This window comes from Schistocerca piceifrons, chromosome 7, assembly GCF_021461385.2.
Source record: "Schistocerca piceifrons isolate TAMUIC-IGC-003096 chromosome 7, iqSchPice1.1, whole genome shotgun sequence".
Classification (NCBI taxonomy): Eukaryota; Metazoa; Arthropoda; class Insecta; order Orthoptera; family Acrididae; genus Schistocerca; species Schistocerca piceifrons.
The window spans coordinates 501,506,967-501,579,055 of NC_060144.1; positions in this window are offsets into that span (position 1 = coordinate 501,506,967).

Genomic DNA, 72,089 nt, shown 5'->3' on the forward strand with positions numbered 1-72,089 from the left:
GGTCATCAGACCCCTAGGACTACTTAAACCTAACTAACCTAAGGACATCACACACATCCATGCCCGAGGCAGGATTCGACCCTGCGACTGTAGCGGTCGCGCGGTTCCAGACTATAGCGCCCAGAACCGCTCGGCCACAACGGCCGGCTACTTGATCTTTCCATCAGTTTAAGCGTATTACGTTTGCACTACATGTTGTTTCTGTGCTTATATTCAGCGTTCAGTATTTGCACCAAGCGCTCAACATCCGTAAGTCTCATGCATTACATAACATATTTCTACCAATGGTACTTCCCTCTAGACAACTGCATCTCTCGTGAAATGCTTCATAAAGTTACAGACTTTATCCGCCAGGTTATTCAGTATACCGGTATACTGTAAACAGCAGCGGCCCTAACGCGCCCTCTTTACATACGCCAAACGCAGCCGTTGTTTCTGACGGTGCCTCAACATTAAGAACGAAATAATGAATTCTATCCGCTCAGTTCGTCGTATATCTATTCAAATATTGGGTATTCACGAATTTTGTTTTTGATAATGGACGGTGCGGAACTGTACCGAAAGCTTTCAAGTAGCAGCAAACACAGCATTAAGCTAATTGCCCTACATATTGCCATCTGTATCGCGTGAACCAACAGAGAAAGCTGGGTTTCATCTGACCGGTGCATGCGGAAAACACACTGATTTATGCATAGGAGTTGTTTAGTCTCTTGTAATTTCATCCATCGGAAAATATTACTTAATGATCGTGAAATATAAATATGACAGATTGGCGATCAAGTGCAGACGCAATATTTTTGAGTACAAGCGAAGTAAGTTTTTCGAAATTATTCGAAGTGCCAGAATTAATCTTTAAATTAGCTGCTGCGACACTTAAGACTTCAAACTCTTTTGGAGGGCTATACTTTAGGACATAAGTTAACTACTCATTTGTTTGGGCTCGCAAACGAATATGGATCATCTACTAAGTTCCACCTTAACATTTTGGCACAACCTAGTGAAATCACTGCCGGTTATCGTTTATAGTTATTCACATGATCAACAACGATATAGCACTTGCGTTTGAACTAGCAACAGTTGATAATCCTACTCCAGGCAATAATGACGTAGGTGAAATAAGAATGCTCAATACACCCGTTCAGATTACTTACAATAATTATTAATGTTGTTACTTTTAAACAACTTCACAGCACACGCGCACGCGCGCGCGCACACACACACACACACACACACACACACACACACACACACACACCCTGCGGGTCCGGGGATTAGAATAGGCCCGCGGTATTCCTGCCTGTCGTAAGAGGTGACTAAAAGGAGTTTCAACCGTTTCGGCCTTCCATGTGATGGTCCCCCTTGGGGTTTGACCTCCATTTTTCAAAATTCTGCAGAAGTACGAGCCTTTTGGGGAAGGACACCTTACATGGTGTACCACTGGTCCTAAGTGCACTAAGACCTTGGCACTCAGCATTGCACTGGCGTTGTAACCATACCCACTATTCCTCAAATTGGGCCTCAACGCGTGATGGGTTGTCCAAGTTACGCCCATAGTGCATCTCCATCTGCACCAGCGATCATGATGGACTTTCCATGGCACCAGAAATCCTGCACGGTAGCCAGCCCGATGTGGTGGGGTCGTCATGTACCCTCTAGGTTGTAGCCCCCTGACAACACAGGGATCGTACTGCCGATACCTGAGCTGCACCCTCCCCACGTCGGCCAAGGAGTAGATGCCCGTCTCCTTGGGGCATCAGGACTCCTGGCAATGGTCATCCTGCCATGTGGCCCTTGCTGCAGCTGGGTGGCGCCTGTGGGGAGAGCCCCTGGTCGGAGTGGGTGGTATCGGGGCGGACGTTTCGCAGAAGAAACGTCAACACGTATCAGGTCGCTCTGCGGCCGAGTCTTTCAAAAGAAAAGGTACCGTTTCTAGTTCTGGTTCTCCTGCCCTTTCCCCCTTGGCCACTCCATGGGAGGAGGGACAGGCCCGCCGGCTTGGGGCGAAGTACTTCCCCCGCTATTTGGTCTGTTCTCGAACCGATGGGGGGACGTTCGCCACCTCCAAGCCCATGTTCTTTGTTCAGCACATTGAGGACGTCTTCGGGGAAATCGAGGCTCTCAGCAAGATGCGTTCAGAGTCCGTTCTTCTCAAGACCACCTCCGCCACACAGTCGGCGGCGCTCCAGGCGTGCGACCGCCTAGGGGACATCGCAGTATCCATTGTCCCACATCTGGCACTAAATAGGACGCAGGGGGTTAATTTTCATCGTGACCTCCTGCTACAATCTGATGAGGAGCTCAGGGCCAACCTGGAGCGCCGAGGCGTGCATTTCGTCCGGCGAGTCCAGCGCGGCCCCAAACACCGTCGCATCGACACCGGGGCCTTTATCCTCGCCTTCGAGGGGGACATTCTCCCGGAGAAGGTAAAGGTGATGTGCTACCGGTGTGACGTGCGACTTTACGTCCCGCCTCCTATGCGCTGTTTTAGGTGTTTGCGCTTTGGGCACATATCATCATGGTGTGAAGCTGAGCCCCTTTGTGGCGATTGTGGACGTCCTCTTCGTGAGGAACATACATGCACCCCACCACCTCAGTGCGTTAATTGTCCTGGCATCCACTCGCCTAGATCCTCAGACTGCCCCGCATATCAGAAGGAGAAGAAGATACAAGAACTCAAAACTTTGGATCGGCTCTCTTATTCTGAGGCCCGGAAGAAGTACGACCGCCTCCATCCCGTGTCATTGACCACTTCGTTCGCCTCAGTTGTGTCCACTCCTTCCGCGGTATCCTCACCCCTCTCCTGTCCCCCCTCCGCCTCCTCCGCCCATCAGGGGGCTCTGCCTCCGCCTCCCAAATCCCTCCCTTCCAAATCCTCCTCCCCCGTGGCCCCCACCCCCTCTGCCCCAGGGGCCACCCTTCCTCCTCCTCCTCCTCCCCCCCCCCTGCCGCCTGAGAAGCGATCCTCTTCTCAGGCGTCCATCGGGGCAACGTTCCGGACCCCAGCTTCCGAGGTCCGGCGTTCCAAAACGGACCCCGCGCGTGAGGACCTTCTTCGGGTCCAGCCCACCATCCCTGTGCCTCCTCGGCCTTCCAAGAAGGCCTCCAAGAAAAAGTCTCTATCCCCCTCTCCACCCCGGCGCGTTTCGTCTGACGCTCCATCCGTGAGTCGCTGCTCCCGGCCGTCCTCAGTTTCGCCGGGACGCTCTGCTGCCAGGCGCTCCGCCGGCCTTTCGTCGGCAAATGATGCGGCCCCTCCTACACAACCAGGGACAGCGGCCGCGGCTGGCGACGAGTCGATGTCACCGGATCCGCCTCCTGTCGGTTGTAGCGTTGTTCCCTCGCAACCTGGCCCTCCGCGGCCGTCGAGGTGACCAGCTCTTTCCCCGTCTCGTTCCCCCAACCTTTTGACTAGCGATGGCGTTGTTTCATTGGAACATAAGAGGTATTTGATCTAATCGGGAGGAATTACAACTGCTCCTCCGCCTGCACTGTCTGCTCGTCCTTGGTCTCCAGGAAACCAAGTTGCGCCCGACTGACCGTATTGCCTTTCCCCACTATACCTCGGAGCGGTATGACCTCACCCCTGTGGACGGTATCACAGCTCATGGTGGGGTCATGTTGCTCGTTCGGGACGATGTTTATTACCATCCCATCCCATTGACCACCCCACTCCAAGCAATAGCTGTCCGCATTACTCTTTCTGCTTTTACTTTTTCAGTTTGTATCATCTACACTCCACCGTCATCTGCTGTTAGTTGGGCTGACATGATGCACCTGATCGTTCAGCTTCCCCCGCCGTTCTTATTGTTTGGCGACTTCAATGCCCATCATCCCCTTTGGGGCTCTCCTGCATCCTGTCCAAGAGGCTCACTCTTGGCGGATGTCTTCAACCATCTCAATCTTGTCTGCCTCAATACCGGCGCCCCGACTTTCCTCTCGGACTCTACTCATACCTACTCCCAGTTGGATCTCTCGATCTGTTCTACCACTCTTGCCCGTCGGTTCGAGTGGTATGCCCTTTCTGACACCTATTCGAGCGACCACTTACCCTGTGTCGTTCGTCTCCTGCACCACACCCCATCCCCACGTCCTTCGAGCTGGAACATACTGAAAGCCGACTGGGGACTTTACTCCTCCCTGGCGACCTTTCCGGACCACGATTTTCCCAGTTGTGACAGTCAGGTCGAATACCTCACGGCTGTTGTCATCAATGCTGCCGAACGTTCCATTCCTCGTACTACTTCTTCTTCACGTCGCGTTTCCGTCCCCTGGTGGAACGAGGCTTGTAGGGACGCTATCCGTGCTCGACGACGTGCTTTACGCACCTTTCGCCGCCATCCTACGTTGGCGAATTGTATTGAATACAAACGACTCCGAGCGCAAAGCCGTAGAGTCATCAAAGACAGCAAAAAAGCTTGTTGGGCCTCTTTCACCAGCTCCTTTAACAGTTTTACTCCCTCTTCCGTCGTTTGGGGTAGCCTGCGCCGGCTGTCGGGCATTAAGGCCCACTCCTCAGTACCTGGCCTGACCTCAGGTAATGAGGTCCTTGTTGATCCTGTGGCTGTCTCCAACGCCTTTGGCCGCTTTATCGCGGAAGTTTCAAGCTCCGCCCATTACCATCCTGCCTTCCTTCCCAGGAAAGAGGCAGAAGAGGCTCGGCGACCTTCCTTCCACTTGCTGAATCTGGAAACTTATAATGCCCCCTTTACTATGCGGGAACTCGAACGTGCGCTTGCACTGTCCCGGTCCTCTGCTCCGGGGCCAGATGCCATTCACGTTCAGATGCTGGCACACCTTTCTCCGGCGGGCAAAAGCTTCCTTCTTCGTATCTACAACCACGTCTGGACCAAAGGTCAAGTCCCCATGCGTTGGCGTGACGCCGTTGTTGTTCCTATACCCAAACCCGGGAAGGATAGACACCTTCCTTCTAGTTACCGCCCCATTTCTCTTACAAGCTGTGTCTGTAAGGTGATGGAGCGCATGGTTAATGCTCGGTTAGTCTGGATTCTTGAATCTCGACGACTACTTACTAATGTCCAATGCGGATTTCGTCGCCGCCGCTCCGCTGTTGACCACCTTGTGACCTTGTCGACATTCATCATGAACAACTTTTTGCGAAGGCGCCAAACGGTAGCCGTGTTCTTCGACTTGGAGAAGGCTTATGATACCTGTTGGAGAGGTGGTATCCTCCGCACTATGCACAGGAGGGGCCTACGCGGTCGCCTGCCCCTTTTTATTGATTCCTTTTTAACGGAACGAAAGTTTAGGGTACGTGTGGGTTCCGTATTGTCCGACGTCTTCCTCCAGGAGAACGGAGTGCCTCAGGGCTCCGTCTTGAGTGTAGCCCTTTTTGCAATCGCGATCAATCCAATTATGGATTGCATTCCACCTAATGTCTCAGGCTCTCTCTTTGTCGATGACTTCGCCATCTACTGCAGTGCCCAGAGAACATGCCTCCTGGAGCGCTGCCTTCAGCGTTGTCTAGACAGCCTCTACTCTTGGAGCGTGGCAAATGGCTTCCCGTTCTCTGAAGAGAAGACGGTTTGTATCAACTTTTGGCGATATAAAGCGTTCCTTCCGCCATCCTTACATCTCGGTCCCGTTGTTCTCCCATTCGTGGACACAACTAAGTTTCTAGGGTGGTGGTGGTGGTGGTTAGTGTTTAACGTCCCGTCGACAACGAGGTCATTAGAGACGGAGCGCAAGCTCGGGTTAGGGAAGGATTGGGAAGGACATCGGCCGTGCCCTTTCAAAGGAACCATCTCGGCATTTGCCTGAAACGATTTAGGGAAATCACGGAAAACCTAAATCAGGATGGCTGGAGACGGGATTGAACCGTCGTCCTCCCGAATGCGAGTCCAGTGTGCTAACCACTGCGCCACCTCGCTCGGTAAAGTTTCTAGGGCTCACGTTGGACAGGAAACTGTGTTGGTCTCCACATGTCTCTTATTTGGCGGCCCGTTGTACACGTTCCCTTAATGTCCTCAGAGTTCTTAGCGGTTCATCGCACTGTCCTGCTTCGCTTGTATCGGTCCATAGTACGATCGAAGCTGGATTATGGGAGCTTCGTCTACTCGTCCGCTCGGCCATCCCTCTTATGCCGGCTCAACTCCATCCATCATCGGGGGATACGTCTTGCGAACGGAGCCTTCTACACTAGTCCTGTCGAGAGTCTTTATGCTGAAGCTGCCGAGTTACCATTGACCTACCGGCGCGACGTACTGCTGTGTCGGTATGCCTGCCGGCTGTTGTCTATGCCCGACCACCCCTCTTACGAGTCCTTCTTCGCCGATTCTCTCGACCGTCAGTACGGGTTGTATGTGTCTGCCCTGCTGCCCCCCAGAGTCCGCTTCCGTCGCCTGCTTTGACAATTGGATTTTGCCCTCCCTACCACCTTCAGAGAGGGTGAGAGCCCGACACCACCTTGGCTCGAGGCTCCGGTTCCTATTTATCTCGACCTCAGCTCACTCCCGAAGGAGGGTACTCCGGCTGCAGTGTATTGCTCACGGTTTGTCGAACTTCGTGCTCGCCTTGCCGGTCACACCTTTATTTACACCGATGGCTCCAAAACTGACGATGGTGTCGGCTGTGCCTTTGTCGTCGGGGCCGCCACCTTTAAATACCGGCTCCTCGACCAATGTTCGAGCTTTACGGCCGAGCTTTTTGCTCTCCATCAGGCCGTTCAGTATGCCCGCCGCCACCGCCATTCATCGTATGTACTCTGCTCTGACTCACTCAGTGCTCTTCAGAGCCTTGGAGCTCCCAATCCGGTCCATCCCTTGATTCAACGGATACAGCAGTCCCTCCATTCTTTCGCTGATAATGGTGGTTCTGTCAGCTTTCTGTGGGTTCCCGGACATGTAGGAGTGCCTGGGAATGAGGCTGTGGATGCTGCAGCCAAGGCTGCAGTCCTCCTGCCTCGGCCAGCCTCCCATTGTGTCCCGTCATCTGACGTTCGTGGGGATGTATGTAAGAGGCTTGTGTCGTTGTGGTGGGATGCTTGGTCATCCCTCCAAGGAAACAAGCTCCGGGCAGTAAAACCGCTCCCAACTGCTTGGACAACATCCTCCTGACCATCTCGGCGCGAGGAGGTCCTTCTGACCAGGTTGCGGATTGGGCATTGCCGGTTTAGCCACCGCTACCTGCTCTCCGGTGACCCAGCCCCGCAGTGCCCTTGTGGTCAGGCATTAACAGTGCGCCATGTTTTATTGTCGTGTCCCTGTTTTAGTCAATTTCGTGTTATCCTCTCCCTGCCATCTACTTTACCTGATGTTTTAGCTGATGACGCTCGAGCAGCTGGTCGTATTCTGCGTTTTATAACTTTAACTGGCTTGTCCAAAGACATTTAACCTTTTCACTTATTTTATCTGCATCTTTGTCAGGTCCTTCTGATGTCCCCCCATCCCCTTGAGTTTTAGCAGATTCCATGTGCTCTAACACCAGTGACTGGGCGCTCATGACCTCAGCAGTTGAGCGCCCTTAAACCCTACCCAAAAAAAAAAAAAAAAAAAAAACACACACACACACACACACACATCTTGTCCGTCTTTGAGTGATTCCTGTACTGTTAGCTCTGCTAGTCCAAACTGCATGTAAGCACTTCCCATCGCTTGGTCAAATATGAAGTGGTTATTGTGTAGTACTTCCACTGTAGTTCACCTGCCTGTATTTCACCTCCTTGAAAGCTCTTATTTTATATACCTGTAGACAGCGGCCGCCACTGTACCGAAGCGGTCATGCATTCCGTGTTAATTGATGTTACCAATTAATATAGCCAGATTGTACTGAACCAACCGTCGATGAGATGCGTAATTTGAATACAAGCAAGCGTGCTGAAAGTTAATGTCTCCGAATTATTTTTGTGAATCCTCTTACGGATTTTTAAACAAAACAAACGTTATTAACATTCTTCATCTCTATTCTTCATGCCTGCATATTATGAAACGTCCAATTTGAACAATTGTACGTGACTGTGCTTAAACTGACACACAATATTTTGTTAGCGCAACGCAATCTGACTTTCAAAATTCCCTACTAAAGAATGGCCCTGACTAACATTAAACTATACCTTTCACAAATCACTTACCTCACAAAAATCTTCGCTGCTCAAGCTACTGGAATACAGCCACTACTGCCAGCTAAATAAAAGATTCAAACTATGGAAGGCACTAACTACTGATAGGGATAGTTAGCAAATGAAAGATATTAATAGAGAACAAACAATGTATTTACCTTGATATCATCATATATAAATATAGCAGTTCATGACAAATTTCAAAACTCCGCCATCTCTCTCCCCACATCCACCACTGCTGGCGGCTCACCTCCAACTGTGCAACGTTACGCGCTGTTCACATCCAGCTGCCGCTGCCCAACACTACAATGGCAGACAACAATGCAAACTAGCCACAGACTGCACACAGCACAGCCAGTGATTTTCATATTGAGCGCTACGTAACGTTGCCAATATGAAAACATAAACAGCCTACTTACAATATCTATTTCTCAACATAGTCACCCTGGCGACGAATATTTCTCCCGATGAGAGACCAGTTTGTTTGTACCGTCACCTAAGAACGTCTGACTTTGTTGACGAAGCCACAACCTCACCTCTGTGTCACTTCATCGCTAGCAAAGTGAAGTCTTCGAAGGCGTACTTTAAGTTTCGGAAACAGATGAAAATCTGATGGCGCCAAGTCGAGAGTGTATGGAGACTGATTGCTGACAGTGAACCTAAGGAGTCGTATTGTTGCACATGTCGCAGAGTTCATGTGTGGTCTGGTATTGTCATGCTGAAAGAGACGGTTCGCCATGTGTCAGATGAACGCTTCAAATTCGAAACTCGGTTACAGCAAGCTGTTTCTCACTCAGCGACATAGCTAAGTTACACAAAGCTATGTTACACGTTACATTACAGAGCTCTCTTGCGGCAGAGGGCTCTAAATACGTAGACAAGAGGAATACAGATGTAGAATGTTAGTGACCTTTTTATTTAAAACGCTTTAAGGAGGAGGTTCCCAAGATTTCGACTCTTGGGCCATGCCCGAGCCTGCGTACCGAAGCGCTCCCCGGCTCGCTTCACATTTTCCCCAACACCACACCGCACTGTCTGAACGCAAGGAGGGGAAAGACGGGAAATCAGCAAACACACTGAATTTAAATGGCAGTAAAGTTGTACTGTGTATGACTTGGGCTTATATTTCACATTCCTCAACAACGTAGATCAGAATCAAAGCAAGTTTTCAGTATTAATTTGAAGATACAATATAATTTTTATCTTGTACAAACTGCCAGCATACGGACAGATGCAGACAATATCACAGAGAGTCCCACTGAAAGTTGGCACGTAATTACGACTTATTTAGTTTCATAACACAAGAAAAAGTCTTCGATACAAATATATCGGTCGAAATGATGTAGGAATTTTGAATCTTCATTACCCTGTACACCAGAGAAAAAAATCGGTAGCCCTCCGAAGGGGTGTTACGACGTTCAGTGGGGTTGCAGGCTGACGTTGTCCTAAGAAAAGATTTGAATCTTCCGTGGGGTGTCAGCAATGTCAAAGATGGTCAAGAACGTCTTCCTACTGCTCATCCCACTGCGAACTGTCGTTTACCACCGCGAAATGTGTGGGAATCAACGCCTCAAGGAAACAGGTGGTTTCATTTGCGCCCTTTATACCACTCCTTGACCCACTTCCTTGTCGATTCTGAGCGACGTTGTGTCTGAAATGTTTTCCTCAGCCACCAATAAGCAAACCGCGTGATTTCAGCGCTGGCGTCGCGATTCTCACTTCCATAGCGGATCCGTCAAAAGACGTGAAATGTGGTGAGCAGCTTCCCGTCATGTGACACGTCCCCGTTTGCGTTGGCCTGAATTGAGGTGAAATGTGACATCATGAACCCAGCAGCTTACACCTCACGTGAGGTCGTGAGCTGTGGTCTTTTTTTTTTCGCTGTATCGCCACGTTGCTATTTGAAGCATCTGTCAGACGAAGGATGACGACGCAGGGAGCCACGCTCCTGCACGATTACAGAGGAGTGTTGTAGGCACCTTTGAGCCAAATTTCAAATGTAACCGTCTCAGTAGGAGACAATTACGTGATTTCGAAAAAGTTGTCTTACCCAATGTACTTAAACGAGAAGCAGTGACTCCAAAATCTGTAAACCAGACCTTTCCTGCTTTACACACGAATTAAGTGGGAAGTAGCCTTAATATATGATACAATGGGCAGTTAAATGGAAGCGGCGATTTACTAATTAAGCTGCTATTTATTTCAGCCTCTTCTTTGTTTTATAGCTATTATTACTTTTCTAGGGAGTTACCCAATATTCAGATGCACGAAAAAACGCATTACGTTACGCCTACGAGGCGTGTCCGCAACAGGTCGAGAGGGGCACTTCATGGGAGCACACAGAGGCGAAAGCGCGGACACGCTGTCCACACAACTATACCAGGTTTTGTCTCCTCCATAATTCTCAGGGTGTTATCTAAACGTTTTCACGAGAATTTCCTTCGCTCGTGTACCAGAGTAGTGCTTTTAGTTATTATTACTCTACAAATTGCCGATTTAATTGTTATACTTCATGCCGCCTCCTTTGTGAAGTAACTCTGACAATATATTTTGCAGATATTGTAATGTAGTCAAGTGCTTAATATTTTAAAATTTTGAAAAAAAATAGTTATAGTTTTGACTGAATTCTTCTACCAGAATCTGTAACTGTTTTGATTATTTTAGTTAAACTGAATCAAAAAATGTCAGTCTTTAGTAGTAGATGCACCTTTTCAAAATGAATGCCCTACTCAGTGTATTCAGGTTCTGGACCCACATACGCGTCACCCTTCCCCTCCCCCCCCCCCCCCGCCCCACCCCCTTCGCCAGCCACACCTCTCCATCGGTAGTATACTGTGTACAAAATGGTTTGTTATTTCTAGGATTAAGCCACGTGATCATAGGTTAGTTTGGGTATGCAACGAGGAGAGTAAATGGTTTCATAGTGCTTCTTTCGCTGTTTAAAATGCCGCAGAAGTCTTCGCATACGATTTCCCTACAAGTTGAGCAAATGTTTTGAAATTGTCTCTTTCACAATTAAAAACACCATAGAAGATTTAGTTTACTGTCTTGCCGGTCTGTTTGTTTGATTTCATGTTACTTTCTTTGCGCATTGATATACGTGGTCGCAGGTCTGCTATAGTCATCCCAAAGTTTAGTAAGAGCTTCCGCTTCATATGCGTTTTGCTTGCCTTGTCTGAAAATCTATGTAGTTCTAATTTTACTACGTCAGCGGGCCATATGTGATCCCACGGAATTTCAAATTCATTTTCATCGCTGAAGTACCTCGGCTTGTGTTGGATCAATGCAACTGTTGCGTGTGCAATACATTTGTTTCGTACGTTTGCGATCCTTGTAGTAGGACAATAAGCCCTTTCTCCAATCAAAGTCACGTAAATAAAGGTCGCAACCGACTATTGTATTTCAACCGTCCTTCCGTAATTGAAGCGTGTGTTTTGCCCTTTTCGTTAGTATGATGCGTTCTTCACTACAATCAGGGTAATGGCATGATTTTTAATGGGTGTTCTGTTATTGTAATATTTGTTCCTTGTTTAATATATTAAAATAATATAAACAATTCTGTCAGTGTGGAAATTATGAATGGAATTGCTGCATAGAATTTGACTGCCCGTAAGCGAAATAGCAACAAAATTATCGAGATACTTTCTGCATTGTAGTTCAGTTTGTTCGCTCTAAAGGGTGTCAGGATGATCTTTACAACAAATAAGAATTTCCATTCCTTCAAGAATATTCATAGTTTTCCTTTCTTTGTACTGGAGTTAATCTGCTTTCCCAGAATCGTGTTCCCGTTTGGTAATGGTACTACTCGTAGCTCGCTTTTTTGTGAAGCTAAACACTGTCTAATGACTTAAAAAGGCGTAAGTAGTTGTGAAAGATAGGAATAAAGTAAAAAAAAAAAAAAAAAAAGAACACAGCTTATGCGGGCACATGCCGCATTCATTCATTAAAGTTGCGGTTACCATACTCACAATGAAGGAGATATATAAAAATGGGAATTACCATCTACTGATCTCCATAGTGCTCGCAGAGTATGAATACGCATGTAGAATTAGAATCATCAGCAAATCTCATAGCTTTCATTTCTTTACCTTGAACCGAAATAACGTTTCGGAAATTGTCCTTACTTTCCCTCATACACTTAATTTCAGATTAATTAAACCTGTAGTATTTTCTTCTCATCTACCGCTACCTTTCCGTATTCTTCGATTCCTAGAACTCCAACCAAGTTTCTGTAATAGTTGTAGAGTACCTTTCGATTGATGTAAGTAATTCCTGGCAACCATATAATTTTAAAATGACAATATCGTGAAAAGCATCTTCTAAACGTTATAAACTTGTAAAGGCATTTGTCTTTCTTCAGTTTATGTTCTAGGATAAGTCGTAAGATCACCATTGTCTCACGTGTGCCTGCATCACCTCGAAAATGAAACTGACTTATAAGTTTTCAGTCAGTTTCTGTACTATCCCAAGTGGAAGCTTATATCCCGCTGGGAGTATTACTCCAGCGTGTGAGAGAGGAATGGGGCCTGCCTTTAACGAGCTAATTTGGTCGGGATGCTGAGCCTGAGAGGCCCCGCCTCCCTGCACACACACCCAGCCACAGACCGCCTACTGCATCAGTGAATGGGCGGCTCCACGGACAGCTCGTATCAGCCGGTGCCAGCTGGAGCATTAATGGCGACCGTAATCCTTGCAGAACTACGGAGCGGACGTCGGGATAATCTGAGCGCGCTCCACAGGCAGACCGCGTGTGCACAATGGCAGCCAGGCTGATACTGACTGGCTTTCAGCTGAAGCGCTCTGCTCGGCTGGAAACTGCAAGTGCTGCCGCTCTGCGGCTAAACGCCCAACTACTAGCAGCGTGGCGCTCGCGCGGAAGCGAAAGGAAGTGCGGGAAGTGAAGCGGCAATATATTGTACGTCCTGTCTTTTTCCTAGCGTTTAGCTCGTCATGTTTTATTTTAACTTTGCGACTGGATGCCTTTCCTGTCACCATAGCTGCCAGTTAACCAAATGGAGAAACGTTTGTGCGTTAGTAGAAATTTATCTGGAGGGGGGGTGGGGGGGATGGTGGGAGGATGACGGATAGGGATGGCGGTTACTACTAAAATAACCGGTTACGTCGGTTTTTTTCAAGGCTAGTTTGTAACACCTTTATACAGATTAGAAATAGGTTTATATTATGTAACTTGTCTGTAATTATGAAGTGTTTATTCATTGTTAGTTAAGGTCATTGATTTGTGAAAGGAAATTTAAAGTCTGTAATATATATTTGGAAAAAGATAAGTGATTGTTTAAAATAATGAAATTTTATAATTTGTGAAACTTTATAAGACAAACAATGTGTATTGGGAGCTGGTTTATGCTTAGGGCAGTCGTATTGTAAAACGTAAAAGACGTCCCCCCTCAATGGAAGTGGCACGGCGCGATGTAAAAGGTGGTTTTGCCGGTCGAACTGGGCGGCTCCTTGGTGTGAACGGCACGCAGTCAGTGGCTAGCCGTTGCACGGAACACATCGGTGGTGCCAAGGGAGGCAATTGGAGGCAGCTTTGCAAGGAATTTTGCCTCGGATGAAGATTTGGCTGTTGCTTGGTACTATCGGCAATAAGGAATGGCTCTAATAAGTTGAATAACCATCGCCAAGAAGAAATTTTATAGAGTATTCAAACATCAAGAGCCGTGAGTACAGGTAGCCGCCATGTCGCTCCTCTTTCTCTCTCCAATACTCCACTAGATTCACAAGTAAAGGTTCTACTAATAGTCGCTCGCAGCACAACCATTTTGGGAGAGATATTGCCCGCTATTAATCAGATGCTACTGAAGATTTACTTTTCCGCGTGACATCCAAAGCAGCACCAAAGTCACAATTTTCTGTAAAAAAAAAAAAACGCTTACAAGCTTCTTACTTTCCCTGCTTTGCTTACAGAGCAACGAAAATACAGCTCACGGAGACACGCTGGTACATCTACTCGTTTATCAATCGGAGTCTAAGAAACCACGGGAAACGAGCACGGACGTTGTGAACTAGTGGGCTGATCCGCAATGTGTGGCATGGACGGAACTGCGTTTTTGCAGGAGAACTGCCTCAGGGTGGTGTCATCGGGAGCGCCGGCATTCCAGAGTCAATGGCAGAGCAATGGCGCACATATGGATACGTCCTCTCCACTCAACGGAGAAAGCTCAGACCCCTACCTCTTTACACAAAACTAACAGCTCTGCTACTGCAAAACAATAGGAGAAGGACTGCACTTTTCTTTGCCGTCACAGGCCCCATCTCTAAACGGGTGACCCCTTCTTACGTCGAATCATAAAGCCTTCTTCCACGAACCCATGCTAGTCCCCATAGCAGTTTCGTGGAAATTTCCAGCAAAACTCCCACTCCTCCCTCTTTTTCCAGAAGAGCCAATAGCGTTTTTTTCTTTTTTTTAAGTTTATGCGGGGTGGGCTGGAGCTGTTTCGCCGAAACAGGCTTCGGTTCCCACTCGACCTTCCACAGTCTCTTAGGGCCCTACCGCACTGGGGCTCCATGGTAGGTCTGCTGGCAGGCCTGAGGTCTGGCAATAGGAGACGACTGCAGACGCCAGAGTAATGGCTTCAGTCTCCACTCAGCAGGAATGCTCCAAGCTCTGTGTACAAGTTGAAAATAAAAATGGAATGCAGAAAAAGAAATTCTGGGCACAGCCCTTCATTGCTGATCGTGACATTAACGGGTTATTTGACACGATTTATAATGATTTAAGAAATTACAGTGTTAAATTTTCCACTATCCTGAGAATGTCATTCTGTTCATTTGACTAGGTGCTGGAGATCTCGCGAGATTGACTGCCGAAAACGGTCACTGTTTTGAGGAAAGAAATCTGACCAGAAAAAAATATTTTCGTGGCCTGTGTAACCTGTATGTAATTATTTGCTGTATGCAGTGATATTTATAGTTTTAGTTGTAACTTTAAAGTATACAACGAAGAGTTCTTCAGTTTTAATTTGAAAAGTTCCTGATAATAAACTGAAGTTAAAATTTCAAATGTTTTAGACAAGAAGTCGGAAAACTGTTTTCTTTATTTACATACTATTTTTCTTAAAATAATTCTGGAGTGTCCAATGGATCTGGCCCATTAGTATCACTTGCTGTGTTGTTTCGGTCTGGAAGTAGATTCCGTGCAAAACGGATAGTAAACGTGCATTGTCCGTGGTGTAAAACTCTTGTGGTTGGAGTGGAGCACAAGGGAAAGAGTGTGAGGAAATTGAGGATCGATAATTTCCACAATCTCCAGCCAGCCACAGTCTAGAAAGTGCGTTATTGTAAGTAATTTGAACGTGACTGTAATGCGGAGAGGCTTATTCTAGTGGTTCACCTGGCTCTGAGCACTATGGGACTCAACATCTCAGGTCACCAGTTCCCTAGACTTAGAACTACTTAAACCTAAGGACATCATACACATCTATGCCCGAGAAAGGATTCGAACCTTCGACCGTAGCAGCAGCGTGGTTCCAGACTGGAGCGCCAAGAACTGCTCGGCCACCGCGGCCGGCTAGAGGCTTATTCTTCGAACTGAGCTTCATTTATGACCATCATAATTCCCAACACTTTTTTTTCCAGTCCTCGTATTGTGTATTCTGAACCGGAGTGTACCAAGATGCTGATATCAGCTGAATCTCGCAGATAAAAGATTTGGAGTGCAAACTATCCATAGCACTGAGGTGGACCAACAAAACGAGGTACGGGTGAGCGTTAGGTAAAGCTCGGCAGTTCTGCCTGCCGAACCTCGTGGTGCCCTCTCTGCCAGATAAGCCGCCACACTCAGGTAGAGGCCAGGGTCCTATTCTCCACTACGGGCCATTAAAATTGCTACACTACGAAGATGACGTGCTGCAGACGCGAAATTTAACCGACAGGAAGAAGATGCTGTGATATGCAAAAGATTAGCTTTTCAGAGCATTCACATCAGGTTGGCGCCGGTGGCGACACCTACAACGTGCTGACACGAGGAAAGTTTCCAACTGATTTCTCATACACAAACAGCAGTTGACCGGCGTTGCCTGGTGAAACTTTGTAGTGATGCCTCGTGTAAGGAGGAGAAATGCGTACCATAACGTTTCCGACTTTGATACAGGTCGGATTGTAGCCAATCGCGGTAGCGGTTTATCGTATCGCGACATTGCTGCTCGCGTTGTTCGAGATCCAATGGCTGTTAGCAGAATATGGAATCGGTGGGTTCAGGAGGGTAATACGGAACGCCGTGCTCGATCCCAACGGCCTTGTATCCCTAGCAGTCGAGATGACAGGCATCTTATCCGCATGGCTGTAACGGATCGTGCATCCACGTCTCGATCCCTGAGTCAACAGATGGGGACGTTTGCAAGACAACAAGCATCTGCACGAACAGCTCGACGACGTTTGCAGCAGCATGGACTATCAGCTCGGAGACCATGGCTGCGGTTACCCTTGACGCTGCATCACATACACGAGCGCCTGCGATGGTGTACTCAACGACGAACCTGAGTGCACGAATGGCAAAACGTCATTTTTTCGGATGAATCCAGGTTCTGTTTACAGCATCATGATGGTCGCATCAGTGTTTGGCAACACTGCGGTGAACGCACATTGGAATCGTGTATTCGTCATCGCCATACTGGCGTATCATCCGTCGTAATGGTATGGGATGCCATTGGCTACATGTCTCTGTCACCTCTTGTTCGAATTGACGGCACTTTGAACAGTGGACGTTACATTTCAGATGTGTTACGACCCGTGGCTCTACCCCTCATTCGATCCCTGCGAAACCCTATATTTCAGCAGTATAATGCACGACTGCATGTTGCAGTTCCTGTACGGACCTTTCTGGATACGGAAAATGTTCGACTGCTGCCATGACCAGCACATTCTCCAGATCTCTCACCAATTGAAAAGGTCTGGTCAATGGTGGCCGAGCAACTGGCTCGCACAATACGCCAGTCACTACTTTTGATGAACTGTGGTATCGTGTTGAAGCTGAATGGGCAGCTGTACCTGTACACGCCATCCAAGCTCTGTTTGACTCAATGGCCAGGTGTATCAAGGCCGTTACTACGGCCAGAGGTGGTTCTTCTGGGTATTGATTTCTCAGGATCTATGCACTCAAATTGCGTGAAAATGTAATCACATGTCAGTTCTAGTATAATATATTTGTCCAATGAATACCCGTTTATCATCTGAATTTCTTCTTGGTGTAGCAATTTTAATGGCCAGTAGTGTACATCGTTCATACCTAACGGTGCAGTAGCTTAGTCTCAGTAGCGACGTCATTTTCTGTTATTTACCCAAATTTCTTATTCGGTAAGCCTCTGAGACCTGTTACCGAATGGTCCTCCCGCCGATTTTCGACAACTGTATCGAGAGATTTTGGATTTCAGTTTGACCCTGTCGTTCGGTTAGCTCTGGTTTATTTACAACTATAATTTGTTATTTAAAACATATTGAGCGGTTTTAGCTTTGCATTTAGTGATTCTGTTACTAAAGAATCACCACAGAACGAGTCCGGATGGAAAGTGTGTTAACAATAGACTGTTTTCCTTTGTTAGAAATATAGTTAGGTTGGGTAGTTACTGTGAATGATTACAACATAAAATAATACAGTTTCGGTCAATATTCTCTCAAAACACCAGTTATTTTTATGCAATTAAGAGTTTAAAGATCATTAAATATCAAGAGATCGGCTCTGCTTACGTATATTACATGAATGTTAGCTGAAATTACTAGTGTACTCTTTTCCGAAAATGGTTTACTTATTAATTATCGAAATGCGTTTAAAACTTTTAAGTATCAATGCAAAGGACATTTGTGATGTCTGATACAGGTAACTTACCAAATTGAATGCATTTACGGCTTACGCCCACACCCGCCTTGTTAACCTGATACTGCGCCCTCAGAAGTCTACCTTTTCCGCTCTCTATCGAACAACCTTCATGACACGAAGTAACTTACAGAAACGTGCGCGGGTGACGACGTAGACAATGGCCGATATTCGACGGAGCACAGCCTGCCATTTTCAACACGTAACTCCAGCAAGTAAGCTCTGAGCAAGGGAATGTAAGACTTGGGTTTCCAGAGGAATTCAGGAAAGTTAACACTCATACAAACTGTGAACACTAGCGCAGGGCCCGCCAAATGCTGCACGCTATGCAAATGGGGATATGCGGCACAGGTGCGCACATCGCAGCCTGGGGGCAAAGCGGAACAGCTATATCTGTGACCAGACACGTATACAAAATAAGCGGCGACGATTCGGCTTCCTTGCTTACGCGGTACCAGGAGGACCGAAGCACCCCTTCTTGCTTCCATCAGGCGACTTCAGTCTTACGTGAGACGTACTGAGAAATGGCGAGTGCTGCGAAAAAGCAAAGAACCCGAGATCTGCGTTCTCAGTCACTTAAACACGACTGGGGACTGCAATTCTTCTCTACAGCAACGGGTGAAAACACAGCGTTGGCTTCGCCGCCGAATAATATGCGTTCGGCACAAGTTATGAACTAAAAGTCGCTAAAACTCATTTCATAAAGACGAGTGTAGTGTACTCAACAACGGAGTGCGGCAAGCAAAATTAAATGCGCTTAAGAAAATGGATGAGGCATACGAACAGGCTTTTTATGTAAGCCTTAATAATTGATACCTCTTGAACTTTTCGTTTCTTGTATTACATTCGTATCTGTTTTATTGTACAACGTACTGTTTTCAGTTTTCCAAAATGACGCTCACAGTACATGTGCACTGCGACCAGGTTTCAAAATTGCATTAAGAATAACAAGATAGGAGAAACGGTTTTTCAGAGAGGAGTTTGTGAAACACTGTAACACTGGCGCTGCTTAACTTTGGTGTCCCGCGAACGTTAGCAGGTTTCAAGAAATCGGCCTTTCCAAACAAAGTGACACGACAGTTAATAAATAAGGCTAAGGACTTTGTTGCTTTACCTGTTGCGTTGCATGAAGCAACAGATCTTATACACTACTGATCAATAAAATTGCTACACCAAGAAGAAATTCAGATGATAAACGACTATTCATTGGACGAATATATTATATTAGAACTGACGTGTGATTACATTTTCACGCAGTTTGGATGCAGAGATCCTGAGAAATCAGTACCCAGAACAACCACCTCTGGCCGTAATAACGGCCTTCATACGCCTGGGCATTGAGTCAAACAGAGCTTGGATGGCGTGTACAGGTACAGCTGCCCATGCAGCTTTAACACGATACCACAGTTAATCAAGAGTAGTAACTGGCGTATTACGACGAGCCAGTTGCTCGGCCACGATTGACCAGAAGTTTTCAGTTGGTGAGAGATCTGGAGAATGTGCTGGCCAGGGCAGCAGTCGAACATGTTCTGTATCCAGAAAGGCCCGTACAGGACCTGCAATATGCGGTCGTGCATTATCCTGCTGAAATGTAGTGCTTCGCAGGGATCGAACGAAGGGTAGAGCCACGGGTCCTAACACATCTGAAATGTAACGTCCACTGTCCACTGTTCAGAGTGCCGTCAATCCGAACAAGAGGTGACCGAGATGTGTAACCAATGGCACCCCGTACCATCACGCCGGGTAATACGCCAGTATGCCGATGACGAATACACGCTTCCAAAGTGCGTTCACCGCGATGTCGCCAAACGCGGATGCGACCATCATGATGCTGTAAACAGAATCTGGATTCATCCGAAAAAACGACGTTTTGCCATTCGTGCACCCAGGTTCGTCGTTGAGTACACCATCGCAGGCGCTCCTGTCAGTGATGCAGCGTCAAGGGTAACCGCAGCCACGGTCTCCAAGCTGATAGTCCATGCTGCTGCAAACGTCGTCGAACTGTTCGTGCAGATGGTTGTTTTGCAAACGTCCCCATCTGGTGACTCGAGGATCGAGACGTGGCTGCACGTTCCGTTACAGCCATGCAGATAAGATGCCTGTCATCTCGACTGCCAGTGATATGAGGCCATTGGGATCGAGCACGGCGTTCCGAATTACCCTCCTGAACCCACCGATTCCATATTCTGCTAACAGTCATTGGATTTCGACCAACGCGAGCAGCAATATCGCGATACGATAAACCGCAATCGCGGTAGGCTACAATCCTACCTTTATCAAAGTCGGAAACGTGATGGTACGCATTTCTCCTCCTTACACGAGGCATCACAACGTTTCATCAGGCAGCACCGGTCAACTTTCCTCATGTCAGCACGTTGTAGGTGTCGCCACCGGCGCCAAACTTGTGTGAATGCATTGAAAGCTAAGGATTTGCATATCACAGCATCTTCTTCCTGTCGGTTAAATTTCGCGCCTGTAGCACGTCATCTTCGTGGTGTAGCAATTTTAATGGCCAGTAGTGTAGGTACACTCTCTGCGTATAGCAGAGGAACTTAGTACCTTTGAAAGGGACTACTACAGGTGTAGTCTTACTCCAAGCAATCGACCAAGACATTGAAGGTGTCGGTCTGGATTGGAATCGGTTAATCTCAGTGACCACGGATGTAGCACCGGCAATGCGAGGCCATCAAAGGGAACTCACAACGCTGATGCGCATAAAGCTATAACACGCAGAAAAGATTTTGTATGGATTTCAGTGCATTCTACGTCGAGAGGTGCTTTACGCAAGATCAGTAACATTATGAAACGTCATGCAAACTGTTGCACGTACTGTTAACTATCTGAAAACACATTGGTTAGTGCATAGCCGGCAGCTGCTGGAGGAATTAGGTGATGGGTACGGCGACATACCTTTGTTTGTATTGTATTGTATTGCATGTTAACCAGGGACCTAGAAACGGCGGAGAGGCTCCGTCCCCTCCGCAGCCGCAGTGGTCCGCAACCCCATGACGACTACCGCAGTCCATTTCACCCCTCCGCCGGCCCACACCGAACCCAGGGTTATTGTGCGGTTCGGCCCCCGGTGGACGCCCGAGGGAACATCTCACACCAGACGAGTGTAACCCCTATGTTTGCGTGGTAGAGTAATGGTAGTGTACGCCTACATGGAGAACTTGTTTGCTCAGCAATCGCCGACATATTGTAACTGAGGCGGAATAAGGGGAGCCAGCCCGCATTCGCCGAGGCAGATGGAAAACCGCCTAAAAACCATCCATAGACTGGCCGGTTCACCGGACCTCGACACAAATCTGCCGGGCGGATTCGTGCCGGGGACCAGGCGCTCCTTTCCTCCCGGAAAGCCGAGCTTTAGACCGCACGGCCAACCGGGCGGCCTGCGACATACCTTACTATACCGAAGTACGCCGGATCAGTCGAGGTAAAATGCTGAAAACGTATTGTTATTTACGTTTGGGATTAGTTTACTTCTTACGTAAGAAACGACAGATTGAACCGAAATTAGAAGACCCTTGCTGGATTCAGACCTTGCATTTCTCGTAGACATTACGTCTCACATGAACAGCCTGAACGTCAGTGTGTAAGATGAAAATAATTCATTTTCTGACATGTTGGAAAAAGGAAATGCTTTTAAAAGGAAGCTTGCTCTTTGGGAGAGCCAGCTATTGTCTGAACACTGCACATTTCCCTACCTTTGGCTTGGTCCACCAAAGTGCTAGATTTAAAGAATACATGTCAATAATTGTACAAATTAAGCAGGAATTTCGGACACGATTTGTAGATGATAAGAGTATATCTCCTATCCGGCTCCCCCCGTCGGAAGTTCGAGTCCTCCCTCGGACTTGGGTGTGTGTGTTGTCCTTAGCGTAAGTTAGTTTAAGTTGGATAAAGTAGTGCGTAAGCCTAGAGACCGATGACTTCCGCATTTTGGTCCCATAGTCCTTACCACATATTTCCGTTTTTGTCTCCTATCATTCGTTGCCTTGCACGGCCCTTTTCAACATAGGTTGAAGATGCTCTTAATCATTTACCGACCAAACTGCAGTGCAAATACACGTCTGAAGGAGAAGTTCTTTGACGTACGACGTACAATGGAAATCTACGAAAACTTTGCACTGCAAGAATTTTCACGCCTGCATCACGAAGCTGTGAGAGTTATTTCCATGTTCGGATTTATTTATGAGTGAAACATTTTTCTCCATAATGAAAATGATAAATCAATGTTCGATCGAGTATAGTTATGAAGCCCTCCAGGTTAGCCGTGCGGTCTAACGCACGGCTTTACGGATTGGGAAGGAGGGCTTGGTCCCGGGCACGAATCCGCCCGGCGGACTTATGTCGAGGTCCCGTGAGCCGGCCAGTCTGTGGATGGTTTTTAGGCCGTTTTCCATCTGCCTCGGCGAATGCGGGCTGGCTCCCCTTATTCCGCCTCAGTTACAATATGTCGGCGATTGCTGAGCAAACAAGTTCTCCATGTAGGCGTACACTACCATTACTCTACCACGCAAACATAGGGGTTACACTCGTCTGGTGTGAGATGTTCCCTCGGGCGTCCACCGGGGGCCGAACCGCACAATAACCCTGGGTTCGGTGTGGGCCGGCGGAGGGGTGAAATGGACTGCGGTAGTCGTCATCGGGTTGCGGACCACTGCGGCTGCGGCGGGGACGTAGCCTCTCCGTCGTTTCTAGGCTCCCGGTTAACATACATACAGCGCAATACAATTACGGACGAAAATCTTCGCAACTGCTTGCGTTTATCAATGTGCCGTGCTCCTTTGCCCGACATTAACTTTATGTTTCTCATTACCAATGATAAAAATAGTAAGGATTTCTTCCTTTTTCTAATTTAAAATTGTTATTTATTATAGCCCATCCTGCTCTATGTTACATGGTCGAACATTGTTATCTGAATAATTTCGTATTAAGCCGGTTGTTCGAGGTATACTTACATTATCCTTTAATTATTGAGAGACATATTTGATAACCTTGCCGTGAAGGGTATTTAGCTATCCAATGTTAGCTTAAAACTAGTGCGACAAATTTATGCCCCATATGTTTTTAAGTTTTGTTTTAGAAGCGTGGCGTTTGTTGATAGGGCGATGGAATAACATAATACCTACCTGTGATCGCACTGCACACGGTGAAAAAGAGCACGAGAGTGCTCGACGTACATTACAGGGTGTTACAAAAAGGTACGGCCAAGCTTTCAGGAAACATTCCTCACACACAAAGAAAGAAAATATGTTATGTGTCCGGAAACGCTTACTTTCCATGTTAGAGCTCATTTTATTACTTCTCTTCAAATCACATTAATCATGGAATGGAAAGACACAGGAACAGAACGTACCAGTGTGACTTCAAACACTTTGTTACAGCAAATGTTCAAAATGTCCTCCGTTAGCGAGGACACATGCATCCACCCTCCGTCGCATGGAATCCCTGATGCGCTGATGCAGCCCTGGAGAATGACGTTTCGTATCACTGACGTCCACAATACGAGCACGAAGAGTCTCTACATTTGGTACCGGGGTTGCGTAGACAAGAGCTTTGAAATGCCCCATAAATGAAAGTCAAGAGGGTTAAGGTCAGGAGAGCGTGGAGGCCATGGAATTGGTCCGCCTCTACCAATCCGTCGGTCACCGAATCTGTTGCTGAGAAGCGTATGAACACTTCGACTGAAATGTGCAGGAGCTCCATCGTGCATTAACCACATGTTGTGTCGTACTTGTAAAGGCACATGTTCTAGCAGCACAGGTACAGTATCATGATAACGTGCTCCATTGAGCGTAGGTGGAAGAACATGGGGCCCAATCAAGACATCACCAACAATGCCTGCCCCAATGTTCACAGACAATCTGTGTTGATGACGTGATTGCACAATTGCGTGCGGATTCTCGTCAGCCCACACATGTTGATTGTGAAAATTTACAATTTGCTCACGTTGGAATGAAGCCTCATCTGTAAAGAGAACATTTGGACTGATACGAGGATTGACACATTGTTGGATGAACCATTCGCAGAAGTGTACCCGTGGAGGCCAATGAGGTGCTGATAGTGCCTGCACACGCTGCACATGGTAAGGAAACAACTGGTTCTCCCGTAGCACTCTCCATACAGTGACGTGGTCAACGTTACCTTGTACAGCAGCAACATCTCTGACGCTGACATTAGGGTTATCGTCAACTGCACGAAGAATTGCCTCGTCCATTGCAGGTGTCCTCGTCGTTCTAGGTCTTCCCCAGTCGCGAGTCATAGGCTGGAATGTTCCGTGCTCCCTAAGACGCCGATCAATTGCTTCGAACGTCTTCCTGTCGGGACACCTTCGTTCTGGAAATCTGTCTCGATACAAACGTACCGCGCCACGGCATTGCCCCGTGCTAATCCATACATCAAATGGGCATCTGTGAACTCCGCATTTGTAAACATTGCACTGACTGCAAAACCACGTTCGTGATGAACACTAACCTGTTGATGCTACGTACTGATGTGCTTGATGGTAGTACTGTAGAGCAATGAGTCGCATGTCAACACAAGCACCGAAGTCAACATTATCTTCCTTCAATTGGGCCAACTGGCGGTGAATCGAGGAAGTACAGTACATACTGACGAAACTAAAATGAGCTCTAACATGGAAATTAAGCGTTTCCGGACCCATGTCCACATAACATCTTTTCTTTATTTGTGTGTGAAGAATGTTTCCTGAAAGTTTGGCCGTACCTTTTTGAAACACCCTGTATATCCTAGCTAGTGGGCAAAAAGTGGCACATGCGCAGCTGCTCCTCGTGTGTGTAATTTCTGGCCCGCCCTGCACCAGCGCCATCACAAACCAAAGATGACCGACGTCAGAAGTTAGCGGTAGCGGAATGAATAACCAACTGGTGAGGTAACATTAACTCTGCCCTGTTTTTTGACATGGTAGAGAGCTGGATTTCACGCAGAATTCAAACAAAAACCACCATCCCTATTTGTAAGTTACTCGATAAGTGTTATTTTTCCGAGGTATTAAATTCCCTTGTACAGCGCTTACTTGCTGCAATTATGCCTTGAAAATGGCAGGGTGCGCCCCTGTCGAAAATATCGGCTGTTACTAACGTTCCAGTAAGTTATATGAACATTGTATACGCCAGAAGAAACTCAGGTCTAACACTCAACCAACTTCTTTTTCAGAGAAAACGTTCTCCGAACATAGCTCCAGAGTTCTTCGCCTCAAAACCACGTGATTTCTACAGTCTTGGAATCGAAAAGCTATCCCAGCCTTATCAGACTGTTGTAAGTAGTGAAGGAGGAATAGTTATTGATGACTGAAGTGTCTGTTACGAGTATCCGTTGCGTTTATTAAAATTACGGAAAACAACTAGGAACTTATGCACCAACCCAGTACTATGAGCAATGGTTGCTTCCTACCTTGCATTCTAATTACGCTGATATGCATGCAGCTACTTGAAAACGACTTCACCCCCGAAACACAGCAGTGCAGTAAACTTATTTCTTTCAAGCAGTTTGCTGTTCAGTGGTTTGCAGACTGTGTACGTAGATATATAGACGCGTCTCCCGCACCTTCCAGGAAGTTTCTTCCCGTGAGGAAGGAGTGGGCCTCACACATCTTGTGCCCTGCAAGTTTCTCCCGGACAAATGCATCTCCCCGGCTCTATTCCCCAAGGCAGCAGAGAACCCGCGCCCTGACCCCGTCTGCGGGTCTCGGGGTCCCTACGGGCCTCAGCTCATAACTGTTTCAGGAAGCAAACCGGGCCCTCTCGATGCCCTCCTGCCTCCAGAATGGCTCCAGGTAGACTCCAGCGCGGCAAGAAGTCGTCGCCCCAATCACCAAGCTCGCTTTTCTTCTCTGCACAGTTGTCGCTCTCCGGTCTGGAAAACCATTCTCCGTCTCTTTGGGCTGTTTCCTGCGCTCACGTTTATGAACTTTTTAGCTCTCTTCCCTTTCTGTATGCTGACGTCACCGGGCAACACACTACCAGCAGACATTTTAGTCTGGTCACGAATGTTGATGAACATTAATTCTACATCAGTTCAGTCAAAATTACGCCAACATTTCTAATTACTACTTAATGCGAATTGTAGTCTTTCTAAAGGTAGAGGACTTCACTTTATTGGGTACTTTATTAGACATCAAAAATTGTGATCAATGAGTTCATTTTTGCAATTTTCGTTCGTGAAGTTTAGTTATACTACTTATGATTGCTTTTTGAAGTAACAGTTGCCTAAATAACGTTTGTGCGTGTGTTTCTGTAGCTTCCAAATCGACGACTTAATAAATTCTAATGTTTCTGTTTATCACATTTTTGAAATCTTAAAATTGAAATATATATATATATATATATATATATATATATATATATATATATATATATATATATATATATGATAAGATATGCCGATGATATAGCTGTCCTGGCTGAAAGTGAAGAAGATCTTGTAGCGCTACTGAAGAATGTAATATGAGAATTAATAAAGCAAAAACAAAAGTAATCGCATGCGACAAAAAAGATCAAGTGAAAGTCCAAGTTCATGTAGGCAATGAAGTGCTTGAACAAGTTGATAAATTTACTTATCTGGGCAGTAATATTACCAGGGATGGAAGGAGCAAGGCAGAAGGGAGAAGCAGAATTGCTCAAGCAAAGGCTGCTTTTAACAGGAAGAAAAACATCTTAACATCTAAGACCATCAGCGTTGAAATCAGGAAAAGATCTTTGGAATCATATGTGTGGAGTGTGGCATGCTGTGGGTGTGAAACTTGGACTCTCGGGACAGAGGAAGACCAGAAGCTAAATTCTTTTGAAATGTGGTGCTATAGACTCATGCTCAAAATAAAATGTATCGACAAGGTCACAAACGAAGTGGTTCTGGAAAGAGCGGGTGAGAACAGAAGCTTCTGGAGTTTCATTGTTAAAAGAAGAGTGCAATTTACAGGCCACCTATTAAGACATAAAGGACTCCTGAACACAATCATAGAGAGATATGTCGAGGGAAAAAGATCAAGAGGAAGACCACGACTGAGGTACATGGATCAAATCGTGAAAGATGTGGGATGTAACACCTATAAAGAAATTAAGAGGAAAGCTGAAAGACGCACAGAATGGAGACAAGCTGCCATTGTAGCTGTTGCAAACGAATCCTTGGATCGACCACTACAGAAGAAAAAGAAAATTTAAAAAAAACTAAAAACATTTTTAATTATCTAGATCATGTACGTTATAAAACAATGGGATATGATGACTAGTTTCAGTTGACTAAGGAGTCACTTCAGATCACTCATGGTAAAATAAATGCCAGCTTACACTGCCAAGCCCTGCATCATCTATGTCCCTTGGAATATGTCTGTATGTGTGACATTTTCAGTACACAACTAAATAACCAGCAATGTAAAACCGTCTACTTCACAGGTATTCTCAGTGAGATTACATTCAATATACATTCTTACATCGAGTATCTTGTTAAAGTTAAAAAATGTTTATGAGTCGAGGGGGTGTGACCTGCTAGGCACATAAGAATTTCTTAGCGTTGACAAATTACTCTATGTAACGATGCTTTACAATGATGGCTATTCAGTTTTGTATTGACAGTGTCACACGTACGGGCATGTTCCAAGATGATGCGCGGTTTGTCAAAACACAGTATGTCGTATGCTGACATTTATTTTATCGTGGCTGTTTTGGAGAAGGTTACTTGGTCAACTCAAACTAGTTGTAACATTTTATTGTTTTGTATTGTACGAGATCTAGGCAAGTAAAATATTTGTAGATATTTTTTTAGCTTATAAGAAATCTATATTTGACCACTTTCTCCTGCTCTTTCAATAACAGATGTAACTAAAAATGTGGAAACGAATTACTCTAAGTAGAAGTATTCCACAGCATTAAATTAATTTCTATACATTCAAATAATTGTAGCAAGAACAATATAACTTAAAACGAAAATCAATCTGTTATGTAAATTCGCATTTATCTCCGCAGTTTGTTGTCTTTAGAAGCTACATCTTTGGAGATCGTTTTGTCGATAATTTTGATAATTGTATTGCTCGTTGTACCGTGTAGTATTAGTGCCACAAGAGTTGGTGCAAATACCAGTTCTTGTACTGAATTATATGAGTGTAGTGGTTATAGAATTCAGTTCTGTGGTCAAAAGTGAAGTTTTTGTAATGAAAAATATGAATATCTAATGAAAAATCCGAAGAAATTAGTTTGAAGACTATCAGAATCACCAGTTCCATTTGCAGCGCACAACATTTGAAACAAAACTAGGGCAAAAATATAATGTTTAGAATGTACTTTCGTCTAAATCAACGTTCCAAAAGAAGACCAGAATTACGTTGCGCTTCTGGCTCTCAAATATATTTTTGAAACATTAAAATATACGCGTTATTAAGGCATGACGTGCAACTGGAATTGAATACTGAATACATTTAGCATTCGACAACACAGGCAGAAGTTTCTCAGACTTACGTAATATGGCGCTTATGAAGTCAGTACGTCACACAATTACAAACACACATACATCAAATGTAGTGTACTGATAATCAAGTGCATGTAGTGGGGTGATCAATTACTTAGCCCCTCTCTGAAAAGCTAACACATATGGTGATTGATTTATTACGCCTTACATCTTGAGACCCTGATGTATACTGATCAAATATAACACCTGCGTCGAATTATTTGCACCCTCTGCAGGTTATTTATTGAAAGTGAATTATAAATATTTTTATTTTCATAAGATTTACGCGATTCTTGATAATGTCTAAATTGCAGTCACCACTTGCAAAAGTTATCCAAAACCAGTGACCCACCTATCCATCACATGTCACTATTTAAAAACCAGACAACGTGTCCCTTGTGTTAATAATCGTCTCAGCGTTGCTTTTCTCGATGAGACAAACAGCAAATTGGCAAAGAAACTTTTAAAATATTCCTATCTTGAGCGTCATTATCAGGCAGTGTGCGGTCAATACTTTAACATTTTGAGACTCGATGTGCTGCACCTTTGACGTGGGTGCATTTTCAGGCATAAGGGTGTTGCTTCTGTGCAGATGCCAGTAGGGTTCCACAGGGCCAAGTGTAGCTCAGCACTGACTGACTGATGTGTATTCCTTGCGCCATGAACCAAAGACCTCGGTAATCTTGCAGCAACAGTTTAAATGAGTCACGGATGACAGCAAGGTATTGCACAATGAGAGTGTAGTTCTATTGGAAATGGAAATTTGTGGTAAGGTCTTATGGGACCAAACTGCTGAGGTCATCGATCCCTGAGCTTACACACTACTTAATATACTACAGCGAATTGACGCATGGTGCAGGGAATGGCAATTGAATCTCAATGTAGACAAGTGTAATGTGGTGCGAATACACAGAAAGATAGATCCTTTATCATTTAGCTACAAAATAGCAGGTCAGCAACTGGAAGCAGTTAATACCATAAATTATCTGGGAATACGCATTAGGAGTGATTTAAAATGGAATGATCATATAATGTTGACCGTCGGTAAAGCAGATGCCAGACTGAGATTCATTGGAAGAATCCTAAGGAAATGCAATCTGAAAACAAAGGAAGTAGGTTACAGTACGCTTGTTCGCCCACTGCTTGAATACTGCTCAGCAGTGTGAGATCCGTACCAGGTAGGGTTGATAGAAGATATAGAGAAGATCCAACGGAGAGCAGCGCGCTTCGTTACAGGATCATGTAGTAATCGCGAAAGCGTTACGGAGATGATAGATAAACTCCAGTGGAAGACTCTGCAGGAGAGACGCTCAGTAGCTCGGTACGGGCTTTTGTCAAAGTTTCGAGAACATACCTTCACCGAAGAGTCAAGCAGTATATTGCTCCCTCCTACGTATATCTCGCGAAGAGACCATGAGGATAAAAATCAGAGAGATTAGAGCCCACACAGAGGCATACCGACAATCCTTCTTTCCACGAACAATACGAGAATGGAATAGAAGGGAGAACCGATAGAGGTACTCAAGGTACCCTCCGCCACACACCGTCAGGTGGCTTGCGGAGTATGGATGTAGATGTAGATGTAGATATATCTTAAGCTAACTTACGTTAAAGACGACACACACAGCCATGCCCGAGGGAGGACTCGAACCTCCGACGGGGGGAGCCGCGAGGACCGTGACAAGATGCCTTAGTCCGCGCGGCAAAACCCGCGCGGCTGTAGTCCTATCTTCTCTCTATCGGGGGTGTTATGCAGAATTTGGCCCAAAATTTTCATTACAATTTAATGGCTGACTTAGATTCTTTGATTCACCAGTTACATCATTTGGCTTACTCTGCTGTTGCATACGGATCTCTTCTCAATGTAGCTGTTAACACATACTTGACATAACATGTGTTTTCGAACCGCATTCTATTTCATTTTTTTTATTTGCCGGAAGATATCACTGGTTTGTTGGTAGAATAATAATTCGGTTTGGCTATGAGTTACAGTCATCCTCACTTCTGTATACAAGAAAGCAACATTAGACAAAAACTAAAACATTGACTAACGTAGTATGACAAGAAGATTAAACGCGCCAGGCCCCCATTGCAGTAACAGAAGCTTCATCACTCAGACGTGTGTCCATTGTCATACTGTTTAACGTAGCACGTGAGAGGGCTCACATACAGTCATACAAGAGACGAACAACACGATGAAAACATGAAATACTTACATGTTCACTGTACCTTTATAGAAATAAAATTTTACGTAAATAAAGACAAAGCATTTCAACAATGTACCAAATGTAGCTTGTGGCAAAATGAGATAAATCTAAGGATCCATGAAATGCATGTCATCAATCATAGGTAGCGAAAAATACTATAAAGAAAATAAGGTAATATGTACAACATGTGCATCTAGAAGACGTAGATAGTAAGAACACGACCGATCTGTACTTTACCGGCAAAATATCTGAGAATCAGCGTAAGTTACATTAAATGAACTACATAATTAAACGGTAGTCATCCAACAGGGAACGCCTCTTCTCGTCTTGTTCATTTAAGTCCTAGGGAGTTGCGTCAAGAAACAACAGCAAAAGGGCCCTTTCCAATGGACGAATATTGCTTAGTTTTATAGTTTCATTTAATATATGTCCACACTTGATACTGAAAACTACATTGTTGCGATAGGTTGTGCCTCAATGTTTGTCTATTATTGAGGTAAATGAACCGTTGACTACTTCCCGTAGATAAAATAAATAAAAAACATCTTTTCCAGTCACAGCATTCTCCCATACTTCTATACCGTATTTCACAAATTGTTCTGAAAGCACTTCTGAGTAATCTTCAGTTTACTAGTACCTACCGAAATCCAGCAAACCACAGGTCCTGATGAGTCGTAAATCTTGTTGTTCTCAATCTCATCTATTGAACATTCTTGTCTGGACGTACAGGCTATTCCACACATGCAATGACTTAGAGCGCCGAAGATAATGTCTTTGTTCCTTCAGTAATTCAACAGCTTCCAGGTGAAACAATGTCATGAATGTTCCATCAGTAAGCAGTATATAGCCCAGGGAAATTTAGATTGATTTCTGATACACCAAAAAACTGAGGTGCTTTGGGTCACAATGTCGGACTCGACAACTGCATGCTTTTCTCGATAATAGCATACTTATGATAGTTTAACAACAGCTGTATTAAGTTTTGTGTATTTATTTACATTATTGGCCGTAAAAACTGCAACACTATGAAGACTACATCAAACTAAAATGGAAATACGTGTACTACATTCTTGGATTTGCAGATGATTAGCACTTCCCCAAAGCTGCACAACGTACGTAGGAGCAGCGCAATGTCCATTGTGTGGTTATAGATGCTGTTTCTAGGTCAACGAGTCGCGGGATCGATTCTAGTCAGAATTGGAGATTTTATCGGCTCGTGCACCGTGCTGTACTCATCATCATTTCATCATCATCGACGCGCCAGCCAACGAAGCGTCGTCGAATTTAGACTTCTACTAGGCGGAAGAGCAGTCCCTGATTGATGTCCGGGTCATAACGCCATACGATCAATTCATTTCTGTAGCTGTCGCTCCAAGACAGCAGTTCTGTGCAGAATCTAAAGAAGTGTAAGTCCATCTTTGTACAAGATGGTTGGGGGACCACGGCTCTTTAGTACGAGGGTCACTCCAAAATAAATGCACACTATTTTTTTTTTAGCAATCCATCTTTTATTCTACATGTTTGAAAGTTTTACAGTGTGTAGATACATCCTTTTGGAACAATATTTTCATTTCTCCACATAATTTCCATCCCTCTCAACTGCCTTACGCCATCTTGGAACCAGCGCCTGTATACCAGCACGGTAAAATTCTGAACCAACCTGTTGGAGCCACTGTTTGGCAGGGTGCACAAGGGAGTCATCATCTTCAAACCTTGTTCCTCGAAGACAGTCTTTGAATTTCCCAAAGAGATGATGGTCACATGGAGCCAAGTCAGGAGTGTAAGGCGGGTGTTTCAGTGTTGTACATCCGAGTTTTGTGATCGCTTCCATGGTTTTTTGACTGACACGTGGCCGTGCATTGTCGTGCAACAGCAAAAATCCTGCTTTTTCCGATGTGGTCGAACACGATTCAGTCGAGCTTGAAGTTTCTTCAGTGTCGTCACATATGAATCAGAAATTATGGTGGTCCACTTGGCATGATGTCCACAAGCAAGAGTGCTTCGGAATCGAAAAACACCGTAGCCATAACTTTTCCAGCAGAAGGTGTGGTTTTGAATTTTTTTTTCTTGGGTGGATTTGCATGATGCCACTCCGTTGATTGCCTCTTCGTCTCTGGTGAAAAATGATGGAGCCATGTTTCATCACCTGTCACATTTCTTCCACGAAATTCATCTCCACCATTCTGGTACCGTTCCAAAAGTTCGCCACATACCGTTTTTCTTCTTTCTTTGTGAGCCACTGTCAACATCCTGGGAACCCACCTGGCACAAACCTTTTTTAACGCCAACACTTTCAGTATTCTGCAAACACTTCCTCCCCCTATCGCAACGTAGCGTGACAATCCGTTCACTGTGATGCGTCTGTCAGCAGTCACCAATTCGTTAAGTCTCTGCACATTGTCTGGAGTGTGTGCAGTACGAGGCCTGCCGCTGCGAGGACAGTCCTCTATTTGCCGTGCCCGCTTTCATCACGTAACCTGCTTGCCCACCGACTAACTATACTGCGATCGACAGCAGCATCTCCATAAACCATTTTCAACCTCTTGTGGATGTTTCCCACTGTCTCGTTTTCACAGCACAGGAATTCTGTGACAGCACGTTGTTCTGACGAACGTCAAGTGTAGCAGCCATCTTGAAGACATGCTGTGACGGCACCACTCACGGGAACAGATTGAACTAAGTTTGAAAACAAGCGGGAAGGATGTATCTACACACTGTAAAACTTTCACAAATGCAGAATGAAAACTATATTTTTACAATAATAGTGTGCATTTCTTTTGGATTGACTGTCGTATAAAATGTCAAATTGAAACGCCTCCAGCCGTCTACATTTTCAGTTTTATTTTTTTTGGGCAGCCCTTTTCAGCATTACATTACATGACATTACGGCAAGTGATGATCGTAGGGATCGCTGTGTGAAGAAGAAATCTACGGATACCAGTCACTAAATCCTAGCCCATATTTCCACTGTACAAGGGGTGGAATTCTTCCTACGCGTTAGTGAGGGAGCCTGAAGATGGTGTAATGTAATACTAAAAGTGGTTGAAGGTGCTTTAATCTGACATTTACTACAGAAGTGTGTCAGATTTCCCAGGCCGCGGGGGCCACACCACGTGGTGGTGTATGCACAGTCTTATCACGGCCCCTTTTCTGGTTATCGGAAAGTCACACCTGCGCACGATAAGGAACTACCATGACAAAGCACCGCGGAACTGTAGTGACACTCACAGCCGCGCGGTGATCGGCAGATGTTTGGGAATTTAATATCTTGGTTTCTATAAACGGTCAAGTTATTTGAGGAGCTTTTGTTAAACACTGCATTTCTAACTATAGTCCGTCCTGGTAGCTGAGTGGTCAGCGCGGCGGTATGTCACGCCAAGGGGCCCGGGTTCGATTCCTGGCTGGGTCGGAGATTTTCTCGGCTCAGGGACTGGGTGTAGTGTGGTCCTCATTATTATTTCATCATCACCAGTGCAAGGCAACGGGAAACCACCACTGGAATCACTTCCCTAGACGATCATGCGGTGGACCTCCCTGATGAGGCTTTCCCCATGACAAGACCTGTCGTAAGGCACAGCACACAGTAGTTTTCTTACGATAAGACAGAGCGGGGCGTTTGAGATCCGAACCATCATGGAGTTGTGCCCTTTTCATCAAACTATACAAACTGGAAGTGGAATAGCGAGGTTCTCAAATAGAAATATTTGGGAAGGAATTTCATCTTCTGAAATCTGCCTTAAAAGCAAGAAAACCTCTTGAAAATTTTGGAGAGATCCGTTCGGTTGTGACTTTTGATATGTTACACCTAAGATCGTAAAAGAAGGGCAACAGGGAGATTCCATATTCCTCCATATTCCTCAATGTTGGGAAAGCGTTTGAAACGGTGCGCCACTGCAAATGTTCGCGAATGGAGGAAAATACAGAATGGGTTCCCAAATATGAGTGGCTCGAAGACTCCTCAAGTGACAGAAGCAAGTACTTTGTCCTCTACGGCCGGCCGCGGTAGCCGAGCGGCTGCTGCGGTCGCAGGTCCGAATCCTGCCTCGGGCATGGATGTGCGTGATGTACTTAGGTTAGTTAGGTTTAAGTAGTTCTAAGTTCTAGGGGACTGATGACCTCTGATGTTAAATCCCGTAGTGCTCAGAGCGATTTGAACTATTTGTCCTCTACGGCGAGCGTTCATGAGAGACAAGGATATCGTCAGGAGTGCCCCAGGGAAGTGTGATAGGACACTCCTTATTCTCAATATACATAAATGATCTGACGGACAGGGTGAGTAGCAGTCTACGGCTGTTTGATAACTACGCTATGGTGTACAGGAAGATGTGTTCGTTTAGTGGCTGTAGGAGGATACAAGATGACTTAGACAAGTTTCATGGTTGGTGTGAGGAATGGCAGCTTGATTTAAATGTATAAAAATGTAAGTTAATGCAGGTGAGTAGGAAAAACGATCAAGTAATGTTCTAAAAAATCGTTAGTAAAGCGTAGCGTTGCAAAGTGATCTGAAGTGAAACGAGAACGTAAGGACGGCAATAGCGAAGGCGAATGGTCGGCTTAGTTTTATTGGGAGAATTTCAGAGAATTCGGATTAAAGAAAGATATCGAAGCAATTCAGAGGCGACGGGCAGCTATTTTTGTTACCGGCCGGTTCCATCAATATGCGAGTACTGCAGATATGCTTAGGGAATTCAAGTGGGAATCCGTGGACATAAGAAAACTCTCTTTTCGTGGAACACTGTTGCGAAAGTTAAGAGAAGCAGCATTTGAGACTGACTGCGGAACCATTCCACTGCCAATAACTTACATTTCGCGTAGGGACCAGGAAGATAAGAAAAATGAAGAGACAAAGCTAAGATGGGAGGTTCACTTTAATATTTGCAGTATTTCATTTTCGACTGCACATGGTGCGAAATCGGATACTGTTCCGCATGATAAATCAAACAAACATTAAATAGCTTCTACTGCTACTGTAAAATAAATTCTTCACCAAAAGCATGATGCGTAAGTTTATTTCACACATCATAAGAAGTTCTGCGTAACGTTGTTTCATAGAAACGATAATTTCAAAATGTAAAACATTGCCAGCATATTTATTTAAGGTTTATCATGAAATGAAATCTTTGATCCTCAGGGTCACAAAGCTTTTATGCACTGAAGAGCCAAAGAAACTATCACCTGCCTAATATCGTGTAGGGCCCCGGCGAGGACGCAGAAGTCCCCAAACACGACTTAGCATGGACTCGACTAATGTTTGATATCGAGCTGGAGGGAACTGAAACCATGAATCCTGCAGGGCTGTTCATAGATCCGTAAGAGTACGACGGGATGGAGATTTCATCTGAACAGCACGTTGCAAGACATCCCAGCTATACTCAATAATTTTCAGGTCTGGGGAGTCTGGTGTCCAGCGGAAGTGTTTAAACTCAGAAAAGTGTTCCTGGACCCACTCTGTAGCAATTCTGGACTTGTGGGTTGTCGCATTGTCCTGCTGGAATTGACCAAGTCCGTCGGAATGCGCAATGGATATGAAGGGTGTAGGTGATCATACAAGATGCTTACGTGCGTGCCACCTGTCAGATTCGTATTCAGATATATCAGGGCTCCCATATCACTCCAACTGCACGCGCTCCACTCCATTACAGAGCATCCACCAGCTTGAACAGTCCACTGCTGACATATAGGGTCCATGGATTCATGAGAATGTCTCCATACCCGTACACGTCCACCCGATTGATTCAATTTGAAACAAGACTCGTCCGACCAGGCAACATGTTTCCAGTTATCAACAATCTAATGTCGTTGTTGACGGCCCCGGCAAGGTGTACAGCTTTGTGTCGCGCAGTCGTCAATGGTACATGAGTGGGCCTTCGGCTCCAAAAGCCCATATCGATGGTGTTTCGTTGAATGGTTCTCTCGCTGACACTTGTTGATGGTCCGGCATTGAAATCAGCAGCAGTTTGCGGAAGCGTTGGTCTCCTGTCACGCTGAGCGATTCTCTTCAGTCGTCGTTGTTCCCGTTCTTGCAGGTTCTTTTCCCGGCATCTGCGATGTCGGAGATTTGATGTGTTACCACATTCCTGATACTCACGGTACACTCGTGAAATGGTCGTATGGGGAACATTCCCACACCATCGCTACCTCGGAGATGCTGTGTTCCACCGCCCGTGCGCCGAATATAACACCACGTTCAAACTCACTTAAATCTTGATAGCATGACACTGTAGCAGCAGTAACCGATCTGACATCTGCGCCAGACACTTGTCGTTTTATATAAGTGTTGCCGACCGCAGCGCCGTATTGTGCCCGTTTCCACGTCTCTGTGTTTGAATACGCATGCCTATATCAGTTTCTTTGGCACTTTAGCGTAATAAAGGTAATAACGAAAAAGTACATTATCATCGCTGAATATTTATCTGGTACTTCACCGTAATTGCTACAAGACATTAAAGTCGGCTGTATCTAGTGAGAATCACACACATGTTACACGTTGTATCAAAACAGAATGGGAAAATAGTACATGCATAATTTGTGAAATTTCGTGAAATTATGAGTCTACATAGGCTGCAGCGGAGGGAACGTTTGCATATGATACCATGTGTCATAATCATAGATTCAGTTCCTTGAATTACACAATAAACGTTATTAAAAATATCTACTACGTCAGGTTTAGTTGTAAATAGACCAAAGCTGAAGCAGTTATTAATAATGTATTAACTCCTACATGCAAGCAACTACTTAAAGTAGTTCTTGACCATGTAAACTTCGTAACTTCATCCATTGATACCAGTAATCACAAATCAACAAAGTTTCTTCCAGTATTAGTTAAAGTTTTAGTTTAAGAATGCGGGGAACATAACAAAGTGGGAATTCATTCCTATTGAAAATGAAACCTATACTAATATCAAAGAAAGTGATGTCGTTACCTCGTGATTACTGCCTAGACTGAAAGTGTGTGTATATGCTAACAATACCAACAGTATGTTTGATGGGACAGAAAAAGCGGCAGAGAAAATGTTTTTGGCAAATTACAAGAACACGTTGGCAGGAATTATTTTACAGGTGTGAGTTGCATGGCGCATATCATCTACAGCAGTGTGGAAATAGCCGTTGGTAAGCTGCCAATTGATACAGAAAACATCACTAGCAAAATTTCAAAGTAGTTTTATATTCCCACAGTAACTGCGAAAAGACTCAGAGAGTTGTGTGATTTTGTAAAAATCGGTTACCTTGAACTGCTAGGTTACAACAGTACGAGATAGTTGGCATTGCTTCCTGCTACTGTGAGACTTTTGAATTTATATCCTGCCCTAAAATAATTTTTCCTCTCTGAAGGAGATCCCCTATATCATTGCACAACGAGAAATCTGAATTATCGCGTTGGTTTTCTCATAGATCAGTCATTGTGAAACAAGCATTCGAGGAGCTGAGAAATAGTATGCTGGCCTTGCGGAGACATTACTCATAAGAAATATAAAAATCAGGGGAGAGAATAGTTGTTTAAGCTTTAATGTCAAATCTATGTTGAACGATGGTGATCAAGGTGCTCACAGTAGGCTCCATCCATCTGTTGGTTCATTCCATAACGTAGCACTTGAAAATTTGGTTTCACGGTCGGAGCAGTTTTCAGATTACAATACACTTATTTGTACAAGTTTAAAAAAGGAACTACAGTGCAGTATACCATGGATTCAGAAATTGCAAGACATCAAGTCTTTCCTCCGCTTTGTTTATTCAGATGAGCAGCCAGATACGATTAGGGTACTTTCATTAGATTAGTGAGGGTCTAGGGCCAATGAGACTATTAAAGATGATTGAGTGTGGTTGTAATACTGAATTTAATGGTAACTAGGTGTGTGAAGTATCATAGGTGGTGGATCTGAGTGCTTGTTTTGTCGGACAGCCGTGGCTGTGGAAGGGGAGATTTTCTGATGCCAGTTTAGAGAACACAGTGGGTCGTGATAGCAGATATCGACAGACCGAAGAGGGACTCTGCCAAGGTACATAGGACATGACTCACGCCACAGGGCGTTCGCTGTCCATGAAAATCGACGAGGCCGGAGCGAGCTACAGCGTTTTGTCCCAGAGGCAAAAGGCAGAACTTTTACTACTGCTTTCGCCAAGTTGCGACGGACCGGAGCACTGACAAGTGTTCTCAGTCCAGGAGAAGGGCATTCCGCCATTTCTGCAAAAGTCCTTTCGTTGTTTCTTGGGAACCTTCCTGTAAGATTGGTATCAGTTAGGCCTATGAAAAGATTTTACCAAAGCAAGCGGTACTGCAGAACAACCGACGCTATGTCTCCAAGCGAGCTGTTTCAATTTCTTTTCTTTTTTTTTTTTTTCGAAGCCACTTAGACAAACAAGTGGCACTGTTTACCGTGCGCACATAAAAACAATGAGTTGGTTGTCAGACAACGTAACAGTAGACACCTGTCCGATGTCTCGACATGTGCTAAGATTGGAGGATCAGATTGTTCCCATTTTGTGGAGGGAGACTCTATGGTACACAGGATGATACGCGACTGGCATGTGAGAGAACTACCAATTTCGAGTAATGATTTTTAGTTGTTTGGTGCAATGGAGGAGATAAGAGTGCTTGGTCTGTCTCTTGGAAATAAACCTGTCATGACTCAGACTGATGTTGTTATTCAAGTAAACAAAATTTCTTGATCACTTTTATTAATTTTATTTGTCCATGTGTGGAGTAATAGGAGTACTCTTGGAATAAAATACATTATGTCATCTTCAGTTTCACTACACAGGGCCAAATATCTTCTCATTCCCTCGTAGTTTCCACTGTGTATAAATTTTACAGTAATGTAACTGAACGGTGGTTCAACGTCTTAGAGATATGTGGGTGCAGAAGTTCATCAGAGATACCGACATACTGTCCACCAAACAGGAAATTTTGTATGAAGTATGTTCCCTGCCAGGATTTAAAACATTTTAGAATGTTTGTGATGTAGTCAAACCATTATTGTTGAATTAATCTTTGTAGGTATCACTGCCTGACAGTACTGAGTTTTACTTAATAAATTTAATTTGCGGATTGAGAATTTTCGTTTTTTTATCATCGGTCAGTTCCATGCTACAAAATTTTGAACCATTACTTGTGTTATGATTGTAAGCAACTGGCACGAATTTCACTAATCCCTGTGTTTTCTTTTTTTTTTTTTTTTTTTTGCTTAGGGAATAAGTTCTGTGTGTGGTAGTTTCAGTTTCTGCACCCTATGTTGTGGATTTGTAGCATCGGTACCAGCACTGTTACTTTGGAAGTGTTATTTGTTATATGTGTGTCAATATAGGAGAGATTTCTCTTTCATGTAATAGAAAATTCACTCTGGTTGATAATAATGATGTGTTAGAGCATGATACGAATGATAACAGGGAGTAAGGCATGCTTGAAGCGTGAGGAGAATAGAAATGGAGAGGGAGGTAGAGGAGTCAGGTGACGAAGTGATCAACTTTCATGTGGAACAGTCAGGCAGGAGGGATGACATTATGGAGAAGGTAGCATGAGATTGAGGAACTGATGCACTCAGTCACAGTGAGGGTGAAGAGGGAGTAGGTTTCCTACAAGTAATGTCAGTATCATCACCCCAAATATGCCGGAATGAGATGGGGAGAGATCGGTTTCGCCCGAAAAATCACATCATGCAATGAGATCGTGTACATCTGCTGCAGAATTAGAGGAGGGAAAGAGCATGCAGACTGATGCAATTTTAAAAATCTTGAAGCAGGTGGAAGACATGAGGCAGAAGGAAAGTAAAGAAATTGAATAATTTTTAAGACAAGCAGAAAAGAAAGGCAAGAGTTTGGCAAAGAATTAAAGAGACATACGTTGTATGTGGTGATATGTCCGAAAGAACAGACACCACGCAGAGTCTGCAACTGCGAAACATTTTTTGTAAATGGAAGGTGGGATCATAGCTATCAGCTGCAGTGGGACATTAAGCGGAATTAGCGGCGACGAGCAAAAATGTTTACCGGGCTGGGATTCGAACCCGGGATCTCCTCTTTACTAGGCAGGTGCGGTAACCATTTCTCGTCGCCGGTGATCCTGCTTAATATCCCGCTGCAGCTGACAGCAGTGATCCCACCCTCCATTTACATAAAATGTTTCAGAGCAGTTTTTTCGGACATGTCTGAAAGAACAGACTCCACGCATTCGTATAATTGATAAGCTTAGCTGAGAAATGGATCCATCTTCTTCAGTTCGGATGCGCAAATACGTCCGACCTCCTGTGGTAATCTCAGAGTAGCGAATGGGAGTATAATGGACACGGACTGAGTATAGGTGGCGCTCGGTGGGAGTATAGATCGGCCATGAGGAGTGTCGAGGTAGTTCGTGCAGTTGCCATAACACTGGGTCCCGGATGCCGCAGCGGTTAACGCACCTGCCTTGTGAGCAGGAGATCCCGCGTTCGAATACCGGTCCCGTACACACTTGTGCCCGTCGCCGCTGATTCCGCTCAATGTCCCTCTGCAGCTGATAGTACTGATCCCTCTTCAATTTACAGAGACATAAACGATACCGAAGAGTCAATCACGAAAATTCAACAAATGGCAATGGAATCCGAATACATAGCAACTGATGCAAAGAAATATGCAATGTTAGCTCTTATTGAAGCACTAGCAGCAAGAAAAGAGGTGCTAGTGACGAAGAAACACGCGAAACAAGCAAAAATGGGGGTCTGTCAGACGAGGAGCGTGCTAGCTACTGAAACATGGAACAGCAGCAGGAAGGATTAAAAGAAGTACGAGTATATCTGATACGAATTAGTGTACAAAAATGGTTCAAATGGCTGTGAGCACTATGGGACTCAACATCTGAGGTCCTCAGTCCCCTAGAACGTAGAACTACTTAAACCTAACTAACCTAAGGACATCACACACATCCATGCCCGAGGCAGGATTCGAACCTGCGACCGTAGCAGTCGCGCGGTTCCGGACTAATTAGTGTACAGCACGGTGAAATAATTAAAGGCATTAAAGAAATGTGGGATCATGTAAAACACACCGAAAGTCGATCCATGAAGAAACTGATGGAGAACAGTGATCGCCGATAGTGAATGGAGCAGTATGTGAATAGAGGAAGATCACATGCATATAAAGTGCATGCAGTAGAATCACCAGTGTGTCGTTCAGCTACTGCGTACCCACCGCAAATGAGCACACCAGCAAACAGGCGCTCTAACTCAGGGTAAGGACGGTCCCACAATTGGGTAGCACTACAGAGATGAAGATCACTCATAGGTGAGGAAAGTAGTGGAGGAATATGTAGCAACCACTTGTGTAATGTCACACACAACAGTGAAGAAATCCGTATCTCTGAACCAAGGGAATTAATAGTTGAAAATAACAATATGGGAGTCGACCATAAACATTTCATTCTACCCAAAATTTTTTGAACTCTCGGGAAGCGGAAATACTTTGCACCCACACACAATTTGATAGGTTGATGCCACATTCTTGGCCATTAGCAAATAAACTGGGCTTTCTCTGTGGCCATATGGAGGATTTGATAGCAGAAAATATGCTTGGTATTGGGGCTCTCTGCAGGAAGAACAAAGAACTCCGAGACGGGTTCCTGGCTAGCTATTAGTCACGAAGAATGCAAGACGGGCTAAAACAGCGAATTATATCAGATCCGTAACTCACGTTAAGAGAGAGGATTCGCTCAGGTGGAAAACACAAACAAATTTCTACTAATATGAAGGCTTCGTAAGTCCAGTTCTCTTGGTTTCGTGGTTGCAAAGATGGGTCTCGCCATGGACGTCGGGAGTGAAGTTGCGCATTATGCAGCCTACTGCGCACAGTTTGTGTCTTAACACTACGTCCTATGGGTGCACGAAAAGCATTATTCAACATGGTGGCGTTGCTGTCAGGGTTCCTCCGAGCCATAATCCGTAGATCCATGCCCGAACAACTTGCTTTCGTTCACTCCGAGACGCCTGGACACTTCCCTTGTTGAGAGCCCTTCCTGGCACAAAGCAACAATGCGGACGCGATCTAACCGCGGTATTGACCGTCTAGGCATGGTTGAACTATAGACAACATGAGCCGTATACCTCCTTCCTGGTGGAATGTCTGGAACTGATCGGCTCTCGGACTCCCTCCGTCTAATAGGCCCTCTCATGAATGGCTGTTCACATCTTTGGGCGAGCTTAGTGACATGTCTGAACATTCAAAGGGACTGTGTCTGTGATACAATATCTACAGTCAACATCTATCTTCATGAGTTCTGGGAACCGGGGTGATTCAAAACTTGATGTATACCTTAGGTGCATCGTGTAATACGAACATAAGGTCCATCTTTCACGTGGAGGCGCTTGCAAAAGGTACCACCTCTTGTAATTATGTTTGTGGTCAAAGTTTCCGTTTACCTTTCGGCAAACGTTCGATGTGTCCTCAACTGGACATATGACAAACCTCCACAAGATAATCAGACTCGTCCCATATTTTTACGAGCATGTCAGTACGCAGTGCTATTGCTATTCAGCGTCGCAACCTGCCAAAACCTGTTGAAGAGATCAGGCACACAGACAGTCTCTCACAAACCAGCAAAAATGAATCACATACACTGAGACCGGGCGGTCTTGGAAGACCATGATGAAGTGCGTAATCCGTACGTCTCTTACGCTGTAAGAGGCGCAGTGCCGTACTGTCCACCATTGGCGGCGGCAAGTAGGATAAGGAGAGTTTTGCACACCCCCATCCCTCCCCACCGAATTAATTTCTACGGACGCCCCATGTTCTGTACGTGCTTGAGCATTGTCCTGGAAAATGATGGTCAGGTCCTGCCGAAAGTATCATCACTTCTGTCTCTGTGCTGTTCATTGTTTGAACACAACCTACGACCAGCTTACAGACAGATGTGACACTTTCTGCAGGACCTGACCATCATATTGCAGGACAATGCTCAAGCACATACAGTGCAAGCTGTTACTGATTTGTTTGACTGATGGGGCTGCTAAGTGCTGCTATTCTACCTACTACACTCCCCTGACTTAAGCCCTCGTAAGTTCAACTCGATTTCTAAACTGAAGGGAACACTTACACGGCATTCGCTTCAGGACTGCCACTAATTCGTTGGGCAATAGACCGCGCCGCTCGAACTGGCAACACAACTGGCACTGCTTTTAGTATCCTACGACTTCCACATCGCTGGCAACGGGTTATACACAATGCTGGTGATTACTTTGAAGGTCAGTAAAACTTTGAAACACTTATCTCCTTTGTACGAACTGTGAATAAGTAGTTGCCACTATTAAACCCTCGTATAATTCATATGCTTACTTCCGGAGAAAATATATTAAGTCACCTTTCTTCGTTTTCGATGTAGAATTCGTGTAGTTTTTGTTGAGTGCTAGTTGAACTTAAACATAGTTAAAAATTAGATAAACACGCTGCCGAAACTGGCGGCTATAAGCCCCCAGTATCCTCCTAGATCTCCACGACTTCAGTTCTGTGTTATCTGTAGAATGACGAAAAAGAAATTATCAGAATGGAGTAAAGGCGGGCTGGACTGATGGGCTAGAATTTTATAGAGTGTACTTTTACTCCGTTAAGTAACAGCTTGGAAACTTCTACCCCATAATGTGATCTTTTACTTGTGTAGTCCCTTCTAGCGTATTCAAGCATTTTGCGTTGATGTTTATTTACCTTATATTCCTCATTATTCACCTTAGAGAACTTAAATATTTTTGTTTTCTGTACTTTTCTTTCTTTAGGTAGTGGTTTTTCCGATCATATCTACTTCTCTATCACAATTTGAATATAATCATGTCTTCCATAGTGGCATTTTTTTTCCAGAAGCCGACCGAGGAAATCAACTCGACAGCCGCTCTACCATCTAGCCCTTGACCTTATTGAAACTGGAGCTCAATACGACAAGCATCCAAAGCTACCAGATTTTCAGGGCTACCTTCAGAAAACGTCTTGAAACGGTCAAAGGTAGTGAGCACCTCTACCGATTCACAACAACATTTTCATTGGAGGAAGAATAAGCAATAGTGCAGCACTGCCTTTCCCTCCATAGACGTTTCTTCTGCCTTTCCCTCAGACCATTACGACAGCTGTTTTTTTGAGTTCTCCGAAAAATAGAGTTACTAATTTGGTTGTCATTCTTTTTATGTTCTTCAGCTGGGGTAAAAAGCACGCACTGCGTACTCTTGTCCAAAGCCCACGTACTCTTAAACCTCAGCATGGGGTCAAGAGCGATAAATTATTTTCTAGGAAAACTTTTATTACTCCTTCAATTCTCACAGGATGACAATGAACCTTTTACATAACGTTGCCAAGATGTCAAACTAGGTGTTACATGCGTAGTTGACGTAATACTGCTGCAAGTTTTGTAATATTTAGTAAATCCAAAAACGTGTACTTTTACACCCAACTACCCTAGTTTTGTGAAACTGGAGAATCTTTTCAAACCAGCCTGTACCGTTCTGTTAGGTGTGTGCCTCAGGCCAACAATCAGCAGTCAGTGACAGAATGACTCTAAACTCCACTATTGGCGTAAACTTTCACAGGGTCAAGCTCTTAAACTTGTCCTCATAAATAACTTTTGACTTGTTAAAAATGTTGCAGTTTCATTTCTCCCAGACGAAGAGCTATCAGGAGTTCGTGATGTACATGCTAACGGGTTTTCGCAACTTCATTAATCACCGAGACACAGACGGGAAAGTTGATTTTTGAAATGGAGCTATGGCGCGTTGTTCCAACAGAATATCACATTTTTGTGCTGTTGTCGAGGCTGTTTAAAAGGAGCACTACCCTGAAGTTTACTCCACCCTGCATGCAAATCAGCACCACTGGCGTGACATACGAAGTCTCGTTCGTGCGCTATTATTTCGAAACGCCGATAACTCTTTTGTGACAATGATAATGTTGCATCATCACTGAGAGTCAGCTGAGAGTCTGCCTGATTGAAGGCCTGCTGAAGTAGATTTTGCTCCTGTCTCGCCTCCTACTTTATCCTCCCCATTCCTAATATTTGAGTGATTGTTATGCAATTCGTGAGATTCTGTATATTATTATTATTATTATTATGTATGAGGTATGTGGACAGTTCATATAATGTAAGAATCCGTTTAGCTCTTGTTAGCTCCACATCTGAAGCAAAAAGTCGTCTGAAATTCAAAGCATTATCATCAGGCCGTGTGACCTAGTGTTAAAGTGCAAACTGGGAGACCATACGGTCGTGTGATCGAATGTCGGTCAGATATCACTATCCTTCACCTTTCAGTGATGTTAAGATATGCTAGGAAGGACATCAAACTGTAGCTCAGTGTCGGCCAAGAATTCAGCACTTCAGCTGTGCCCTGGCATGAGTACTGTAGTGCCCAGCCTGGTTGCCCATTTCCGCACCACCACAGTACGCTGTCTGACCGAGAGGAGAGGGAAGAGGGGGAAACTGCGAATGCGCCATATTTAAATGGCAGTGCAGTCACACTGTCCACGTCTTCATTTTTGATTTCACAACTTGCAACAACATAGCTCACAAACAAAACAAATTTTCAGTATTATTTATTTTTGGGCGGTAAAGACATAATATAATTTTTAACTGGTACAAACTGTCGACATACGGACAGATGCAGACAGTTTCAAAGATTTTGGCACTCAAGTTGCCATATATTGTAACTTATATAGTTTCATTATTGAAAGACGGTCTTTCAAACAAATATGTCGACCGATATATTGTAGCACTTTTGCAACCTCATGATTGAGACGCATAAGCTCTCCATTAGGAAACTAACATAGATGTCGAGAGCAGTTTTAACGTAAAAAGATTTGTCATTGAAATGAGAATTACCTTGCAGATCAATCAGTTACCTCTGCAGATGGACAGGAACACTTCCAACTGAGATGGCAAACGGTCTCGAATACAGATCGAAAACAGAAATCAGATTGGCAGTGTCCTCAAAACGTTAGGAAAATATCTTTATAATTCTTGCAAGGCGACAATGAATTTTTCAAACTTCATATTTTCTATTTGACAGTGAGCGTATAGAAGCGGAGACTGTGTTTCTTAGAATGTGACTCTTCTATAAGGCAATTTTCAATTTAAATGCACCCCTATCAAATTAGAAAGAAGTTGGTTCTCACCTTTACAATTCATTTTGGGTGTTTTAATTTTTTTTCTTTCACTCCTTCTTCCTTCATAAATTTAACAACAGCTTGTTTTAAATCGAAAAATCAGTGCATGCATGGCCCCTGAATTGATTAACGTACTTTGCAGTAACACATGAAGTCTCCATACTATATAGTCAGTTCCGTTGGAAACTGTTGCAGCTGACTGTGGAGTAATACGTGCGACTTTAGTAATTTTACTATTCGTACCACCAATTTGTCAACGTGCTCCGTGCTTGCAAATTTAGCACAAAGTGCTTCTTGATGTACACAACAATGAATCGCGTGAGTCATTTGTGGCTTTCACTGTTAACTAAATATTAAACTCTTTCTGCATGGTATTTAACAGTATTTCATAGCAAATTGGAAGTGCCCAGCGATTATGCGACTGCATATCAGATATTGAAATCGTCACCATTCTCTTCTATCATTCCCATACAGTTTTGAAGGCTCATGGTTTTAGGTTGCTACACTGCTTCCTTTTTTGTGCAAACATCCAATGAACCTGTAAACGTTAACGTTCTTCATACCATAAACAAGTACCGAAGGGTAAAAAGCGCTGACGCCACGATTCTGCTGAACTCAAGAGAGTTGCGCCGATCGAAAAATGCAACACCACAATACTAAATTGTAATGTCGCGCTGTACTCCCGGGAAGAAACAAGCAGCGCCGAGACGGAGCGGCTGGCTCTGAGCACTATGGGACTTAACATCTATGGTCATCAGTCCCATAGAACTTAGAACTACTTAAACCTAACTAACCTAAGGCCAACACACAACACCCAGTCATCACGAGGCAGAGAAAATCCTTGACCCCGCCGGGAATCGAACCCGGGAACGTGGGCGTGGGAAGCGAGAACGCTACCGCACGACGACGAGCTGCGGACGAGACAGAGCGAGTTGCTACGAAGTTTCAGAATAGTCGCATTGAAGGTGTTGAGGAAATGCAGAGGAAGTGTCCAGAAAGTGCAGAGAAGGTGTTTGGAAGGTGCAGGGAAGGTTCACTCAGGATGCAGAATTTACTTTCTCAGTTCTTTACCTATTTGAAAACTACTAAAATATTTTACTTTCAGTTCGTGAAAGACACTCAAATGAGGATGTTTCTTTCATCTTACTGTTCAATTTTTGTAGTATTTCGTTCTCCTGCAAACCTGGCCCGCGTGAAGTCTGGCTCGCCGTAGCCGGCCCCGCTGTATGTTATGCTTCCCCGGGTAGGTTTGTTGGGGTACGCTAGTGGCACACAAGTCAACGAATTAAGTCCAATTAAGAGAACTCTTACGAGACTCCCAGTCAATCATGCCGCATAAATTTCATTTTACTTTAGAATTAGCATGACTTAATCATTCTGAATCACTCACACTCTTTACACATTCTTTGTGGCCGGGTTGGATCACAGCAAGATACAAATATAACTGTTTCTACCTAACGAAAGTGTCAGTCTGGCCACACATTCTTTTAGCGTCTGAACGGCACGCTGAGATGTCTGTGTTCTGGGTGGTCACCATTTTGGTCGTTAGAGGCAGCGTACCGACATTCTAACCATCACAGAGCACGTAAATCGACGGACAATCGCGATGAGTTTTAACTATTATACTAAAAATTAATCTATGTAATTAAGTTTTTCTTTGTTTGTATGCCGGCCGATGTGCCCGAGCGGTTCTAGGCGCTTCAGTTTGGAACAGCGCGACCGCTACGGTCGCAGGTTCGAATCCTGCCTCGGGCATGGGTGTGTGTGATGTTCTTAGGTTAGTTAGGTTTAAGTAGTTCTAAGTTCTAGGGGACTGATGACCTCAGATGTTAAGTCCCATAGTACTCGGAGCCATTTGAACCATACTTTGTTTGTAGGTACTCTTTTGCAGTCATGGTACGAAATGAAATACCTACGCCGCGGTACCGTATCAGCCCGAGAAAGCAGCTAAAACAAGATGGAGCATCCTTTTGATAAAGAGGACTATCGTGACGTAATCCGTTTTAGACAGCACAGGAAATACTGGAGTTGTGTGAATTTACGTTCATGTACCTGACATCTGCAGCATTTTCACAAATGTCGAAAATGAATTAGCAGGGATACTCTTATTTTATCAGTGGACTGTTTCAGATCATCTCCCGGCGTGCTATGGTACTATGATGCGGATATTAAACAAGCACCAGGACTGCAATCATGCACAACGATTGCTAAAAAATATGGAAACATCGTGAGAAATGCATTCCTGCACATAAATGCAGATGATAACCAGATTGCTCTGCTGAATTTGACCAGGAACTCAACTCTACTGTGTCCTAAATACGTTGCAATCTTCAGTCTGTGTCAAGTAGTGTAGTTGTGAGTGCATTATATCGGAGACGAGTGAATTCACATTGCACAAATTGTAGGTGCTCGTATGATGGTTTGCTTCTGCAATCATGACAGCCAAAGTGTCTTGCGTTTCAAGCACACCGTATCGAAGATTTATAGGACACGCAGGGAAAGCGCAAAGCGTCAGCCGCAAGGCGGACGAAAATGTGCGTTGAGTGATCACGTAGACAGTCATCCAAGACTGTGACAAAATATTTGGGGATAACGGCTGCAAAAGTCACTGCAAAGCTGAATGTCACACTTGCAAGCCCGCTCAGCACTATTAACAACACGAAGGCAGCTGCATAAGCAAGGCGAGCTGAAGTTCCAAGAGCACCCATTAGTGATGCAAATGACCGTAACAGGAAAACGTGCTGCTGAAGCCATAAAACCTGGTCTGTAGAGCAATGGAAGAAAGCCATCTGGTCGATGTCTTGTTCCACACTGTTTCCAACTTCTGGTCGAGTTTACGTCCCTAGAAGGAAACACAACGGAGGTTCGGTGATTATTTCTGCAGGTACATCGGCGTATTCCGCGGACGCCATGGTTACTCTGCCAAGGATTATGAGACCATTTTGCCTCATCAGGTCCATCCCATGGAGCACTGTTTGTACCGCAATGGTGATGCTTTGTTCTAAGATGACAGGGCGCCTGTTGACACAGCTCGCATAGTCCTCAGCTGATTTTGTAAACATGAGGACGAATTTTCGCGTCTCCCCTGGACACCACAGTCAACAGATCGCAATATTGAGCCTTGTAGTATACTTTGGAAAGAAGGGCGCGTGATCACTATACACTTCCATCATCTTTACCTAAACTTGCTACTGTTTTGCAGGAAGATTTGTATAAGATTCCTTTTAAAACCATGCATGACCTGTATTTACACATTCCTACATGTTTGGAAGCTGTTTCGAATATCAGTGGTTTCCCTGTACCGCGTTAGGCATTGAATGCGTTGTGTTTGTGGTGTGATATTTTTGTTCATCCCCTGTACATAGAAACTAACAAAAAACTGATTACGTATTTGTAATTTTTCGAGGTGACACTAAAACTTTATGACTATCACTTGTACTGTACACATAAGCTCTTCTACATAGCATGGAAAGGTCATGTACGAGGAAATTGTTCGTTTTTTTTAGTAGACTCGACTTTATTATACATACAAGTACTTCAGCGTAGTATGGAAAGGTCACTTACTTGGAATCTTTTCATTGTTTAGTAGCCTCCACTTGACTACAAAATATACGTACACCAATAAGGGTTACGATTTTTTTGGACCTTATTATGAAAACTATAGCAACTGTTTGCCGTGCTGTACCTTCGTCTTTGTTTGCAAATATTGATGTTTGTTTCATTTGGTTTAGCTCTTTGAAAACGGCGGCCAGGATTAAGTTTTATTCATAACAGCTACAGAAATATGGGACAGTTTATAAAATCATATATCAGAAGCAAAAAATTCTAGCAATCTATGTTGCGCGTTAAAACGGTTTGGCTTGGTTTTGATATTGCGTAATAATCAATGGAAAATACGAATACTTGCCTTTAACTGTCGTAATTTTTTTTAAGAAACAAGGTGTTTCTGGAAGCAGAATAAACAATGCAGAAGGCAATTTTCAGTTTATGAAATGCTTATAAACACATCTCATTTTTCTCCGTGTGTTGAGTTACAACCGTTTGGATTATATTGACAAGAAAATAAAAATCATCAAGATCACATGGCACTTCTTGACGCTCTACTTATCTAAATATACGTCAAGAACTTATATAAATTTAATGCAGACGAATGAAAGACCACCATCAAATTCAGTTCACCATTTGAGCCTCTCTGTAGTCTTAAGGGTCTTGCAGATACTTTCAAAAATGCAGCAATGTTCTCAACACAAGTGTCATTTGCTCCCAATGATGAAGTCACTCTCTTACTCATGGAATAAAGTTTTACCTGGAGGGTAGAATATGGAGGTGTGCTTTTATCTCCGAAATTACTTGTTGACCCCTTTGAGTCAAATACTTCTTGTACAAATATTAGAAACTCATTTTGCGATAAGTTTGTTTACTTGAGTTCTCCACAGCGATTTAGTACCACAAAAGGTCGACGTAATCGATTGTCTATCGTATTGCACCACATATTTATGGGAACTGTCCGCTGTAAAGATGTTTACACACCATTATACAAATTTTCGTATCACAACTGATGTGAGTTTGGAATACTGCGATACCACAGATGCGTGTAATAGCTTGAAAATATGAGTCGTATTATTAGGAAGTCGCCAATTACACATCGATATGATTCCATTCATACAGCTGATGTATTCTCAAGGTGATGATGAAAATAGTGACAGCATGTTGCCCAATATTCGTCACAGTTTTGTACATGGAGCGTTAATAAGTGTCTGATATTTTTGTGTTTACTTGTAATAAGAATAGATTTTGACTGATATTAGAAGGGCTCTTGTTTTAGTCACATTCTATTTGACTGAATGATCATTGGAAATGTGTGTACTGGAAACTGTACTGGGCCTATATATATGATAAAAGCGAATACAAAATATTGAGTGCAGTATTCTGCAGCTGCAGCATTATTCTAAATACTTGTATTAGTTCAGGAAATTAAAATGTGTTGCCTCTTTACTATGCAGCATCAAGTTAATTTCGTTTATCTCGATCTTCACCCCTCACATCTAAACTGCACGTGTCTACTTCAGCATTCGTGCGCGTAAAGAACAGAAAATACTCTACTTTTTTTTTCATGTGAAGCAGCGTTCCATATGATGAAATTTACTGGTATATTAATACTGAATTCCGTACCAAACTCATCTCCGTAGTACATATTGTTCCCCAACAATATCTTCAGCAGTAGAAGAGACAGTAATCATCCAAAATTCGACTGGGATGGCTGCGTACCACTTAGAACAGATAGACCGGTGGCACACATGTGACGCAATATACTATGAAATGGACATCACAGTCAAGGACACGGCGATACAGTGTTTAAAATTTGCAGAATCTGAAATGAGTCTTTGAATGCAAAATAGTTCTTAACTTACTTACAAAATGAAATAAAAAAGGTTCCGGTCAAACATTGGTTTAAACTATGGAATCTGGAAATATATCAGGTCTAATAGGAAAAAACATAGCTCACATTATCGAGGGCGTCCCGATGGTGTCACCTGATCATTAGCCAGTTGTAAGAAGATAATGGCCAAAGTAGAAAGGGCCACAGAAGCAAATAAGATGATTTACGTGCTCGGTAGAATTAATGAAGAGGCAGTAGTATTCTATCTTAGTAGGGAATTTGAGCATTTAGCTGTGGACAGGAGCATGTAGAAATACTGTCGTTGAAGTTTACAAAAATAATTGATCAGATGTATGCACCTAACAGGACAGTTAAAGACAGGAGGAATTCTCCGTAGTACATAATGTCTGTAACGATCGTTCTAAAGAAACAGAGATTATTACACAATAGCTGCAAAACAAAGCGTACCGCTAAATGAAACGCGTCTGGTTCTAAAACGGTAAAACATTGAGCCTTCAATGGCTATCATAACAAACGATAAATACATCTCACAAAAGGCAAAAAACTTATAGTCAAATATGAAAGCTGTCAGTGGCATCAAAGTTAGTACCCACTCGCTCATGGATGACACAGGAAATCAAGTTGAGGGAAACATAAATGCCAAATTCCATTTTTCAAAGTTCCTTCTCAAATGGAAAATCCAGGAGTACTGCCCCACTTCATTCTCGGATCACTGCTAAGATGAGTGATACAGATACGTCAGTGGCGATGAGAAACACGTGAAACTGCTGAAACTTTTAACACAATAATCGGTATTTCCTATAGTGGTCTTATCTAAATTACTTCTGTGTTTTTACTTAATGTGACTTCTATATGCTCTCTGATGCAACGTCGCTGCAAATGTTTTATTTTTTATTTGTGATAATTTATGTAATTGTAATTAAGCTATGAATGTAATTTCAGAAGTAATGTGCTGCAAAAGAATATAAAAGCTAAAAATTTAACTTTAATACTGGTTCATGCACAGGGAAAGTTCGTTTGTAATAATTTACGACTTGAAGGAAAGTCTCTCCACAACGGAACTGGCTAGGAGGGACTAGAAAAGATGGATCTGGATGGCCGAGCTGCAAGGCTCCTGTGTGGCACGAGTCAGTCGGTGGCTAGCAGGCAATGGGTGCGCATCTTGTGAACAGAAAGAGGCGAGAATAACTGCAAGTTTATATATTATGGTCTCAGATGCGGAAGTAATGCGGCTCATGCCGTACTTTGGTTAGCTGTCTACTGTCAAATACGACGCTAAGAAGAGAATTTTCAGAGCTCGTCACACAGTTAGAGCCGTGGATACTTTTGCCGCCCTTTTCTGAATAGCACAGGAGATCGACGCTGCTACCTCCTTCGTCTCAAATTATCAGCTGAGTACTGTGTAAGTACAGGGACCAATTATATGGTTTCGTTTTCAACAATAACTTTGTGTTCTGTAAATTTTGTATGGAGACACCGTATTCGATCCTTAGTCATTTACCTCGACACTGTCCTATCCCAAGCGCTACGATGAATCCGAGTACCTTGTTTTACTGAACTTTTCCTTAACAATAGTTAACAAACGTTGTGGAGTTGAAAAGTACATAATTATTTAGAGAGCACATGTTTTGAAATACTCGACATAGTTTTCGTGACTGGACAGTTAACGCTTTCGGTTCAAATATTCATTTAATTGAAATAGTAGTGTTTACAGTTTCATGTGTAATGTAGTTAACAGCGTTTCCATTTTGTGTTGTGACTACACTGTTCGGCCACGGTCTGAACCTACCGACAAATTAGTTTCTAGGTCCCCATGCTGATTGTTGAACCAAATTTAAATGTCAGATTGTAATAACAGCAAACAAAGTTAAGTAACTGGCTACTGTTATTCAAACTATACTAGATCCAGCTGCCACATATTCCATTTGAGTTAAATAATATAAGACGGTGAACATTCCTTGATAATGTAAATAATAATCAGTACAAAAGATACTGTTATTTATAACTATTTCAATAGTAGTAATTTCTTATAATTAAACTGACAAAAGAACCTCTTGTCCATGTCAATAGCGCTCCACCGTTAGTATTCATTTACCTATAATCATCATCATCTTCCAACTGTAAGGTGCAGACAGTAAGTGTTACTGAGAGATAGTTGTTGCCTAACACACTAATACTTTTCCAGTGTAGTTCAAGACCATTCACTGGAACATTACGTGCTAAATTGTGCTTCTGTCCTGCATCTTATCAGCAAAACAGAAGTTTAGTATCAAGCAAAGTAACCCCTCATAGTTAACATTCTTTGTGAAACATGCTAGTACTCAGTACAACTTCGCCTAATTAGGCTGGTGAGCAATTCTTTTCATGCAATTATAGTTTTCTTGATTACTAATAGAAACTTGGTTCGATTCCCGTTTATTTTGCTATTGTTTCTTCTCAATAACAATCTTTCTAGACTCGAAAAATAGTCCGATACCTTTCCATTACACACAGTCACGGTCACAAAAGTTTTTTCACAGAAATAACATTATCGGTATACTGCAAATTTATCAGTATCCGGTAGTGTTATGAACAGAACAAAGAACTATAATCAGATGGAATTCTTATATACTGTACACGGAATATGCATTTGAGTTTGCCCTCTTTTAACCATAGTTTACTGTAGTTCCCCCGAACAAAAAAGGTGCCCAGTAGTTGAAGAAGGCACTGCTCACACCCGTCTAGAAGAAAGGTAGCAGAAGTGGCCCACAAAATTACAGTCAAGTATCCCCTACATTCATATGTTGCAGAATATTAGAACACATTCTGCGGTGAAACGTATTAAAGGGATGAATGACCTCCTCCATGCTAACTAGCATGGACCAGATACATCGGTCATGTTGAACGCAACTCGTACTTATCTCTCAGTACGTACTGAAAGTCACGGATCCAGGTAATCCGATGTACGCAACGTCTGTCGACTTCGAAAGAAATACTTGACTCTGTACCACAAAAATATTTATAATGATATGAATACCCCTAGCTGCATACAGGCGTTGATATAAGTCAACGGGGACAGTGAAAATTGTGTGCTCCGACTGGGACTCGAACCCGGGATCTCCTGCTTACATGGCAGACGCTCTATCCATCTTTTTTTAAATCTCATTTTGTTCGTTTTTGTTCGTTGCATCTGCTCGGTGCGGAAGTCGCAAGACATCCGTTTCAGTTCGTCATTGATCCATTAACTTAGTTTTTTTTATTGCAGAGGGCCATCTAACTCTCTGACCGAACACGCTGAGCTACCGTGCCGGCAACTCATCTGAGCCACCGAGGACACAGAGGATAGTGCGACTGCAGGAACTTATCTCTGGCACGCCTCCCGTGAGACACACATTCCCGACTTATTGTCCCGCACTATATTCATAGTGCCCCTGCCCATTATATTCATTACTCGAGGCATGTTGCCGATTCCCGAAAAAGTTCGGGCACTGTTTGGGCATCTAGACTGTACGAGTGTTTTACTAGTAAAGAATAAGTGTACTAAAACTTCATGCATGATGAAGGAATTTTTCAAGCATCTCCGTGTTTATGACGTCATATCTCTTGACCTATGTGTCTTATAGTGATGTATTAGTGAAGGTATATTCGCAATATATTTCGCAAAGAGTACTGATGCCGTTGTACAGTAGGCATATTTCTTTCTACGACTGTTTCCTAATTTCAAAGAAGGTGTTTTCACGAATGCAGGGATATGAAATTCTTCGATTCTTCACTATAAAATACAGTTCTTTTTTGCTTTCGTTTCTAGTAGAAAATTGGTAAAATTGTTAGATAATCATGAGTAAAGCTGGACAAGGAAAAAGAGTAATTAGCCAGTTTAACTTCCCTGCTGTAGAGTGACACGATTACAGAGAGAACGAAGGTCCTGCTGCCCAAGTCAAACGTAGACAGTAGCACCACATAGGGCGGTGAAATATGGGAGCTAGCCGAAAAGGAGAAAAATAAGTCATGTCCCTTGAGATGAATTTTTGGCGAAGAGGTTGTCGCATCTCCACACTGGAACACGTCAGAAATAGGAGAATAAGGGAAATTACAGTAGGAAAGGAAACTTTTCTCGATCTCAGAGACAGCAAAATACAAACGTCTATGTCGACGTCCAGAGAATGGATAATAAGCGATAGATAAAAAGAATCTATGAACGGACACCTTCTAAGCGAAGAAAACGTGGAAGGCTATCGCGTACATAAGGTATAAAAGGAAAGTGCACTGGCGAAGCTGTCATTTGTACTCATGTGATTCATGTGAAAAAGTTTCCAACGTGATTACGACCGCACGACTTGAATTAACAGGCTTTGAACATTTTTGGAGACACACGCATAGGATATTCCATTTCGGAAACCGTTAGGGAATTCAATATTCCGAGATCTACTGCGTCAAGAGTGTGCTGACAGTACCAAATTTCTGGCATTACCTCTCATCATAGACAGCGCAGTGGCCGATAGCCTTCACTTAACGACCGAGAGCACCGGCGTTTGATTAGAGCCGTCAGTGCTAACAGACAAGCAACGCCGCCTGAAAAAACACCAGAAATAAATGTGGGGCGTGCGGCGAACGTATCCGTTAGACCAATGCCGTGAAATTTGGCATTAATGGGCTGTGGGAGCAGATGGCCGACGCGACTGCCTAACAGCACACCATCGCCTGCAGCACCTTTCCTGGGCTCGTGACCATATCAGTTGGATCCTAGACGACTGGAAATCGCAGGTTCGAAGCCGGCCTCGGGAATCGATGTGTGTGATGTCCTTAGGTTGGTTAGATTTACGTAGTTCTGAGTTCTAGGGGACTGATGACCTCAGATGTTGAGTCCCATAGTGATCAGAGCCATTTGAACTATTTTGAACGACTGGAAAACGTGGGCTGGTCAGATGAGTTCCAATTTCAGTTGGTAGGTTTCGAGTGTGGCGCAGTCCCTACTAAGCCACTGACCCGACTTAACAAAGCACTGTGCGAGATGGTGGTGGCTCCACAATGATGTGGGCTGTGTTTAAATGGCATGGAGTGAGTCCCTGGTCCATCTGAACCAATAATTCACTGGAAATGGGAATCTTCGGCTCCATGGAGACCAATTTCAGTCATCCATTGCGTTAATGTCCCCGATAACGATCCACCATGTCACTTGGCCGCAAACATTTGGGACTGGTTTGAAGAACATTATGGACAGTTCGAGCGAATGATTTGACCACCCAGATCGCCCGACATGAATCTCATCGAATATTTGTTGTACATAATCGAGAGGTTAGTCCATCCATGAAATATTGCACCGGCAACACTTTCGCAATTATGGACGGCTATTGAGGCAGTATGGCTCAATAATTCAGCAAGGGCTTCTAATGACATGTTGAGCCCATGTCACGCCAAGTTGCTGTAATCCGCCGGGAAAAAAGAAGTTCCGACATCATATTGGGGGTATTCCATTTTATCACCTCTCAGAGTATATATTATAATTTATCTGCATATGAAAGGAACCGATCACATAGACCTATTAAGTAGGTCCATAGGCAAGATACTGTAAAAATGCAGTCAATTTAAAAAGGAGACTACTTACTAAATACTTGTGTGTCCCATACTGGAATATTACTCGAGAGTGTGGGACCTATACCAAATTCGAATAAAAAGAGGGACTACAACCACCCATGGAACGGGAAGGCGAAATGGGACTAATTATGGACATACAAAAACATATTTCAGAAGGTATACTTCCTGCACTCCATACTGCAGTGCGAATGGAAGAAACACTAGTACGTGATACATTGAGAAGTACCCTCTAAAATGCACTACACAGTAGTTTGGATGTAGATGTAAAAGTGAATCTGGGTGTTTGCCTTTCGTGGGCAATCGTCTTACCAACTGCGTTATCCAGTCACGACTAAGAAACAGCCTCTAAGCTTCAAGCTGGCGAAACTTATTGTTCTGGTTCTCCACAACTACGACAATACACACTCCCATACTGGGAGGATAGTTCACTGCGAAAACACACCGTGAACACCATCTGCTCAAAAGTATCTGGACACCCCTATGTAACGCGTAATTGAGCACTAGGTATCACGAGAAGCGGACGTGTCAATATGTAAGGAGGCGGGGAGTACTGTGTTGACAGTAGGGACGCAGTAACAGCAGAATAGACCATCCAGGAGAGCTCAGTGAATCCGAACGTGAACTAATCGTTGGATGCTCCTGAGTAATAAATACATCAGGAACAGTTCAACCCTCTGCAGCCACCCAAACCGACTGTTGGTGACATGACTGTGAAATGGAAACGCGAAAGGACAATCACAGCTAAACCAAGACCAGCCAGACCTCATGTGTTGTCAGGCCAGAAGCATCGAGCAATGTGAAGTGTGGTTGTATAAATTTGCAAGAGAACAGTGGAAAAGAGTTTCCAAGGTACACCAGCAGTTAGCACAGAGACTAATATGCAGTTAACAAGAATGAGGCACATCAAAAATTGTAGTCTGTGGTAAGCGACTCCACTAGACAGTTGATGAATGGGAACAAGTAATCTAGAGTGATGGATCATGCTATACTCCGTGGCAATCCCATGGAAGGGTTTGAGTTTGGCGAATACCTAGCGAACTTTACATGCCATCTTGTAAAGTGTCAACAGTGAAGTATGGAGGAGTTGGTTTTACGATAAGGAGGTGCTTTTTGTGATTAGAGTGTCGTCTTCTTTTTGTGCTTGAGAGAACACTAAAGGCGAAAGGGTATGAACATATTTTGCAAAGAAACAGTTATGTGAAGACGATTGTATTAGCATAGCAATACACTGTCATAAAGCTGCACCTTTGAGGCAATGGTCAGTGACATTCTTCAAATGGACTGAGCTGCCAAGAGTTCCGAGTTGTACCCACTCACAGGTCTACACTTTTGAGATGTGATGGAAAGTCGACTTCGCTCCAGACTCCAGCGTCCAAATAACTACCTTCTCTTTTTTCGGCTCTTGAGAAAGACTAGGTTGCCATTCCTACACAAACACTGAATCGGCTGCCATTATTTGACAAAAGTTGAAAGTGTTCCCAACTGAGTTCAAGCCATCACGAAGGCAGAAGGTGCACTCACCCTATATCAGTCGCTTCCAATCTGGGGGTAATTACCTACTGACAGATAAAATGAAAATTTATGAGGGGTAAAAAAAGGGTTTGATTGTGATTCAGTTATGAAACGAAATTTGTAAGATAAATTTTCACTGTGTAAGTTATCAGTAATTATTTTTTCCTCTGTTATTAGCACTATAGGTGTTACAGCCGTCCCCCATGAACCATGTACCTTGCCGCTGGTTGGGAGGCTTGCGTGCCTCAGCGATACAGATGGCCGTACCGTAGGTGCAACCACAACGGAGGGGTATCTGTTGAGAGGCCAGACAAACGTGTGGTTCCTGAAGAGGGGCAGCAGCCTTTTCATTAGTTGCAGGGGCAACAGTCTGGATGATTGACTGATCTAGCCTTGTAACAATACCCAAAACGGCCTTGCTGTGCTGGTATTGCGAACGGCTGAAAGCAAGGGGAAACTACAGCCGTAATTTTTCCCGAGGGCATGCAGCTTTACTGTATGGTTAAAAGATGATGGCGTCCTCTTGGGTAAAATATTCCGGAGGTAAAATAGTCCCCCATTCGGATCTCCGGGCGGGGACTACTCAAGAGGACGTTGTTATCAGGAGAAAGAAAACTGGCGTTCTACGGATCGGAGCGTGGAATGTCAGATTCCTTAACCGAGCAGGTAGGTTAAAAAATTTAAAAAGGGAAATGGATAGGTTAAAGTTAGATATAGTGGGAATTAGTGAAGTTCGGTGGCAGAAGGAACAAGACTTTTGGTCAGGTGAATACAGGCTTATAAATACAAAATCAAATAGGGGTAATGCAGGAGTAGGTTTAATAATGAATAAAAAATAGGAGTGCGGGTAAGCTACTACAAACAGTATAGTGAACGCATTATTGTGGCCAAGATAGACACGAAGCCCACGCCTCCTACAGTAGTACAAGTTTATATGCCAACTAGCTCTGCAGATGATGAAGAAATTGAAGAAATGTATGATGACATAAAAGAAATTATTTAGATAGTGAAGGGAGACGAAAATTTAGTAGTCATGGGTGACTGGAATTCGAGTGTAGGAAAAGGGAGAGAAGGAAACATAGTAGGTGAATATGGATTGGGGCTAAGAAATGAAAGAGGAAGCCGTATGTTAGAATTTTCCCCAGAGGATAACTTAATCATAGCTAACACTTGGTTCAAGAATCATAAATGAAGGTAATATACATGGAAGAACCCTGGAGATACTAAAAGGAATCAGATAGATTATATAATGGTAACACAGAGATTTAGGAACCAGGTTTTAAATTGTAAGACTTTTCCAGGGGCAGATGCGGACTCTGAGCACAATCTATTGATTATGAACTGCAGATTAAAATTGAAGAAACTACAAAAAGGTGGGAATTCAAGGAGATGGGACCTGGATAAACTGATTAAACCAGAGATTGTGCAGAGTTTCAGGGAGAGCATAAGGCAACAATTGACAGGAATGGGGGAAAGAAATACAGTAGAAGAAGAATGGGTAGCTTTGAGGGATGAAGTAGTGAAGGCAGCAGACGATCAAGTAGGTAAAAAGACGAGGGCTAGTAGAAATCCTTGGGTAACAGAAGAAATACTTAATTTAATTGATGGAAGGAGAAAATACAAAAATGCAGTAAGTGAAGCAGGCAAAAAGGAATACAAACGTCTAAAAATGAGATTGACAGGAAGTGCAAAATGGCTAAGCAGGGATGGCTAGAGGACTAATGTAAGGATGTAGAGGCTTATCTCACGAGGGGTAACATAGATACTGCCTACAGGAAAATTAAAGAGACCTTTGGGGTAAAGAGAACCATTCGTATGAATATCAAGAGCTCAGTTGGAAACCCAGTCCTAACCAAAGAAGGGAAAGCAGAAAGGTGGAAGGAGTATATAGAGGGTCTATACAAGGGCGATGTACTTGAGGACAATATAATAGAAATGGAAGAGAATGTAGATGAAGATGGAATGGGAGATACGATACTGCGTGAAGAGTTTGACAGAGCACTGAAAGACCTGAGCCGAAACAAGGCTCCAGGAGTAGACAACAATCCATTAGAACTACTGACGGCCTTGGGAGAGCCAGTCCTGACAAATCTCCACGATCTGGTGAGCAAGATGTATGAGACAGGCGAAGTACCCTCAGACTTCAAGAAGAATTCAATAATTCCAATCCCAAAGGAAGCAGGTGTTGACAGATGTGAAAATTACAGAACTATCAGTTTAATAAGTCACAGCTGCAAAATACTAACGCGAATTCTTTACAGACGAATGGAAAAACTGGTAGAAGCCGACCTCGGGGAAGATCAGTTTGGATTTCGTATAAATATTGGAACACGTGAGGCAATACTGACCTCACGACTTATCTTAGAAGAAAGATTAAGGAAAGGCAAACCTACGTTTCTAGCATTTGTAGACTTAGAGAAAGCTTTTGACAATGTTGACTGGAATAATCTCTTTCAAATTCTAAAGGTGGCAGGGGTAAAATAGAGGGAGCGAAAGGCTATTTACCATTTGTACTGAAACCAGATGGCAGTTATAAAAGTCGGGGGGGCATGAAAGGGAAGCAGTGGTTGGGAAGGGAGTGAGACAGGGCTGTAGCCTCTCCCCAATGTGATTCAATCTGTATATTGATTGGAATGGACAGTATCTTGAAAGGAGGATATAAGATGAACATCAACAAAAGCAAAACGAGGATAATGGAATGTAGTCGAATTAAATCGGGAGATGCTGAGGGAATTAGATTAGGAAATAAGACACTTAAAGTAGTAAAGGAGTTTTGCTATTTGGGGAGCAAAATAACTGATGATGGTAGAAGTAGAGATGATATAAAATGTAGACTGGCAATGGCAAGGAAAGCGTTTCTTAACAAGAGAAATTTGTTAACATCGAGTATAGATTTAAGTGTCAGGAAGTCGTTTCTGAAAGTATTTGCATGGAGTGTAGCCATGTATGGAAGTGAAACATGGACAATAAATAGTTTGGACCGGAAGAGAATAGAAGGTTTCGAATTGTGGTGTTACAGAAGACTGCTGAAGATTAGATGGGTAGATGACATAACTATTGAGGAGGTATTGAATAGAATTGGGGAGAAGAGGAGTTTGTGGCACAACTTGACGAGAAGAAGGGAGCGGTTGGTAGGACATGTTCTGAGGCATCAAGGGATCACAAATTTGGCATTGGAGGGCAGCGTGGAGGGTAAAAATCGTAGAGGGAGACATGAGATGAATACACTAAGCAAATTCAGAAGGATGTAGGTTGCAGTAGGTACTGGGAGATGAAGAAACTTGCGCAGGATAGAGTAGCATGGAGAGCTGCATCAAACCAGTCTCATGACTGAAGACCACAACAACAACAAAAGTTACAGGCTTCGGACATAGTCCACCCACCACGAACAGGCTTTACGCCTTGACCCATACATTTAATATGATAAAAGTGAGACATGTACACTGAAAAGCCAAAGAAACTAGTACACGAGCCTAACATCATGTAGGCCCCCGCGAGCACGTAGAAGTGCCGCCACACAACGTGGCATGGACTCGACTAAAGTCTGAAGTAGTTCTGGAGGGAAAGGACACCATTAACTCTGCAGGGCAGTCCAGAAGTCCGTAAGAGTACGAGGGTTGGAGATCTCTTCTGAACATCACATTACAAGGCATCCCAGACATGCTCAAAGATGTTCAAATGTGCGTGAAATCTTATGGGACTTAACTGCTAAGGTCATCAGTCCCTAAGCTTACACACTACTTAACCTAAATTATCCTAAGGACAAACACACACACACACAAACACACACACACACACACACACACACACACACACACACACACACACATGCTCGAGGGAGGACACGAACCTCCGCCGGGACCAGCCGCACAGTCCATGACTGCAGCGCCTTGTAATAATGTTCATGTCTGCGGTCTGGTGGCCAGAGGGAGTGCTTCAACTCAGAAGAGTGTTGCTGGTGCCGCTCAGTAGCAATTCTCGACGTGTGGGTGTCGCACTCTCCTGCTGGAATTACCCAAATCCGTCGGAATGCACAGTGGACATGAATGGATACGAGTGATCCGACAGGATGCTTATGTAAGTATCACCTTTCACAATTGTATCTAGACGTATCAGTGGTCCCATATCACTCGAACTGCACACGCTCCAAACCATTACAGAACCTCCACCAGACTGGACAGTCCCCTGCTGACATGCAGGGTCCATGGATTCATAAGGTTGTCCCCATACCCGTGCACGTCCATCCGCTCTATACAGTTTGAAACGAGTCTCATCCGACCAGGCAACATATTTCCAGTCATTAACAGTCCAATGTCGGTGTTGACGGGCCCAGGCGAGGCGTAAATCTGTGTGTCGTGCAGTCATCAAGGTTTTCGGCCGCAAAAGCCCATATGGATGATGTTTCGTTGAATGGTTCGCCGCTGACACTTGTTGATAGCCCACCATTGAAATCTGCAGCAATTTGCGGAAGAGTTGCACTTCTGTCACGTTGAACGATTATCTTCAGTCGTCATTGGTCCCGTTCATGCAAGATCTTTTTCCGGCCGCAGCGATGTCCGAGATTTGATGTTTTACCGGATTCCTGATATTGACGGTGCACTCGTGAAATGGTCGTACGGTAAAATCTGCACGTCATCGCTAAGTTGCAAATGCTGTGTACCATTGCCCGTGCGCCGACTATAAAACACCACGTTCAAACTCGCTTAAATCTTGATAACCTGGAATTGCAGCTGGAGTAACCGATCTAACAACTGCGACAGACACTGGTTGTCTTATGTAGGCGTTGGCGTCCGCAGCGCCGTATTCTGCCTGTTTACATATCTCTGTATTTCGAAAAGCATGCCTGTACCAGTTTCTTTGGCGCTTCAGTGTATGTAACAAATGCTAAATACCTCATGAAAAGTCATATCCAACCTGTCGATAGTTCCTGCAACAAATTCGAAATTGCTTCAGTGATCACTTCGAAACAGAGAAATAAAGCAATTGATGGCACGACGGGAGTATACAGGGTGTTCGAGGAGGAAAGGCCAATACTGAGGGATACGATAAAAACAATCATCTGAAGCAAAAGGTCTGGTAAACATGGGCTTGAAAATGCCTACCTTAAGAGCTTTGAGGACTTCTTCATCTTCGATAGTATGAAACACATCTCTTCAACCGCAGCCTCCTTGCTTTTCATATTTTCAGAGGCGGTAGTGTGGACCAAAACTAGAAATGAAGGCAGTAAACGATCTGTAAAGTGTATACCTTACGATCTATGAGTACTGATTCATCTTTCCTAGTGTGAAACACATCTCTCCTACTAAACAAGTGCCTATAGTCATTAAGTTCTGCATTCGAGAGCCCGCGTGTAAAAAAAAAAAAAAACATTTTTTATTGTTTTGGTCCATCCTGTCTCCTCGCAAAACATGCAACGCAAGGAGCTTGCAGTAGAAAAGATTTGTTTCACAGTATCGAAGATGAAGAAGTGCTTATAGCATTTAGAGCCCATGTTTTCCAGACTTTTCTGCTTCGAATGATCATTCCTGTGATATCCCTAAATATTGGCAATTCCTCCTGGGACATCCTGTATAAGGGCTACTATAGAGCGGTACCCAGTATTATTGTTAATTATTATTACAATGCTCAGACACAAAGTGTTAACAGCCTGATGCCTTCCACTCTCTGCCAGTTCATAATTAAGGCATCCAGCAATCAAATGATTTACAAACAGTAGGTATAGTGTGAAAGATTACCGTCAAACCTCCTTGCCTAGAGTCGCCAGATGAAAGTTGATGTCGTCAAACCTCGAATGAAAACTGCGCAACGGATAACTGGGGAGGGGAGCTTAAGGGCGCTACCTTGAGAGCGTGCCCTTTCTGTACGATACTAGGCAAGGGGCTGTAGGGCTCACACGCTGATGTGTGGTTTCCTGCATTCTATATCTTTTATCTAAAATGAATTCCTTTAACTTGAGTTCTTTTTGATTTTTAAGGTATGTTAAAAATTGATGACAATTGATTACCTATTTATTTTAAACATTATAACTCGACTTTACAGCGATTGCAGCAATTGTATCTGTTTACAGATATTACAATTTTACAACCTATAGCTCGGGTATATTATATACTAATCTGAACGCACATTTCTACGGGTAAGACGTAATTGCGTTGGCCTAATGTATACCACCAAAGTCTCCCAATATTTTACATAGGACATTCACTATGTGAGGAGGATAACGGGCAAACGGGGACCGAAATTAAACGAGCACATTCATCTCCTTACACAGTCCGAACCTGGAAACAAAAGAATTAGTACAAATATTCAAATACCTCTCTTCCATGCGTGAACATCGAGACAGACGCACTGAGGGAACGTCTGCTCACTTACCCGTCTTCTGTAACACTCCCAGAATATGGTGGGCACCCGGAGGTCTTGTCACACTGGAAAGTCTTTGACTTTTACCTGCCTACGCTGTCTCTCTGATCCCCTTCCCAGGAGTGAGGTTGGCGCTACTATACTACAGAACTACTTCCCAACTAAGATTTGGTCACGCTTTACGGAAAGGTGTGAGGAGGATTAGGAAAGTTCATGTGCAGATTCACATTCACGTACAAGAAATGCATAATACACGACACATATAAATACGTATTATGAAGCCTGACACATTTCTTTCCACCCGTCCACATGGGTTCTGTTGCACCCGCGGCCAGCCGCGTCGTGTAATAAAATTGGCGGCGGAGCCGCCTATGTTTGTATTTCCCGGTGCGAGCGAGCAGTGAAACCTGCTGCTTATGGAGCGGAAACTACTGTACCGTTTCAAGTGCACACATTTTAACTTGGTTCATTTTAATTGGAGGTGCAGGTGAAGCAAGTGCCACGAGGGAAGGTGGTAGTGCGCGGTAGCATGTTTTGTAACACGTTGCCTACGCTCATTGTTACTAGTTAACTTTCGTATCTGAGGAGGGGTAGTTAGCCCTCGCAGAGCACTGACAATGGCTGAAAGTAGATTTCTGACTACGACAGCAATGAAAATATCCACAAGTAATTGCAAAGTCTAAGATGAAACAACAGTACTGTTGTTGAAACTAGTAACCGAATGGATCTGGGGCATGATTTATGATGTGCGATTACTGAAAACAACTCAAGTATAAAAATAGTTGTTAGACAGAAGCATTACCAATTGACTCATTGACTCATAAGTTTGTGATTTTATACAACACCCACAAAACTAAATATCATTTATGTTTCTCTATTTTTAAAATAAAAATGTGTAAAGAAACTTATTTCTCATTCTAAAATTTAATTACGTGCTAAAGTTGGTTGGGTTTGGGGGGGGGGGGGGGAGGGAGTGGTGGTAGAGGGAAGGTGGGGGTAGTGTCTAATATCTGGTTGCAGGCGGGGGTAATGATCTAAGAACGGTTTGGAACCACTGGCCTATATTAACGTCCATTAATAGGTGTGTGGATGCTTTTGATCAGACAGTGTACATAACTATCCAGTTCTCTATTTTCGTTATACAGGAAGAACATTATTGACAAACTGATAACAAAGAAACTGGTATAGACAAGCGTATTCAAATACAGAGATACGTAAACAGGTAGAATACGGCGCTGCGGTCGGCAACACCTATATAATACAACATGTGTCTGGTGCAGTAGTTAGACCGGTTACTAATGCTTCAATGCCAGAGTATCAAGATTTAAGTAAGTCTGAATGTGGAGTTACAGTCAGCACACGAGCAATGGGACACAGCACCTCCGACGTAACGATGAAGTGGGGATTTTCCCGTATGACCATTTCACGAGTGCACCGTTAATTTTAGGGATCCGGTAAAACATCCTGCAAGAACGGGACCAACAACGACTGAAGGCAATCGTTCAACGTGACAGAAGTGCAACGCTTCCGCAAATTGTTGCAGATTTCAATGGTGGGCAACCAACAAGTGTCAGTGGCGAACCACTCAACGAAACATCATCGACATGGGCTTTTGGAGTCGAAGGTCCACTCGTGTACCCTTGATGACCCCACGACACAAAGATTTACGCCTCGCCTGGGCCCGTCCATACCGACATTGAACTGTTGAGTGGAAACATCTTCTCTGATCGAACGAGTCTCGTTTCAAATTGTGTAGTGGATGGACGTGTACGTATATGGCGACAACCTCATGAGTCCATGGGCCCTGCATGTCAGTAGGAGGCTGTTCAAGTTGGTGGAGGCTCTGTAATGATGTGGAGCGTGTGTGGGACTCCTCATACGTGGAGATACGACTCCGACAGGTGATACGAACCTAAGTATCCTGTCTGATCACCTGCATCCATTCATGTCCATTGTGTATTCCGACGGACATGGGCAATTCCAGCAGGACAATGTGACACCCCATACGTCGAGAATTGCTACAGAGTGACCCCATGAACACTCTTCTGAGTTTAAACACTTCCGCTGGCCACCAGACTCCCCAGACATGAGCATTATTGAGCATATCTGGGGTGCCTTGCAACGTGCTGTTCAGAAGAGATCTTCACCTCGCATACTCTTACAGATTTCTGGACAGCCCTGCAGGATTCATGGTGTCAATTCACTCCAGCACTATTTCAACATTATTCGAGTCCATCCAACGTCGTGTTGCGGCATTTCTGCGTGCTCGCGGGGGCCCTACACGACGTTAGGCTGGTAAACCAATTTCTTTGGCTCCTCAGCGTATTTCGTCGTTGAAAGGTAGTATTGCTTGTGTAGTCTTCAGTCCGAAGACTGGTTTGATGCAACTCTCGACGCTAATCTATCCTGTGCAAGTATCTTTATCTCTGAATAACTACTGTAGCCTTCATCTACATGTGTTTGATCCTACTGTGTTCGAGTCTTGGTCTGCCTCTTGTAAGTGACCCATGATCCATTACCGAACGATAAACGCGTTTTTGCTTCACACAGGTCGATGGTAGGCAAAATCGATTGTCAAGTGCCGCTGATGCTAAGGGAGTGAAGTGTGAGTAGATTCGAGTTTGGTGCCAGTGTAGTCCGGTCGGAGTTGTAAGCAGCGCGTCGTGTCGTACAGGCTGAGTGAGTCCACACTGCCGAGCGTCGCCCTCAGTAAAACATTACCAATTTGCTACATATGATACTCCTGACAAGTATTTCGCAAAGGTTTTCCGTGCGCTGCATATTAGTGTTCACGTCAACCGCGCCGGCCGCCCGTTGGATTGCAGTGAGAGTTGTATGTGTTAACTACTGATAAATGTGTGGCGCAATACCAATACTTCTGACCTGCGGCGAGATTAACATTAACGAGAAGTGTGAGATGAAAGTAGTGTCTGCCTCACATTGTGTCTAATCAGAGAATATTAAATAAAATAGTGTAAGAAATCTTGGTGTTGGTTATTGCAAAAACCTGTATCATTATGTGAACCTTGTTGGACAGTCCCACGCTGATTAGAAACGACTTCAGAAGTAGCTGAATCTGTTCAGTACATATCTGTTTGGCCACGGCCACATCAAAATTAAAGTTAGGCTGCTATTTCGGTTGATAACAAAAGACGTCATACTAATCGTAGCCGCTTAGCAGAAACGCTGTCTAGTCCTAGGTCTTTAAATCCTCGACGATGTCTTTTTGTTTTCGCAGGGAACGTACATCGCACCTAAATGAGTGCTTTTTTTTCCCAGCCAGGTTGGTCTGTTGTTCTGTCTTATTCTCCACGCCCTACTTTAGTCCTCAGGTTTCACTAACAAGGACTTCATTAAAATTTAATTTATGACGAGGCATTGTTAATTAGGAGGCAGACTGGAAAAAATTCCGGGGAGTCATTAAAAGAAGAAAAATGCGAATACGTCCATAATGGTCTCAAAGACAGTCAAATAACAAAGATAGCCTTACTCTGAAAGGATTTACGGAAGCCACGGAAGAGGTAAGTTAGAAAGATCAGACGAATAACTGAATTTCATCCTCCCTAAAACGAGTCATACGTGGGATAGGATTCACGTGTTTCGTATAGTACGTGACTGCCACTGAGACTACAACAAAAGTAATCGAGTGTGTCTGCGTATGTCTGAGAAGTACGCATTACGTTTCTCCATCGTGTAAAACGAGAGAAGAACGGCGATGGCGGAACACAATCTTATGAACAAGCACAAGTGTTTGAGCATACACAGATTGCCGCCCACGTTTCGAGTAACTAGGAACAAACCGTCAACGAAATTTTATAGATGACATTCTGCAGTATGCAAGACTTTATGATTGCTGATGAGAGAACCATGCGTGCTACACGAGAGTGTGCTCCAAAGTTTTCATCTACGTCTACATACATGTATACACTAAACCACTATGACGTGCATGGTAGAGGGAACTTAACACTGAACTGCACACGATGGTTTCTTTCCGTTCCAGTCGCGTACACAGCCGGGAAAAATGACTGGTGACAAGCCTGTAGGGACTGCATCTTGACTAATCTTGTGTTCTACAGCTACGTACATACTCTCCAAGGCACCATACGGTGAATGGCGGAGGGTACTGAGATCCATTTTTAGTCACTCCTCTTCCTGCTCCATTCACGAATAGAACGAGAGATAAGCGAGTAACTATACATCACCATACGTGCCGTAATTTCTCTTATCTTGTCTTTGCGGTCCTTGCGTGAAATGTTTATTGGTGGCAGTAGAGTCGTTCTGCAGTCAGCGGCAAATGCTGAGTCTTTAAATTTTCTCAATAGAGTTTCGCGAAAAGAAAGTCGGCTTCTCTCCAGGGTTTCCCATTTGAATTCACGGATAATTTCCGGAACATTTGCTTGTTGATAAAGTAAATCGGTAACAAATCTAGCAGCACTCCTCCCAATTGGTTCGGCATCTTTCTTCAATCCAACCTGGCAGGAATCCCAATTACTCGAGCATTTCTCGGAAATATGTCACTAGTGATCTATAAGCGATGGGTTACACTTTTCTAGAATTCTCGTAAAAAACCAAAGTCGAAAGTTCACCTTCTCTGCTACTGACCTTACGTTCAAAATGGTTCAGATGGCTCTGAGCACTATGGGACTTAACATCTGAGGTCATCAGTCCCCTAGAACTTAGAACAACTTGAACCTAACTGACCTAAGGACATCACACACATACATGCCCGAGGCAGGATTCGAGCCTGCGACTGTAGCTGACTTTACGTACTCGTGCAATTTCACACACCTTGTCAACGTTACGCCTAGATATTTCATCGGCGCGAATATGTCAAGCCGTCCGTCATATTACATAATTGTTTTTCCTATTCGTATGCATTAACTTACATTTTCCTACCCTTAGAGAAAGCTGCCGGTCATCGTATAAATAGAAATCCTGTCGTAAATCATCCTGTGTCCTGCTACATCTCTCATCGACGACAACTTCCCGTGCATTACAGCGTCAAGAAACAGTCACACATTTCTATTCACCCTATCCATTCGCAGTCTCTCGTACAGAAATATTTTTCTAGATTTTTCACTAAATATTGGTTCGCGGGGTAACTAGGGTCTATCGTCAAGTGTCTGCTGCATCTAAATCGTTTTTAGTACCGGTCCCACAAACTTCTGCAATATTCTAAGATGGGATGCACAGGTGCTTAGTAAACAGACGCCTTTGTACGGTGACAGAATTTTTTCAGTGTCCTGCAGACGAAACATAGTCTCCGCTACTTTACCTACGACTGAGCCTGTCAGATTACTCTATTTCATATCCATATAAATTGTTGTATCCAGTTTTTTGTATGAGTTGCCTGATTTAATTTGGGAATCTTTGATTTTATAGTCATAAGAAACCAAGTTTTTGCGTTATGTGGGGTGTATAATTTTGCATGTCTGAATATATTAAAGGGAAGTCAAATTAATACGAGAAAGATGGAAAAATAAGAAAAAAACTTTATTATTTCAAGAGTAATCGTCATAACCGTTAATACATTTATCCCACTGCGAGACAAGACGGTCGGTGCCTTCGTGGAAAAATGTCTGTGGTACCAATGCATGCGCCTCTTCGTCCGAAGCAAATCAACGGCCACCAACGTCTTTCTTCAGGACTCAAAAAATATGGAGGACGGTTCGGGACTGTATGAAGGATGTGTAAGAGCTTTCCAGCGAATTTTCTGCACCGTAATTGAAACATGTGAGACTGCTCACGTGTGGGAGAAGGTTCGCTTGGGAGCCCTTAGACATCCTCCATACAGTCCCGATTTCATGCCTGGCCATTTTCATATTTATGGAGCCCTGAACAATGATACTGGTGGCCATCGATTTGCTTCGGACGCAGAGGCGCACGTATGGGTACAATCAAGATTGCGTAGGCAACCGCAGACATTTTTCCAAGAAGGCGCTGACCGTCTTGTCTCACAGTGGGGTTAAGGTATTGACAGGCGTCACGTATAATTTTGGTATCTGAATTTTTGGTAACTGAATCGATTGTGAGCGAGTAGGGATGTTGCAAACTGTATCGCGGAAGTTCAGTGAGTATCTTTGAGCTGCGCGAGGGCGGAGTGGAGCAGACTATGTTTAGCTTTGGTAGAGAGTGCTGTCGAAGTATTTTTGTGTTAGTTAGGCTGATAATGTAAAACAGTGTTAGTGAGGAAGCTATGACCATATTATGATACAAATTTAATGTCTCAGTTTGTCATTTTGTTCAATCGACATGATTGTGAAACCGATTTGTGAAGAAATAAATGTAATGTAATGTCATTTAAATACAAGAATGATGTTACTTCCTTCCCGCGATTGCTTCGCCATTGAACTAACTTGGTTATTGTACTGAAAGATGTTAGATTTGATAGATAGGAAAGTGTATTGTTTGGATGTTGAGATGCCTTGAGCACTTTTTCTCAATATACGAAAAAACATTTTTGGGCATATTTCATTCTTTCTAACCTTTCTCTTACATTACTTTTTAATGGAAGATCCAACCAAGTATGTTCGATAACCTGTTGGATTTGCAAATAACAGAGAACTCATTGCA